Here is a 68867-nt window from a genome sequence, read left to right as displayed (position 1 = left end):
CAGGTGGCCAAAATATTGGAGTTTCAGCTTCAACATTAGTCCTTCCAATGAACATCCAGGACTGATCTCCTTTAGGATGGACTGGTTGGATCTCCTTGCAGTCCAAGGCACTCTCAAGAATCTTCTCCAACACCACAGTTCAAAAGCATCAATTCTTTGGCACTCAGCCTTCTTTATGGTCCAACTCTCACATCCACACGTGACCACTGGAAAAACCATAGCCTCAACCAGATGGACCTTTGTTGGCAAAGTGTCTCTGCTTTTGAATATGCTGTCTAGTTTGGTCATAATTTTCTTCCAAGGAGTAAGCGTCTTTTAATTTCATGGCTGCAGTCACCATCTGCAGTGATTTTGCTGCCCCCCAAAATAAAGTCTGCCACTGTTTCCACTGTTTCCCCATCTATTTCCCATGAAGTGATGGGACCAGATGCCATGATCTCAGTTTTCTGAATGTTGAGCTTTAAGCCAAGTTTTTCACTCTCGTCTTTCAGTTTCATCAAGAGGCTCTTTAGTTCTTCTTCGCTTTCTGCCATAGGTTTTTGTCATCTGCATATCTGAGGTTATTGATATTTCTCTCAGCAATCTTCATTCCAGCTTGTGCTTCCTTCAGCCCAGCGTTTCTCATGATGTACTCTGCATAGAAGTTAAATAAGCAGGGTGACAATATACAGCCTTGATGTACTCCTTTTCCTATTTGGAACCAGTCTGTTGTTCCATGTCCAGTTCTAACTGTTGCTTCCTGATCTGCATACAGATTTCTCAAGAGGCAGGTCAGGTGGTCTGGTATTCCCATCTCTTTCAGAATTTTCGACAGTTTATTGTGATCCACACAGTCAAAGGCTTTGGCATGGTCAATAAAGCAGAAATATATGTTTTTCTGGAACTCTCTTGCTTTTTCAATGATCCAGTGGATGTTGGCAATTTGATCTCTGGTTCCTCTGCTTTTTCTAAATCCACCTTGTCCATCTGAAAGTTCACGGTTCACATTTTGTTGAAGCCTGGCTTGGACGATTTTGAGCATTACTTTACTAACGTGTGAGACGAGTGCAATTGTGTGGTAGTTTGAGCATTCTTTGGCATTGCATTTTTGGGGGATTGGAATGAACACTGACCTTTTCCAGTCCTGTGGCCACTGCCGCGGTTTCCAAGTTTGCTGGCATATTGAGTGCAGCACTTTCACAGCATCATCTTTCAGGATTTGAAGTAGCTCAACTGGAATTCCATCACCTCCACTAGCTTTGTTCATAGTGATGCTTCCTAAGGACCGCTTGGCTTCGCATTCCAAGATATCTGGCTCTAGGTGAGTGATCACACCATCATGGTTATCTGGGTCTTTAAGATCTTTTTTGTACAGTTCTTCTGTGTATTTTTGCCACTGCTTCTTAATATCTTCTGCTTCATTAGGTCCATACCATTACTGTCCGTTATTGTGCCCATCTTGGCATGAAATGTCCCCTTGGTATCTCTAATTTTATTGAAGAGATCTCTAGTCTTTCCCATTCTATGTTTTCTTCTATTTCTTTGCACTGATTGCTGAGGATGGCTTTCTTATCTGTACTTTGGAACTATTCTTTGGAACTCTGCATTCAGATGAGTTTATCTTTCCTTTTGTCCTTTGCTTTTCGCTTCTCTTCTTTTCACAGCTATTTGTAAGGCCTCCTCTGACAGTCATTTTGCTTTTTTGCATTTCTTTGCATTTCTTTTTCTTTAATGGTTATACAAGTCTTAAAGCTGTTCCTGCATTTTCATAGGTCAGTCTTGTTAAGCGGTGCTTTCCTAGGGCTTTGTCTGTCTCATCTAGGGTCTCAGACTCACTGGCATGTTGTGTGGATCTCCTCTTTATCTTTCTAGTGTCTCTGGCATCTGTCATAATGCCTCCCTCAATTCCCGACGTTTGTTGCTTCATTTTGTCTCGATTAGATTTGCCAGGGCAGTGCTGATCATACTGAGTTTATTAAAGAATGTATATTTAATCAACATTTTTAATCTTCATTATTTCATTTAATTTACTTGGGGGAAGGTTCTAATTACTATTATTTTTCAAAATTCTTGTGATGGATGTGTAACTCACCGATTTTCAACCTTTTCCTATGCTTTTTTAAAAATCGTATTTATTTTGGCTGTTGGGGTCCTTGTTGCTGCCTGGGCTTCCTCTGTTGCAGTGAGTGGGGGCTGCTCTGTGGTTGTGCCAGGGGTTCTCCCTGTGGGGAGGGAGCACGGGCTTGTTTCGGAGCACGGGCTCTAGGGTGCACGGGCTTCCAGAGTTGGGGCTCCAGGCTATAGAGCGCAGGCTCAGTGGCTGTGGTGCCCGGGCCTAGCTTCCCGGACCAGGGAGCAAGCCTGTGTCTCCTGCACTGGCAGGCGGATTCTTTCCCACTGTGCCACCAGGAAGTCGGCTTTTTTCTCTTCTATAATTTATTTAAAGCTATAAGTTTTTTCTAAACACAGTTTTAGCAAGACAAGGTTTAACCTGTTTTAACTGAGGTCATTACCTATAACATCATGTGAGTTTCGGGCATGCAGCATGGTTATTTTATATTTTAATGTTGCAAAATGATCACCACAGTAAGTTTATCACCTCACACAGTTAGCGCTCTTGGGGAGGACTTTTAAGATCTGACGACATGGCCTTCCCTGACGTGCAGCCTCCTTGACCGCTGAGCGGGCCGTGTCTGTTTCTTGGGGAGGACTTTTAAGATCTGACGACACGGCCTTCCCTGACGTGCAGCCTCCTTGACCGCTGAGCGGGCCGTGTCTGTTTCTTGGGGAGGACTTTTAAGATCTGACGACACGGCCTTCCCTGACGTGCAGCCTCCTTGACCGCTGAGCGGGCCGCGTGTGTGTTTCCGTTGGTGCTGCTGCGGAAAGCAGCCTTCCCCCTGTTGTGACCACCTGCTGCAGGGCCCGGCCCAGGGACATCTGTGCTCCCAGGCTGGGGGCTCGTGAGGGTCCTGACTGTGCCGTTGCCAGACAGAGATGGCGTTCTCACCGGGTGGCCAGGCGGATCTTCCTGCTGGTTCACGGGACAGGCCCGGGTGCTGGGGGCCTCCAGCCTGCCTTCCCGCAAGCCCTCCCCACGCTGGGCGCCTGCTGCCCTGACTGAGGGTTGAATGACTGGGACCTGCTGTGCCTCCTTTCAGGCTGTCCATGAGTGGCTCCTGCCGAGGACAGCAGAGGCCTGGCACTCAGGGTTGGGTTCCGCTGCTTCCCTGCTGGCCAGTGGCCAGTGGCCCGGGGCCTCTCACTGGCTGGAACCGGGACCCTTCAAGAGTCAGCCTGCCACCCGTGGGTGGGGCATCTTCCCACTCCACCCTCCCATCCCCCCATCCCACCCTGCAGTGCTCTGGATTCTCTGCAGGCTTTCTGCTTCTTTGCCTAAGCCTAACCCCTTTGTATTAATAACAGGAAGGGGGTCCCTTCATCCCACAGGCTCCACGGGCAGGTCCAGCTGAGACTTTCTTCACCTGTAGACTAACACTGATCCATCATAAGCAAATGTTGATCATTAAAAACAAAATTACTCAGTTAAACCCAGTTTAAACAAGACGTTGCCAAGACACGGAGCTTGTTGGCTACTTTCCCCACGCGAGACGCAGAACTGACTTTGTGCCATGAGTCCCCGTGAGCAAGATGCTGGAATTCCACCGTCTTTCCTGGATGGATGCTGATGTCTCACGTTTCTTGAAAAATAGCAGAGGCTCCATTTCATTCACTTCAATGTGGTACATTTCCCCCCCAAAAAAAAAAATAGTTGAGATTCAGATACATAGTTATGTTTTTCCTCTTTTGTCTATTTCTTCACATACTGAACCCAATGGCCCTCAGGCAGGGTGGGAAGCAGGGCACAGGAATCGCCTGGGGTCTGTCTCCCCTTCGCTCCAAACTCCACCCAAGTTCCTGCCCTTCGGGGCTGCACTGTCTGCTCTCAGCTTCCCCTCCCCAGGGTCTCCGCAGGGCGCGGCTGTGGAGGCTCCCACGCAGCCGGGGACCTGGGCCGGGCTTCCGGGCCATCTCGGGGTCCCCGCCACTGGTCAGTGCTTCCCGCCATCCGGCTCATGGACTGGCTTTTCCCTTTTTCCTGGGGGTTCAGTTCCATCATTTTCACTCAAACCCTGATCGGGTCCTCCCAAGGTGGGGCTCGCTAGGCCTGCTGGCCGGGACCCTCCTCTTGTGATGCGTCTCTGGTGGGGGGCCGCCCCCCGCCCCCGGAACCTGAGGCCCGACACTTTCTGTGCAGGATGTTTTCTTGCAGCTCGTGGAGAGAATTCCACATGTTAGTGAACATTCCAGAAGGTGCACCTTTCAGGCATTTGTACTCACTGCCTCAGTTTCTGGAGCCTTTGTAGGAAACGAGAGGATTGCTTCTTGCCTGTCGGCTTCATCCCAGGAGTTCCGTCCGAGGCCTTGAAGAAGTCCTCACTTGGAAATCCCCACCCATCCATCGATGCCACTTCCCTGGTCCAGGAAGCTCCCTGTGGCACCCTCCTGCGAACGTGGCCCCCAGGCCCCTCTCCTGCCCCCCGGGTTCCCAGCCCATGCGGAGATCACTGGGGTCCCAGAGCCCCCCACCTGCTCTGGAGCTCTGAGGACATGGACCAAGCAGGAAAGAGCCGTGGACCGTGGGCCGCAGACAGTGAGCCGAGCCTGCCGTGGGCTTGCCATGTGAAGACAGAGGGTCTCTGGTGGATCGACCACCCCGGCCCCGCAGGTGGGGCCACGCAAGCGTGCTGTCTGAGCTGACGCCCCGGGGCCTCCGGGAGAGTGGGTGGCAGATGCTGTGTGATGCAGGAAGTCGCTTGACTTCTCTGAGCCTGCTCCCTGGGCTTGATGCAGGCATTTGACAGGTGACGCGTGAAGGGCTCCTGGCCCATGTGTTGGGTTTGGCAGAGCAGGGTGGACAGGCGGGGCGTGGAGTCTGTGGATGGAGACGGGGTGGGCCCTGGAGGAGGTGGGAAGCGGTCCCGTGTGAACCCTGGGGGCGCACTTCCTCCAGTGGGTCCTGGGTGGAGGCAGGGGAGGACGAAGGGAGGAAAGGAAGTCCCTGACCCGTCCTGAGGGCGGGGTGGGAGGGCCATTGTCCTCTGTGAACCCCATGTCTCCTGCACGCGCAGGGGTTGCTGGGGCCCCGAGCTGAGGGGCTGGAAGGGGCTGCACGCCCGCGTGGACCCCTTCCTCCCCCAAGGCGCCCCCCTGCCCTTTGTAAACTGTGGAGTGCAGTGCACACTTCTGGCCCCTCGCCCAGCCATGGGCTGCCTCTGCTCTGCAGGTTGATTCTGGCGTGTCCGTCCATACTCTATCCGCTGAGCCTGGCTTGGGTCATCTCTCTGTCAGTTCTGGGTGGTTCTGTCTCTGTCGGGTCCGGGTGGTTCTGTCTCTGTCGGCTCCGGCCACTCTCTGGGGAGGCCCTGGTGGATGACGGCGTGGACTGTCCTCTGAGCTGCGTGTCAGCAAGGCTTCCCCGACACCCACAATGGGGGCCCCGGGGCCCACCACCAACACCGATTCTGGCTCCCTTTAAGATTTTGGTGCTAGTCATCATGAATTTTTCCATCTTTTTTCTTTTTGAAACATTGTATCACAATCTTACTCGTCTTGATTACTGAGTTTGGGCGCCTCTGAAATCTTGCACTGAGCATCTGCTCACCCAGGCCCCCAGGAGCTGGCTGCTCTGGCCTGTGCTCCTCACTGGCCCCACCCTCTCGGCCCCCCATCTTGCCCCCGGGGCTCTGGGCTCCTGGCCCCACTGGCCCCTCAAGCCCTGTGCCCTCTGCTTGGTCCCCAGGCCTCCCCACCCCCTGCTGACGTTCCCGCGTGCTCCCCGGAGGAGGTCTCGGCATCTGACCAGCCATGCGGGTCCTCCTGCCTTTGCAGGCCCCCAGTGCTCGTCCAGGATCCAGCGGTGACCGTGTAGACAGGCCACACGGAGCCCACTGCTCCGCAGCCGAGTCCCAGCCACACCGGGCCTCCTGCGGGTGTGAGCAGGGCCTCCACGCCCGTGTGTACGGACCTTGGCCCGGGCTGTCTGGTGTAGCAGCTGTGGGTGCAGCTGCCTCTCAGCAACATGGCCGCCCATGTGTGGCCTTTCTGCACCCCCGGCCTCCCCGTGCCCCCGGGCTGTGCCGTCCTCCCCGCGCTGGCGTGAGCATCCATGTCCTCTCACCAACTCCTATCCCAGCTTCTGGGGCCACAGACCTGGCCTCTGGCAAGCGCCCTTCCCCAGCCTGCAGACCCCAGATCACTCTCAGCAAGTGGATCCGACAGGCCACTTTACATCCCCAGGCACCTGATGATTGCTCGCGGGGAAAGCTGCTGCTGAAGCCTCAGCCCAGAGAAGAACCAGGTGTGCAAGCTGGGTGCGGCCAGCAGGCCGGGGGCTGAAGCCTCGGCCCAGAGAAAAACCAGGCGTGCAGGCTGGGTGCGGCCAGCAGGCTGGGGGGTGAAGCCTCAGCCCAGAGAAGAACCGGGTGTGCAGGCTGGGTGCGGCCAGCAGGCCGGGGGCTGAAGCCTCGGTCCAGAGAAGAACCAGGCGTGCAGGCTGGGTGCGGCCAGCAGGCCGGGGGCTGAAGCCTCGGTCCAGAGAAGAACCAGGCGTGCAGGCTGGGTGCGGCCAGCAGGCCGGGGGCTGAAGCCTCGGTCCAGAGAAGAACCAGGCGTGCAGGCTGGGTGCGGCCAGCAGGCCGGGGGCTGAAGCCTCAGCCCAGAGAAGAACCGGGTGTGCAGGCTGGGTGTGGCCAGCAGGCCAGGGCGCACCAGCACCGCCTGGCCGGGACTCAGGTGGGTCTTGGCCGGTTGGCCCACGTCCGGCTGCTGGAGTCCCTGAGCCCCGAGGCCCGCCAGTGTCCCCTCCCCGCCCGGAACCCCGAAGGTCTGGGGCCAGTGGCGGGGCTGCAGGGCTCCGGGTTCTCTCCAGGTGCTGTTGCTCCCTTCCCGCAGCTGGCTGTGCCCTGCCCAGAGCCCCGGGTCCTGGGGGCGCCTGGCCTGGCAGAGGACAGGCCTCCCGAAGCTGCGGTCCCTGCCGCTGCCCCCGCTGCCCCACTGGAGCCTGGTGCGATGGCCCAGCCTGACGGCTGCCGTTGCAGACTCGACCCCGGCCCCATGACCCGACCCCCGAGGCCACTCCTGGGCTCCCCTGCCACCCAACAGCTGGCACTCTGTCCTCTGAGCTGACTCTGTCCCAGGCTGGGGGTCCTGGGGCCCGAGACCCCCCTTGACAGTCTGTCTCATAGAGCCTGGCAGCCCATATCCCAGCCCCGCCCCTCCTGCGGGCCTGGCTGTGCCGACGCCAGCAGACCCCTAGGGGCTCCCCGGCCTGGAACGTTCAGAGGTGGCTCAGGGGCTTCTGGAGAAGTCGGAGGGTCAGCAGGGATCTCTTACTGAGCGCCAGCACTCCCTGCAGATGGCAGGGCTGGCCATGCCTGAGGGTGAATGCTTCCCAGGCCCCCGGCAGCTGGCTCCCCAACAGCGGACACCTGGGACGGACCTTCACGCTGGGGATGGACCTTGATGGGGCTGGACTGCGACGCTGGGGAGAGGGCGGCTGAGGCACCCTGAGGCCCCAGCCGGCTGACGCTGTCAGAGCTGCCCTGAGGGGCAGTTAGACAGCGGCCAGGCCAGGGCAAGGGTGCTGCACACGCCCTCGGTGACAGGCATGTACTTGCACACACACTCCCACGTACACACGTGTACTCTTCTGCACTCATATGTACAACACAGATACCCCCCATGTATACAGTCACACGATTCACACACATGCACACGCATGCACTCACAAGCGCACACACATCACTCACGCATCTGCACACGTTCACTATTGTGCTCTCACACATACACTACACACTCAGACATGCACACACCCACCCAACTCTCAACAGCACATTCAGAAGCATGTGTTCTCACAATGTACACACACGTGACAGACTTACATGTGACATGCACAGACTCACATGTGTGCACACACCAGTTCGAATAGACAATGCACAGATGCACTCGGCACACGGCCACACACGTGCATGCTCTCGCACGCGTGCAGGAGGCACACTGGCTCCACCCCTGCCTGTATGCCCTCACACAGCACTAAGTGGCAACCCAGCGTTAGCCCTCATCAGCAGTCTGCAGCTTTGACCTCCGACCTCTCATCCTCTGGGGGGATCGTCCATGTGGGGTGCCCCCGGATGTGGTCATGTCATGGATTTTTATTCCTGGAGAACATCACTGTGGACTGTGTCACCACACTGCCCAGTGGGCTCAGGAGGCTGGCGCAGCCCCGGGACCCACGAGGTTCATCGGCTCCCATCCAGTCTCTTTGGTCTCAGGGATGAGCCGCTCTCAGCTCTGCCAGGGGCGGCGGGGCAGGAGGGCGGGGGACGCCTTCTGGAGAGGCTGGGGGCAGCCTCATGGCTCCCTGGCCTGCCCTGAGCTGGGCACCGAGGGGCCTGCCCCTCAAGGGACAGAGAGGCTCGCAGATCTCTGAACCAGCCTCACAAAGCGCCGAGGGCGGCACAGAGCTTCGTCCACAGCTCTGCGTCCACAGTGAGTGCTCAGCGCTGCCCCGGGGCGCTGGTCATGGGGGCGCGGGCAGGCAGCAGGCTGGGGGGTGGAGACGAGAGCCACCCCGCGGCGGTCACTGGTAGCTTGTCTGGTTGTCTTGTGAGGATGCAGTACTGGACACCAGGGTCCATTACAAGGTCACTGTTAGGCTTACAAGAGCCCCGGGAATCGAGGATCCTGTGCTGAGATACTGGGCAACGTGCCTGGGACCCTGGGCACGCCCGCCCCCCCACCCCGGCAGGTGTGGGGAAAGATCTGGAAAGATCTGGCCCTCCTGGAGCCCCCCGCCCCCATGCAGAAGCTGACAAGGCCTGGTGATGAGGCTGCGCAGGGCAAGGAAAGTCTGGCGCTCGCGGGGCTGGGAAACACGCGTGTGCGTGGCTGTGCAGGAAGGTGTGCACGTGGGTGGTGTGTGTGATGTGTGCTGCGTGCAGTGCCTGTGACACGCACACCGCGTGTGTGCCCACGGTGTACCGTGCACGCGTGTGCACTTTGTGGCAGTGTACACGTGTGGCACCTGCACCAACACACGTGTGGGTGTGGGTGTGGGTGCACACGTGCACAGACCCGGGGGAGGGAGTCCAGGCTGCACAGGCGCACACCCTCTCCCCTCCGGCTGCCTGGGCTTCTGCCCCTGCAGGGACCCAGAGCCCCTCCTGTGGGACACGCAGCTGCCATCACAGACGGACTTCGGTCATTGACGCGTGTCCTGAGTCGGGGCTTTGCGCCCACATATTCATGGAAATGCTAGACCCTCTCTCTTTGTGGCAGGGACTTTATTGTTCCCAAACGCCATGGTGGGCAGGCCCCGGTCCCAACGGCGCCCGGCCTCAGAAGCCGAGTGGATATTAGAGGATGTGTGGCGGGAGTTTCCAGGGCACTGACCCCTCAGAGACCCTGCCGGCCCTGGGGGAGGCTGAGGGTCCCCGGAATGAGGCAGCTGCCTGGGGGCTTGTGATGCTCTCCGGCCTAGGGTGAACAGAGAGCCGGCCTGAGCCGAGGAGTGGGCTGAGTCCTCTGATGCTCCAGACCAACAGGCAGGCTGCCCGCCTCTAAGAACAAACCTTAACAGAACGCCCACGTTGGACACTGGGAGACGGTGGTGGTGCCTCCTGCCGCGGCCAGGGCCATCGAGGCAGCAGGGATCAGACGGGTGCACGCGGGCACGCAGGGCGGGTCCTCCACCTGGCTGCCGGGGACGGGGCGCTGTGGGTTTGAAGCAGATGACTGTGGGCAGGTCTTGCTCCTGAGCGTGGGCTCCGTGGAGGCAGCTGTGTCCCAGAGCACCTTCCCCCTCACGTCCTCCCTGGGCAGGGGTGAGTGGGGGTCTGCTGAGGCTGGGTTGAGAGACGACCCCCACCCATCCAGGGGCAGAGGGCTCTGCTTTGGGGTAGTCCCGGCCGCTACACCGTTGTCTCGTTCCTCCAGGGCCCCGTGCGGATGTTGCCTGTGCTGTCTGAGCCGAAGTGGGCGGCATCCCGCACATCGCCCTTGAGCAGCCCGTTCTGGCCAGGGCCACCAAAGGGCAGCGACTGTGTCCGGCGGAGCATCTCCAGGCGCGCCGGGCCGCGGGCCGCCTCCCTGCCAGGCCGTGGCGGACAGCTGTAGAGCACGGGGCTGGGGGCGCTGCCCTCGGGCTGGCTGACCAGGGGGAAGGGGTCGCCCTGGGCACAGCAGGCCAGCGCGTGAGGGCCCACGGGGCCCTCAAGCGAGCTGGGTGGGCTTTCCGAGCGCGAGCTGTGCGGGCTGCCGTCCAGGCTGGACGGGATGTGGTAGGCGTACTCCTGCTCAGCCGCGGCTGCCCGGTGCCGGCTGAAGTAGTGCGGCTTAGTTCTGCCCTGGACGCACGTGTGCAGGTGCGTGTCGTGCTCGAAGGCGTCCCCCTCGTGCACGTGGGCCGCATCCTCCATGAGCTGCTCGCAGTGCATCTGGGCACAGCAGGGCGTGGCTGGCGACAGGCAGCTGACATGGCCTTGGGTGGCCTGCAAGTTGGTCATCTTGCAGTGGCTGGCGGATGGGTGGCCGAAGCCCAACGCCTTACTGGGACATGGCGAGTCCTGCAGGCAGGCCACCTGGCCCAGCGCGTCCCCGTTGGCGTCGAGGGCAGGGCGGGTGCTGAGCTTCGCAGGGTGGGGGTCCCGGCGGGTGGGGCAGCAAGACCACCAGCAGTGCCACACGTCGTCGCGCTTGGCACAGTGGTGGATGAGCACGAAGAGCCCCAGGGTCACGCAGAAGGCGCCGTACAGGCAGCTGAAGACCATGTCCAGGACGTGGCCCTGGGACACGGCCAGCGCCCCGAAGGTCCACGTGGCCACGAACAGGAAGAGCGTGAAGGCGGCGGCCCGCAGCTGGGCCTTGAACGAGTGCTCGTTCTGCAGCAGCGAGGCGGCCAGGCCGTCGGGGGCGGGCGGTGTGCCCCCCGGGGCCCCAGGGCCGCCCTCGGGGCCCGCCAGCCGCTGCTGCTCCTCCGTCCGCTCCCTGAGCTCATACCTGCGCTCCGGGTGGCGCCGGAGCTGGACATAGGTGCCAAGGAAGTACACGCAGGTGACCAGGGCAATGAAGGCCACCGGCCCATAGAAGGCACCCAGGCTGGGCTCCCAGGCCATCCAGCAGCTGCGGGGGAGAGGGGGGTCAGCAAGGGGTCGCTCCGGGCAGCCTGCTGGGTCGAGTAGGGCTCACTGCCTCCCTGTGGTCACGTGATAAGGAGACACCTGACCCGAGACAGCATGGCTGGGCTGGGGCGGGGAGGGGTGCAGGCAGGACAGAGCGGGGCCCCAGGGAGGGCCCAGGAGGCGCTGGGCCCGGAGAGCAGGACCTGGGGCTTTGCCCCCCAGGGCGGCTGTGGGAGGAGCACGGGGTCGGGGGTAGGGGGGGCGTGCTGGCCCCCAGGAGGCTCTGCTGAGAAGGGCGGAGGGACCGCTGGGGCAGCCCAGGGGACCAGCCCCACAGCCTTCGACCCACAGAGGTCACCGCAGGGTGGAGCTGACAGGCGGCCCCACAGTGCAGGGCCATCAAGGTGAAGGGCCCCACCCTGCCCGCCGGCCAGAGGGGCCTCAGGCGGGCCGGGCGCTGGGGGGGCCGGGAGTGAGGGAGGGGGCAGATAGCCGGCGCGGAGGACGCCTCTGTCGGCCCTCTGGGCCCCCGCACGAGGCTGGGGCTGCTCAGCCGTCCTGGGCCATCCTTCGCGCCCCACCAGGCCCTCCCTGTGCGGCCAAACCAGTCCGTACGTAGCGCGGGCGGGGGTGTGGGGGCGCCCGAGCAGGGGGGAAGCGGCTCTGGGCCCCTGGGAAGCGCGGGGGATTGGGGGTGCCCGGTACTCACTACGCCGCATCCTCGGCCTCCATCCCGTAGTTCCTGATGTTCGTGGCGGCCGTGACACCGCAGATGACCAGAGGGGCCCCGCCGGCGACGAGGTAGAACCTGCGGAGGAAGAGGCGCTCACTGCACCCCAGGGCAGCCCCGCAGCCCCGCTCCCTGTGCCGCCCGCGGGCAAGGCAGGGGGAGGCCCTGCTGTCCGCTGCCCATGCGGCGGCAGCAGCCCGACCTGACTGAAGAGGGCTGCTGGTGTCCGGCTGGACCTAGCCTCCCCCGCGCCCCAGCCCCTACATCCCCACCCCACGTTCCCCATGTCCCCTCCCCTACGCCCCTCCCCCACGCCCCTCCCCCATGTCCCCACGCCCCTCCCCATGTCCCCCACTCCCCTCCCCATGTCCCCCATGTCCCCTCCCCACGCCCCTCCCCCACGTTCCCCATGCCCCCACGCTCCTCCCCCACCCCATGCCCCTCCCCCATGTCCCCCACGCCCCTCCCCATGTCCCCCATGTCCCCTCCCCACGCCCCTCCCTCATGTCCCTCCCCCACTCCATGCCCCTCTCCCATGTCCCCCATGTCCCCTCTCCGTGCCCCCGCTGCTCCCACACGCCCCGTCCACGTGTCCTCCCCTCGCCTCTCTGCCTGCACAGAGATGACCCTGGCCGGGCCCAGCGCGCGTGTCTGGGGGCGGCGGGCGGGCGGCGCCCTGGTTCGGCAAGAAGAACAGAAGGACTGAAGGCCCCGGGCGGGGGCGGGCCGCGGTGGGCGGGGCGGGGCCGCGGTGGGCCGGGCGGGGCCGCGGTGGGCGGGGCGGGGCCCGCTGTGGACGGGGCGGGGCCGCGGTGGGCGGGGCGGGGCCCGCTGTGGACGGGGCGGGGCCGCGGTGGGCCGCGCGGGGCCGCGCACCCCCGGGAGACGGCCTGCCGCTGCGGTGGGTGCCTGCTCAGCCGCCCCGCCTCGGGCGCAGGTGTTGCTGGGCGGCGCTGGACGCTCTCAGCAGGTGCCCGCCGAGTCGCCCTCCGCCGGGGCCCAGGCCACACCTGTTGGCGATGTCAGTGACCGACCGGTGCGTGCGCCGGCCGGACGCCTCGGGAGGAAGCGCTCGGAGCTGCAGTTCCTTGAGCCTGGCAGCCGAGTTTTCCACGGCCTGGGGCAGGTTCTGGCATGTGACCCTCCTGGAGGGGCAGGGACTCATCCGGGTGGGGTCGGCTCGACCCCCGGACGGAGCTGACTCTCCCGTCTGCGGGCCTTGGCCAACAGCTCCACCCAAGGGTGCTGCCCCACGTGGGATCCTGGGGGCGTGAGCGTGGGGGCCTGGCCACGAGCACGTGACTGTCACACACGCGGAGGGGGAAGCCTTGGGGGAGCCTCGGGGCCAGCGCGGGACGATCCCCACAAGAGGATGTCATTCTCAGGATGCCGCAAGCAGCCACATCACTTCGATGGCGCCAGGCCCCCAGTGACAGGAACGATTCCGGGTCCACGGGGGAGAGCCGGGAGACCTACATGTGATTACCCCGGTGACGGCCGGGGCCTCTGCGCCCCCAAAAGTCTACTCCAGAAGGAAGGGCAAAGGAAAACACGTCCCAGACAAAGATGAAGCCCGGAAGGGTCCTTGTCAGCAGACCTACGCTTCAGGAAATGCCAGATGAAAGCCATCAGGCTGAAGACGTGCTGCACAAATAGAAACTCGGAGGAATGAAGTCCATAAGAAGCACTGAAGATTTGGGTAAAGAGAAAACATTCTGTTTCCTCTTAGTTTCTTTAAAATATATATTACTGATTAAAGAAAGAATTTAACACTGCCGTGTGGAGTTTGCAGGGCTTCCCTGATGGCTCAGATGGTAAAGCGTCTGCCTTCAGTGCTGGAGACCAAGGTTCAATCCCTGGGTGGGGAAGATCCCTTGGAGGAGGAAATGGCAACCCAAGTATTCTTGCCTGGAAAATCCCATGGACAGAGGAGCCTGGCAGGCTACAGTCCATGAGATGGCAAAGAGCTGGACACGACTGAGCGACTTCACTTTCACTTGTGGGGTTTATAATATATATGGGGCAACATTGACGTCTGTAGTGGAAAGGGGGGGCACAAGGTCGCCAAGTTTCTAATTCTAATGGTTTTTACATGGAATAGTGTGACTTTCAAACTAAAGAGATGTGAAAAGGTTGTGGATTTTAATCCCTAAAGCAGCCATGAAAAGTAATAAACAAAAAACTAATAGATAAATTAAAATGACGTATTAAAATAACTCGAAAGAAGAAAATAAAAAAGGAAAGAAGGAATATAAGAAAAAAAGGAGAAAAAAGTAAAAACAGAAAACAGAGAAATGGAGACAAAACAAAAATGCCACTAAGTTTTAATGGATTAAGCATTTCAGTTCAAAGGCAGAGATCATCAGAATACATCAATAACAGCAAAAAAGCAAGACCCTGTTTTATGCTGTCTACAGTAGGAGAAAACATTTTAAATAAAAATATATAGAATGGTTGAAAATTAATGGATGGATAAAGCTATCCACACGAACTGAGTCTAAGAGGCCAAAGTGGCTGCATTAATACAGGACAAAATAAACTTTAAGAAAAGAGAGAAAGAAGGGCATTTCGTAATGACATCCATGTTAGTTCGTAGGAAGACATTTAAACTGTAAATGTCGGGGGGCCAGAGGGAAGATTCAAAATACGTGAAGCAAAAATGGACAGAAATAATTAAAGGGAGAAATAATTCCAAAATCACAGCTGGTGTTTTGAACTCCCCTCTCTTAGCAACTGATGGGACAAGCAGGCAAAAAGTTAATAGAAGATCTGAACAATAACATTAGTCATGTTTCCCTAATGTTCTTTCTAGAAAATCACACCCAATAATTGCACAGCACGGATTCTTTTCAAGTGCACACGATCTATTAATCATCACAGATGATACAATGCTTCATAAAACAAGTGCTGATAAGTTTAAAAGCATTTAAATCATACAGAGTATATTTTCTGAGATCAAAATGAGACTAAATTAGAAGTTAATAGCAATAAGATAACTAGGAAAACCACACATATCTGAAAAATGAAATGATATACTGCTAAATAATTCACGGATGAAAGAGGAAATTACAAGGAAATCTGGAAAATATTTTAACCAAAGTGAGAAAGAAAATTCAGTATAATATTTCTGGGATGCAGCTAAAGCTGGGCTTAGAGGGACACTCGTAGCTGTGAATACTTCCATGAGAAAAAAAGAAAGGTTTAAAGTTCAATGATCAAAGATTCCACCTCAACAGGGCAGAAAAATAAAACAGCAAAGTGAACTCAGAGTAACCAGGAGGAAGGAGATGACAAAAACAGGAACAGAAATAAATGAAAAAAGAAAATGAAAAAAAAGTCCAACAAGAACCTACTGCATAGCACAGGAAGCTGCTCAATGTGGTGTGGCAGCCTGGGTGGGAGAGGAGTCTGGGGGAGAATGGATATGTGCGTGTGCAGCCAGTGTCAAAAATCAAGGTCAGCTGGACGTGGTCAGGCAGGAGATGGCACGAGTGAATATCGACCTTTTGGGAATCAGTGAGCTAAAATGGATGAGAACGGGTGAATTTAATTCAGATCACCACCCTCGGGGGACTTCCCAGGTGGCACAAGGGTTAAAGAACCTGCCTGTCGATGCAGGAGATGCAAGAGGTGTGGGTTTGATCCCTGGGTGGGGAAGATCTTCTGGAGTAGGAAATGGCAACCCACTCTAGTATTCTTGCCTGGAGAATCTCATGGCCAGAGGAACCTAGGGTTAGTCCACAGGGTCACAAAGAGTCGGACACACTGAAGTGACTTAGCCCTCTCTGTGGGCAAGAATCCCTTAGAAGAAATGGAGTAGCTCATAGTCAACAAAAGGGTCCAAGATACAATACTTCAGTGCAATCTCAAGAACAACAGAATGGTCTCTGCTCGTTTCCAAGGCAAACCATTCAACATCACAGTGATCCCAGTCTATGCCCCAACCACTAACGCAGAAGAAGCTGAAGTTGAACGGTTCTGTGAAGACCTACAAGACCTTCTAGAGCTAACACCAAAAAAAAAACACAAGATGTCATTTTCATCATAGGAGGTTGGAATGCAAAAGTAGGAAGTAACAGGCAAGCTTGGCCTTGGAGTACAAAATGAAGCAGGGCAAAGGCTAAGAGAGTTTTGCCAAGAGAACGCACTGGTCATAGCAAACACCCTCTTCCAACAACACAAGAGAAGACTCCACACATGGACATCACCAGATGGTCAACAGCAAAATCAGACTGATTATATTCTTTGCAACTGAAGATGGAAAAGCTCTATACAGTCAGTAGAAACAAGACTGGGAGCTGACTGTGGCTGAGATCATGAATTCCTTATTGCCAAAGTCAGACTTATATTGAAGAAAGTAGGGAAAACCACTAGACCATTCAGGTATGACCTAAATCAAATCCCTTGTGATTGATTACACATGCTTATACAGTGAAGGAGGACAAATAGGTTCAAGGGATTAGATCTGGTGTAGACAAAGTGCCTGAAGAACTATGGACAGAGGTTTGTAATATTGTACAGCAGACGGTGACCAAAACCACCCCAAAGAAAAAGAAATTCAAGAAGGTAAGTGGTTGTCTGAGGAGACCTTACACATGCCTGAGAAAAGAAGAGAAGCGAAAGGCAAGGGAGAAAGGGAAAGATATATCCAACTGCACGCAGAGTTCCAGAGAATAGCAATGAGAGACAAGAAAGCCTTCTTAAGTGAACAGTACAAAGAAGTAGAGGAAAACAGTAGGATGGGAAAGACTAGAGATACCGTCAAGAAAATTAGAGATACCAAGGGAACATTTCATGCAAAGATGGGCTCAATAAAGGACAGAAATGGTGTGGACCTAACAGAAGCAGAAAATACTAAGAAGAGGTGGCCAGAATACAGCAAAGAACTGTTCAAGAAAGGTCTTAATGACCCGGATAACCGCAATGGTGTGATCACTCACCTAGAGCCAGACATCCTGGAATGTGAAGTCAAGTGGGCCTTAGGAAGCATCACTATAAACAAAGCTAGTGGAGGTGATGGAATTCCAGCTGAGCTATTTCAAATCCTAAAAGATGCTGCAGTTAAAGTGCTGCACTCAATATGCCAGCAAATTTGAAAAACTCAGCAGTGGCCACAGGACTGGAAAAGGTGTTTTCATCCCAGTCCCAAACAAAGGCAATGCCAAAAAATGTTCAAAGTGAAAGTGAAGTCGCTCAGTCGTGTCAGACTCTGCGACCCCATGGACTGTAGCCTATGAGGCTCCTCCATCCATGACATTTTGTAGGCAAGAGTACTGGAGTGAGTTGCCATTTCCTTCTCCAAAAGGACGTTTAAACTACTGTACAATTGCACTCATTCCATATGTTAGCAAGATTACGCTCAAAATCCTTCAAGCTAGGCTTCAGCAGTATATGAACTGAGAACTTTCTGATGTACAAGCTGGATTTAGAAAAGGAACCTGTATGCAGGTCAAGAAACAACAGTTAGAACTGGACAGGGAACAAAGCACTAGTTCAAAATCTGGAAAACGGTGTCAAAGCTCCACATTATCACCTGCTGATTTAACTTACAGGCAGCACATGCAATGCAAAACCCTGGGCTGGAGGAAGCACAAGCTGGAATCGGTACTGCAGGGAGAAACATCGACAGCCTGAGACACGCGGACGGCACCACTCGAATGGCAGAAAGTGAAGAGGCACTAAAGAGCCTCTTGATGAGGGTGAAAGAAGAGGGTGAACAAGTTGGCTTAAAACTCAATACAAAAAACTAAGATCATGGCATCTGGTCCCAACTGTGGTGTTGGAGAAGACTCTTGAGAATTCCTTGGACTGCAGGTAGATCAAACCAGTCAATCCTAAAAGAAATCAGTCCTGAATATTCATTGGAAGGATTGATGCTGAAGCTGAAGCTCTAATCCTTTGTCTACCTGATTCAAAGAACTGACTCATTGGAAAAGACCCTGATGCTGGGAAAGATTGAAGGCGGGAGGAGGAGAGGGCGACAGAGGATGAGATGGTTGGATGGCATCACCAACTCAATGGACACATTGCTGTTCAGTCACTCAGTCCTGTCTGACTCTTTGCAACCTCTTGGACTGCTGCATTCCAGGCTTACCTGTCCTTCACTATCTCCTGGAGTTTGCTCAGACAATGGACATGAGCTTGAGCAAACTCTGGACTTTCCTGGTGGCTCAGATGTAAAGAATCTGTCTGCAATGAGGGAGACCCAGCTTCGATCCCTGGGTCAGGAAGATCCCCTGGAGAAGGGCATGACTATCCATTCCTGTATTCTTGCCTGGAGAATCCCATGGACAGAGGAGCCTGGCGAGCTACAGGCCACGGGGTCGCAGAGTCAGACGTGACTTAGTGACTGAACAACAAGAAGCCGCCAGTGTGTCCCTGGATGGTGAGGTGGGGGAGGTCCCCAGGTTCAGGCAGGGCAAGGCGACCCTGCCTCTGGTTCCTCTGAGCATCTCCTGGATGCCGGCACTGTGACGAGGCAGCAGAGAAGCAAAGGTACCAGTGAGAATGCAGTCGATGCCCTTCCGTCTGCAGGTGCCCCGACCAGTTCCCTGAAAAACGCTGTGGAGGCTCCAAGACTTCTGCTGGGAAGGGCTGCCAGCTTATCGCACAGAGATCAGTCACCAGCTTATCACAGAGATCAGTCACCAGCTTATCGCAGAGATCAGTCACCAGCTTATCGCAGAGATCAGTCACCAGCTTATCGCAGAGATCAGTCACCAGCTTATCGCAGAGATCAGTCACCAGCTTATCGCAGAGATCAGTCACCAGCTTATCACAGAGATCAGCTACCAGCTTATCACAGAGATCAGTCACCAGCTTATCACAGAGATCAGTCACCAGCTTATCGCAGTCACGCTTCGTACACGGCACGGGGAAAGCACGGGGACACAAAAGTGCTGTTTGCAGTGACATCAGGTCAGAACCCTGGAGGCCCTTTTTTCTAAATTGAAAACTTATATGGGGGCTTCCCCAGTGGTCTAGTGGGTAAGAGTCTGCCTGTCAATGCAGGGGACACGTGTTCAGTACCTGGTCTGGACGATCCCGTGTGCTGCAGAGCAAAGAAGCCCCCACATGGCGGCTGAACATGCCCGCCTGGAGCCCACGCCCCGCAACAAGAGGTCACCACACCCGCCCGCCCGCCACAGCTAGGGGAAGGCTGTGTGCACAGTGGTGAAGACCCACTGGAGCCAAAAATACGATAAAATAAAAAATAAATAAATTTTAAAAATAACATATGGAAACATTAAGGGCCCGGGCTATCTGAAAAGCAGGCAGCATACCACGCCCCTGACTGCAGGGACGGACCCTGATGCCCAGCATCGGCCGGGAGGGAAGGCTGACAGCAGGCAGGGCTGCTCAGCTCTGCCCCATCAGGCTGGCGAGGGGTCTCCCGTGGAGACAGCAGTTGAGCACAGCCCCTCTGCTGGGAGCCTCCCTTCCTGGGGCGAGGCTGGGGCTCCTCATGAGAAGACAGGGGCAGGGGCCTGTGGAGGCAGCACTTTCGGCCTAGTGACAAGCAGTGACGGGAGATGAGCCCCCCAGCCCCGGCCTGGGCTGGGCCCCCCATCGCTGCCTGTAGCCCCTCCGGGCCTGCCCCCACCTGGACGTCCCCTGTCCCTCTCCCTGGCACGGGCCCTCCCGTTGCTCTGTTGCCTGCAGCTCCAGGTTCAGCCTCACCCCCTCCCGCTGTAGCTCGGTACCCGCCTCACCATCGCGTGGTGCCCCCCTAAACCTCTGCCTGCCTGGCACGACTGTCTGTGCGCCATCTGCAGGTGAAGGCGCCGCGGTGGGGCAGGGCCCACTCTGGCCCAAGCTCCTCCGGCCATGAGCTCCGAGGGCCTCCTCTGGGGCCCTGGGTGTGAGCACGGGCCATGAGACCAGCCTGGAGGGAAGGGAAAGGCAGCGAGGGGCCCCGAACAGGCTGGATTCGCAGGATTTGCTGCAGGCCAGCGGGGCCTGGGCGAATGGGCGGGGCTGGGCGAATGGGCGGGGCTGCGCAAAGGAGGGGCCTCTGCAGACCTGGGCGCAGCGAGCAGCCTCCAGGGCTCCAGCTCGGCACCCACAGGGGCCACGCCAGGCCAGACGGAGCTCCAGGGACAACGGCTGGGCGGCCTCAGGGCATGGGGAGACCTCTGGAGCCAGTTCTGCTCTGGGCGCACAGCAAGGGGACCCGCCTCCTGGACCCCCACCCCTCCCACGCCCCCCGCCACGTCCCCCCCCCCCCCCCGATGCCACACTGGGCCCACCACGCTGACAGGTCCAAGGAGAGATGCCCCGGGCTTCGATCAAGAGGCTCCTTCAGCACGTGGTGAGGTGGCGTGGCAAGCGGGCAAGGGGCCTCTGCTCAAGTCTGCAACCCGCAGCGGGCGCAGGACCCAGAGCCCCTCAGAGGCACCCAGCCACCCAGGGACAGCTCACCAGGAGACCCCGCTGCCGGCCTCACCTTAGGCAGGTCGGTGACCCCTCCTCTTCTTTCCCCGGCACTGCCCATGGGTCCAGATGGGTCCCCCAGGCCGCCCAGGAGTGGACCCAATCCAGCGGGGGTCCGGAGTGCTGGGTGGGCTCAGCCCTCCCTTCCCCCAAGGCGGACAGCCCCCCAGCCCCCTGGGAGAGGCTGCCGCCTGGGCCAGACTGTGCCCTCGCCCCGGAGTCCTGTAGGTGGGCTCTGGCGTCTCCGCCGCCCCGGGTCGGGCCCCTGCAGCCCGCCGCCTCCCCCTCTGCGGGGAGCCTCGCCCTCCTCCGGCCGTTGGGCTCCGTGTCCAGCACCTGCGGGACCGCGGCCGGCAGAGGGCGCTGGAGGCCCGGGGCGCTGTCTGCGCGGCGGCCGACCGGCGCCCGGGCCCGTGCGAAGCCGTCCAGAGCCCTGCCCGGCCCCGCCACCCCCGTGGACCCTCCTGCTCAGCGTCAGCTCCCACCCCCAGCGGACCCCCGCCACGGCCGCTCCAGTGAGGTCGTGACCCCAGGGCCGGGGCGGCCGCTGCAAGAAGCGGGAGCGTGGAAGCCCAGGTCAACCCTGGGGGCTCCGGAAGGGTTAGCCCGCGGGCTGGTTTCGGATTCCAGCGCCAGGACTGTGTATGATAAATTTGCCTGCTGCTAAGTTGCTCCGTCGTGTCTGACTCTTTGCGACCCCACTGACAGCAGCCCACCAGGCTCCTCTGTCCACGGGGTTCTCCAGGCAAGAATACTGCCATGCCCTCCTCCAGGGCATCTTCCTGACCAGGGGTCAAACCCGAGTCTTTTACTTCTCCTGTGTTGGTAGGGGGGGTTCTTATCCACCAGCACCCCCTGGGAAGCCCCGACGATGAATTCATGTAGTTTTAATTTGTTCCAATAGGAGCAGGAAACTAACCTGGTCCCCAAGCTCACACTACCCAGAGAGTCACGTCCCAGCAGAAAGCACAGAACTGTAAGTGAATCACAGAGCTGGACCTTCGAGGCCTGTCACCGAGAAGGGTGGTTTGTAAGGGGGTGCAGCTTTGGTGCCCAGGCTCCTGCTTCCGGCTGGGGGAGTCGGAAAGACACCAGTGACAGATGCGGGGGACGTGCCTACCTAGTCCTACAGCAGCGGAAGGACGGACGGACGGACAGACGGCCCAGAGGGGGACGGGAGGAGGCTGGGTGCTCAGCGGGGAGTGCAGATGGGACCCCAGAGCCCCCGCTCCCAGGAAAGATGAGCAAAATCTGGGGGGATGGTGGGGTCACAGACACCCCCCCGCACCAGGAGCAGCGTGACTACAGAGGCTGGCCACTCATCCGCATCACGCGGCCAGATGGTGACACAGTTTCAGACATGGGTCTGGAAAGCACGCTGGGTAGTGAAATAAACCTGGTAAAAATATAAAATGAGCGAGTCCATGTGTATACGGCTCAAAATCAGTGCAGACAAATTTGGGTGGTAAAACTATAAAAAAAGGCGATAAAAGTCATGAGTCAGGACGGGGGCGGGGCATGGCCGAGTTTCCTGCAGAGGAGGCTCCTGTTTCTTCCTTTGAAGGGCACAGGACTGTTTCATAAAGCTGCACTGATGTTTTAGGCTTTTGGGGGGTATAAATGTTCTATTTCTTAGAAAAAAAAAAAAGTTTTTTTTAAAAAAGGAAGGACCAGCCCTCCCCCCAGAGCCTGGGGTACCTCCGAGCTGGAGGGTGAAGGTTCCAGCAGCTCTGACCCCGGCTGACCCTGCTGCCTGCCCACCCACCCAGGCACTTGCCCGTCCTCTGTCCTGTCTTCAGGGCCTGGGACCTGTTTTGCACACTCCCCTGGCTGCTGACTGGAGCCCACGTGCAGTCAGAGTACACCACTCCCAGGACAGGGAGCCCTGGTCGGTGGGCGCAAGGCCCAGGTGAAGGTTGTTGTCCCTGCTGAGGCCCATGGGCCCTGTGTGGGCACGCGTGGTGCCCGCCGGGGAGTCCCTGTGGGTGTCCGGCTGGCTCCACGAGCCCCAGCCGCCCTGGAGGCCTCGCAGAGGGGCTCCAGCGACTGTTCGGCAGACAGTGACCTCAGAGTGCTGGAGTTTTCTGACTCTGACCCACGGACCCCTTCTGCTCCAGCTTCAGTGTTCAAGTGGGGTGTCTGTTTACCGACCCTGCGTCCTGAGTTTAGGGGCCCTGGGAAACATGACTTGGAAATCCCAGCAACCGCCCCCGGTGCCTGTCTCACGTCAGCTGAGCCGGGCAGGCCCTCTTTCCAGGTCATGGGGCCCACGCTTCCCTGAGTGTCCGAGGGGCCGCAGGAGAGGACAGAGGACTGCAGAGGCCAGATTCTCCTGCCACGGCTCAGCGACCGGAAGGGACCAGCAGGGGAAGATGCCCGCAGCAAGGACGAGGGAGGAGCAGCCATGTCAGGCCGTGAGGAAGGTCCCGAGGGCCTGCTGGCTGCTCTGTCCACTGTCCAGGCCGGGCAGGCCCGCCCCCAGGATGGCCTGAGGAGCTGCCATCAGCTGACAGACACCAGCTGGTCCATGCCCTTGTGGATCCTGGGTCTCTGCGGATGAGATCCGCTGACGTGAACGGAGGAGTCACTGCTCCTGGGCCCCCCGTATCCTCGAGGAAGGGGGGGTGCACTTGGAGGAGGGGTGGGCTGGAGACCTGGAGCAGCCCAGGGCAGTCGGCAGCAGCTGGAGTCCAGATGAGGATGAGCGCGTGGGCGCAGGCCTTCAGCCCAGAGTCTGTCGGAGGGGCATCCCCCCTCCAGGTCCAGTTAGCGCTCCTGGTGTTGGTCAGGACTTTGAAACCCGAGAGATCAAGTCAGTGATTTCAGCGCGGGTGAAAGAGCCACCCATGTACATCGCCCGAGGGTGCGGCTTTGAGAGCCACCGACGTTGCCTCTGAGATGCAGATCCTCACGTCCAGCTCGCATTGACCGGCAGTGGGCAGAGGAGGGTGAAACCCTCAGGAACTTGACGCCTGGAGAAGAGCTGGTGGACGAAGGCCTGGGGCCGTGTGGGGCGTGGAGGACGCCTGCCCGAGCCCCGACCACACCGTGAAGGTGCTCCAGGACAGGCTCCTGTTCAGAACGTGGTGCTGACTTAGTCGCTCAGTTGTGTCCGACTGACTCTTGGGAGCGCAGTCCGCCAGGCTCCTCTGTCCGTGGGACTTCCCAGGCAAGAACACCGGAGTGTGAACACTGCAGTGTGAACACCGGAGTGTGAACACCGGAGTGGTCTCCTATGGAGACCAGGAGGCACGGAAACCCAGCAGCCCGGCGTGTCCTGATTCTTGGGGGTAGGTCCCAGCACGCAAGGCTGTCCGCTCGCGTTTAGCTAACAAGAGCCCCTGTGTTCCTGGGCCAGGCCTGTGAGCCGGGCCGGGGTCCGAGGTGCGGCCTCACAGGGTCCTGCTCGGCTCTGAGCCTAGAGTCCTCTGCTCCCAAGGCCGCACATGGGGCCGTGTGGCTCCACCTGGCCCAGCGCTGGGTCGAGCATGTCCCAAGCTCCCAGCCAGCTTCAGCCTCTGCCCTGAGAAGGGGTCCCGGGCAGAGGGAGCCCTGGGGACCCCTCCCTCCCCTGGGCAGGGCCATCCAGAGCCTGGGCCGACTGCCTGCGGACCATGGACGAACCAGGCTGTGGGCACCACCAAGTGGGCTTTTCAGACCTTGAGACAGGAAACTACTTGGGGGCGCTGTATCGGGAGGCAGGGCAGGCTGCAGAGTCAGGACGTGGCTGCACACAGCTGAATCAGTCCAGAACGCCAGCGGCCCCAGCCAGAAGCTGTTTGATGCTGAGGTTTCGGTGGAGGCCTTGGGCCCGGGATCCCCTGCTGAACGCTCCCCCCGCCGAGATGGCGGTCTCGGGAGGCGGTCTTGGTTGTAGGGTGGAGCCCTCCGGAAGCGCTTTTCCGGAGACTGCGGAGAGCCTCCTCGCCCTGGCGCTGTGTGAGAACACAGCCGGAGATGGGCCTCGAGGCCCAGGAGGCCGGTCCCGCCTCGTCTGCAGCTGGTTCCCGCTGCTCGGCTGCTCTCAGATCTAGTTCCCAAAGGTCCCTGTGCGATGCCCTCGAGCGCGCCCCTGCCCCGCCAGGCCCCCCACGTGCGACCCGCATGGCCCCCTTGTGAGTGCGCCTGCATTTCCTCCCGGGCTGTGCCGACCACTCACCCGGCGGCATCCGCACTCCTGGGACCCCCTCCCCTCCTTGTGAGCCTGCACAGACTGTCCCAGACTCAGCCTGAGGGTCTCCTCCCCCTGCGGCCTCCGGAGGTCCTCCTGCAGAGCCAGCCACCACCTCCGCGCTGAGCACTGGGATGGGGGCGGGACCCGGGGGTCCCGTGATGATGGCTGAGCCTCGGGTCCACAGCCATCATCTCTGTGCTGAGCACTGGGGTGGGGGGGCCCCGGGGGGCCTGTGACAACAGCTGAGCCTCGGGTCCACAGCCACACAGCCACCGCCTCTATGCTGAGCAGTGGGACGGTGGGGTGGCCTGGGGGTCCCGTGATGACGGCTCAGCTCGGGTCCACAGCCACACAACCACCGCCTCTGTGCTGAGTCCTGGGATGGGGGCCCCGGGGGGCCCGAGATGACGGCTCAGCCTCTGGGCCTCACGTCAGAACACAGAGTCAGCCTGCTTTCCGCCAACAGCAGCTCAGATCAGCGTGGACGTTGTGCACTCCAGGCCCAATTAAACAGTATTTACTGACTTGCCGTCACCTCTCGATCGTGGTTTCCACGTTAATGAGAAGGAGCTGTGAGCCCAGGTCTGAGGACACGGGCAGGGCAGCCCCCCAGGTCCCGCGGGAGGACGCGGCGAAGCCTCCCTTGGATGAGCTGCGGAGGCTGCTGACAATGTCCCCTGGGTGGGAGAGCAGGGAGCCCCTCCTGCAGGAGCAGAGGGAAGGCCCGACCCCCAAGGCTGAGGGGCGGCACCTCTTCATCACAGGTAGTGATGCCCCAAAAGAAAGCCCTGGGCTGGGACTGACGGGCCAGGAGCCCAACTCAGACTCAGTTCATAGCCGTCTGGGACCCACGAAGGCCTCGACTCTGCCTGGTGACCCCTGGGAGGCCTGGGGCCCGAATTGAGATGCTTCCTGGAGGCCCCCTGAGGCCATGCCCACCCACCCTGCTGCCCTGTCCCCCACAGAGAAAGCAGATGCTGACTCGGTCCTGCGCCCACAGCAGAGCCTGTGGGGCCGCCTGCCCCGGCCCGGACCCTTGCTGAGCCCCGGCCTTGCCCTCGGAGCTTTCTAAACATGGGAGGGATGAAGTGGCTCATTCCCACCCCTGGGATCAGGGTCTCACCCTCAGCCACGCGGCCCTCCACTCAGGCGGAGCTTCCCCGTCTCTCCGGTTCTCAGCACGGCTCTAGAGCAGACATACCCTCCCTCCACCGCCTCCTGCCGAAAGCCTGATGATCTGGGGGAAACAGCACGATCATAAATGATAGTGGGTGGAAGAAAAGGCCTCGCGATGAATGAAGCAAGCCCTCAGCACACAGACCTCTGGGTCAGCAACAGCAGCGCCCGGGGGAAAGTCACGCCATGGGCTCTACAGTCAGAACAGACAGGTCTCAAATTGGGAATCTGACTTGATTCTGTAAAGAACCGGGGGAAAAAAGAGCGGACTGAATTCAGATCAGCAGAAGGAAGGGACTAATAGAGACTACGGCAGAGATAAATGCAACAAGGCGATCATTAGTTAGTTGCTGACGATGCAGTGGGACAGCCCTGAAATCTCTTTGTGCCCCAGTGTCCTTTTTTTGTAAAACAGAAAGTCATCTTCCCTCTGAAGTGTGTGAAAGCACTTTGTAAACTATGAGATCTTATTAAACTTACTTTATGTCAGACATACTTTCTGTTCTAAACAAACTGCCAAATAACTGTAAAGCCCACACCAGCCCCTGGGCAGAGAGCCTGTCAGAGTATGTGCTCAATAAAGTCCCTGATTTCAAAGAAGAAAAAAAACAGAGAAAGTCAATGAAATCAAAGTTAGTCCTTTAAAAAGCTTAACACAATTGGCCAACTGTTGGCCAGACTAAGAGAAAAAGAGAAGGGCTAATGCAGTCCTGCAAGTCCTCGCCAGGGCATTGGGGCAAGAAGAGAAAGAAGAACATCCAGACTGAACGCGAAGCAGTAAAACTCCCAACGTGGAGAGGAAACCGTGCGTGTGACCCCAAAGGGCCCGCTGAGAGTCCCTGGGGCTAGCAAGCAACGTGAGCCGCCTCGCAGGACACACGCCAGCAAACAAGGTCAGCTGTGTTTCTGTACACAAGGGGGTTTCCCTGGGGGCTCAGATGGTAAAACAATCTGTCTGCAGTGCAGGAGACCCAGGTTCAATCCCTGGTCAGGAAGATCCCCTGGAGGAGGGCATGGCAACCCACTCCAGTGTTCTTGCCTGGAGAATCCCATGGACAGAGGAGCCTGGTGGATTGCAGTCCATGGGGTCGCAGAGAGTTGGACACGACTGAGCGACCAGTGCACTTACATAAGCAATGAACAGCCTGAATACAAGATTAAAGAAACAATCCCGTTTACAGCAGCATAAAAATACTAAGGAAATAATTTAACCACGAAGCACAAGATGTGTGCACTGAAAACTGTAAACTCTCCCAGGAGGAATGAAAGGCCGTCGTGAGCGCAGCGACACCCTGTGTTCATGGACTGAAGACCGTCAGTAACGTTAAAATCCGCTGGGTCACAGAAAAAGCTAAAGAATTCCAGAAAAAATCCACTTCTGCTTTATTGACTATGCCAAAGCCTTTGACTGTGTAGATCACAACAAACTGTGGAAAATTCTTCCAGAGATGGGAATACCAGAACACCTGACCTGCCTCCCGAGAAATCTGTATGCAGGTCAAGAAGCAACAGTTAGAACTGGACATGGAACAACAGACTGGTTCCAAATAGGGAAAGGACTATCTCAAAACTGCATATTGTCACCTGCTTATTTAACTTATATGCAGAGTTCATCATGCGAAATGTTGGGTTGGATGAAGCACAATCTGGAATTAAGATTGCTGGAAGAAATATCAATAACCTCAGATACGCAGATGATACCACCTTAAGGGCAGAAAGTGAAGAAGAACTAAAGAGCCTGTTGATGAAAGTGAAAGAGGAGAGTGAAAAAATCTGACTTAAAGCTCAACATTCAGAAAACTAAGATCATGGCATCTGGTCCCATCACTTCATGGCAAATAGATGGGGAAACAATGGAAACAGTGACAGACTTTATTTTGGGGGGCTCCAAAATCACTGCAGATGGTGATTGCAGCCATGAAATTCAAAGATGCTTGCTCCTTGGAAGAAAATCTATGACAAACCTACACAGCACATTCAAAAGCAGAAACAGTACTTTGCCAACAAAGGTCCATCTAGTCAAGGCTATGGTTTTTCCAGTAGTCATCTATGGATGTGAGAGTTAGACTATAAAGAAAGCTGAGTGCCAAAGAATTGATGCTTTTGAACTGTGGTGTTGAAGAAGACTCTTGAGAGTCCCTTGGACTGCGAGGAGATCCAACCAGTCCATCCTAAAGAAAATCAGTTCTGAATATTCATTGGAAGGATTGATGCTGAAGCTGAAGCTCTAATCCTTTGTCTACCTGATGCGAAGAACTGACTCATTGGAAAAGACCCTGATGCTGGGAAAGATTGAAGGCGGGAGGGGAAGGGGATGACAGAGGATGAGATGGTTGGATGGCATCAGTGACTCGATGGCCATGAATTTGAGTAAACTCTGGGAGCTGGTGATGGACAGGGAGGCCTGGCGTGCTGCAGTCCGTGGGGTCACAAAGAGTTGGACACAACTGAGCAACTAAACTGAACTGAATAATGTTAAAATGCTAACGCTTCTTAACGTGCTCTCCAGATTCAGTGCAATCTCTACCCAAAGTCCAATGGCCGTTCATGCAAAAATAGAGAAAACTATTTTAATGTTAGTGTGAACCAGTGAAGTTGCTCAGTCGTGTCTGACTCTTTGCAATCCCATGGACTGTAGCCCCCCAGGCTCCTCTGTCCACGGAATTTTCCAGGCCAGAATACTGAAGTGGGTAGCCATTTCCTTCTCCAGGGGATCTTCCTAACCTAGGAATCGAACCCAGGTCTCCCGCACTGCAGGCAGATGCTTTACCGTCTGAGCCACCAGGGAAGCATAATGTTAGTGTGGGATTTCACAAATGTTTTTAGTTCTCATCAGAAAGCCGCAGAACTGAGTTGGGAGGACTCGGGGCTCTGCCCAGCCATGGGGCCTTCCCTGAGGCCCAGCAGGATGTGGCGTGCTCTGTCCGCAAGGGGCCTCGCAGCACACTCCTCCCGGGAGGTCCCAGGAGCTAAATCCTTGCTGCAATTGGTGAAGCACAGGTGACTTTCTCGTCCTGGGGGCTCAGGATGCAGTGAAGCGATGCGCCCGGCGGCCCGGCGAGAAAGCCCCCTGACAAGGATGCTTCTGGGTGGAGGAGAAGAGGGTGGAGGCTCCAGGGCAGAGTTCAAGCCCCAGCGGCCCTGGAGGGAACGTCTCTAGCCCCTGACAGTTCCTCCTGGTCCCTGAGGTCCCCGTCATCAGCCTCTGTTCTCTGGAGAAGGTCCAGGCCTCTCACACCTGCTGCCAGCCCAGGCCAGGCTGGGCCAGAGAGAGCAGCTGGGCAGGGGGGCAGGCAAGTCTGAAGCAGACGCCCCCTCTCTGACAGCCACACCCGTGGGGGTGTGTGCCGGTGACCGAGGGACCCTCGGGGCCACTGCACTGGGTGGGCGGCCTTTAGCACCAGGCTTCTTGTCCCAGGGGCAGCAGACGCAGGCGGGTGGGCGGCAGTGGTCCCCAGGAGGCACTGGGGGGAGTGAGCTGTGGGTGTGACCATGCAGCTGGGCTGGGCCCCTGCCCCCAGGACACAGACCCACAGGGCCAGCCTGGTTACAGGCATTCAGAAGCCACCGCGTAAAACCACAGCTTGCTCCACCACCAGGCAGCCACCAGGCAGCTCTGCAATCAGTTTCAGCTCCGGAAACGGAAACACATTTTGAGAGTGATTTTTAAACCCGGGGGCCTCCCTGGCAGGAGATAAGATGAAGAAATCTCGCCTCCCTGGCCCAAGCTGCAGCAGAAGCCACCAGCCCTGGCTGCCACGTGGCAACGTGTCTGCTCCACGTGAAAACCAGACAGTGTCGGGAACGGGGGTGGGGCTGGGCCACGATACTCACTTAAACAACAGCGTTTTTATCTGCCTCACTGGACGCCTGTGGGGCGGGCGCTCATGAGGATAGGCCAGTGGCCCCTCAGGTGCGGAGCCCACTCCGGGTGGGGGGGCCTAAGCACCCCCCGCCCCTGCCCCGTCCAGGCCACGACCCCAGGAGCCGCTGCCCCTTACGGGACCACTTGGGTGCGGCTGTGCCCGGGATCCCAGGCCAGGGCCCCAGACACCCAGCACCATCCCGCTCAGGAGCTCAGCCAGCCTCTGGTGGCTGAGCACCTCACAGCGGTCAGCAGGGCTTCCAAGGCTCTCTGAGCTCAGGCAATGGCCTGGAGACGGGCCACTGATGGCGCTGGGCAGCGGGCACCCAGGCTCCGGCCACACAGGCTGATCTGGGCCTGGCTCGTGCTAACAGCCGATTTGGATTCAGTCTTGGTTTGGGAAATTGGAGGGCATAGGACAGCAAAACAGGGATTGCTGTGGACAGCTGCCTAGGGACGGGCGGGCCCGTCCTTGCCTTAAAGAGCCGAGACCATGCCATGGCATCTCCTGAGGGGCACTCCTGCTGCAGCCCAGACGGATGCTTCCAGGGCATCCCAGCCGCATTCTGGGGTCCCCTGGGGCATCCCAGGCAGCATGCTGGAAGGATGTCTGGGGGTCCCACTGGACCCAGGCCTGGTCCTACCACGTCCACCCCGAACCCTCGCAGTCTGAGGAGGAAACGGGAACGACCAGCTGGAGAAGGAGCCCCATTCAAATCCACTTCCAGGCTGCACGGTCACCTTGAGGTCAGGTTCCCTCTCTACTCACCGAGACCCGTAAATAAACCAAAGCCGAGACCAGGACCCTGGCCCAGCACAGAGCCGTGTCCACGCCTGCCCACCCACGGCGGGCACCGGGGGCCTCCGCGCACTGACTCAGTGGCACCAGAGGGCACAAACCCCACACCTGGGCATTGACCCTGTCCCAGCCCCACCCCACCCCGGCCCCCCAGCCCTGGCCACCTGGGCCTTCGATCACCCCTGGGCCCAGGCTTCCCCATGGCCAGCTTGCCGAGAACCCCCAGGAAGCCCAGGGCTGGGGGTCAGATGCGCTGGGTACCTGAGCAGGGGCTGCTTGGGGTACGGTGGCTGGCCTGCCCCTGGGCACAGAGGGGCCTTCTTGGTCACCTGCTTGTAGATGTTCCTGGCGGTCACCCCGATCCACAGCAGAGTGGAGAGTGTGGAGTAGTGCAGCACGATGCCCACCTGGGGGAGGAGCCAGTGAGAGCCTGCCCGCCCGCCAGCGCCCCCGCCCTGAGTCTGAGCCCCGACCGACCTTCCCCCTCTCCCCCAGCGCTCCTTCCCCGAGTCTGAGCCCCTCCCGTCTCCCCTGCCAGAACCCCTGCCCCGTGTCTGAGCCCCTCCTCGGCCCCCAGCGCCCCTCCACGTCTCCCCAGCGCCCCTTCCCCGTCCCCCCAGAACCCCTGTCCCGAGTCTGAGCCCCTCCTCGGCCCCCAGCGCCCCTCCACGTCTCCCCAGCGCCCCTCCCCATCCCCCCAGAGCCCCTTCCCCGAGTCTGAGCCCCGCACCTCGTCCTGCTACCCCCTCCCACATCCTCAGGAAACAGCTCAACAGCGACAGGAAGTGGGCCTGGCAGGGGCCCTGGGGTCCTGGGGCAGACACCACCCTTCACAGGGACTCAGAGCTCAGGGAAGATGCGTGGGTGGCCGGGACCCTGAGCCAGCTCGGCCTCCTGCAGGGAGCTGTGGGCACGCCCCCTCCTCCTGGCCCCGCCCCCCCTCCGGACCCCCGCCCCCCTCCCTCTTAGCCGGGAGACTCCGTTTGCTAGGGGGCCATGTGGTCAGCTTGGCTCAGCTCCCGCGGAGCCTGCCAGAAGGGAGGGGCGGAGGCGCGGGGGTCTCCAGGATGCTGTGCCTCCGGGATCAGAAGCTGAAGTTCACTCCTTGCCTGTCCGAGTCTCTCGTTACTATGGAAACAGCCCCGACGCCCGTGGCGGCTCCGCTTTAGCTAATTGGGCGTTCATTCCACACCCCATCATCGCCATCCAATTCTGTAGAATGAGGCTACCTTTGAAGTAATGACCTGACGTTTTGCGATGACAGGTAAAATATGGCTGTGATTGTAAGGACGCCAGTGTTTAAGGAGTACCGAGATTCCCTAAACAAAGGTAACATCGCACCATTGTAAGGGTTTATCACATGCAGAGTTCAGCTTCAACTTGTGAGAAAGCCCCGTAAGGACGGGTGGGACTGTTGTGAGAACGCTGGGCTGTGTTTCAGTCGCTGCCCGCGCGGAGGGGAGCGTCCAGGCCTTCTCTCTGCCCGGTCTGGGCCTCGTGCCTGGGAGCCTGGAGCCTGTGACCCCCTCGGCCTGGCCGAGAGAAGGGGTGGACCGCAGACGCGTCCTCCGGGTGGGGCCTGGGCCGGCCCTGGCCCCGCCCCCGCCCGTCTTCCCCGAGCGCCGGGACCGTGCCAGCCTGTGGGTGATGGGAAGCAGGACCTCCCCGACGCCAGCCTCAGGTGGACACGTGCAGAGGTCGCTGCAGGGCCGTCACGCTTCCGTGACGTGCCAGGCTTCCGCGGGGCGTGGAGCCGCTGGTGTGCGTGGTATCGCAGCCTCCGCGCAGCGCGCCCGGCTCTGGTACCATAACGACCACCTCTCCTCTCCAGCCGCCAGCTCTGGACCCGAGCACCCATCACGGCCCTAGGGCGTGTTTCCCTGCGACGCCCGCAGGTGTGGGGGCGCTGCTGGCTGTGGGCACCGCTGTTAAGCCCAGGTGGTGGGGTGCAGGGGTTGGGCACAGTGGGCCAGTCTGGCTGCCGGCCAGGGCAAAACCGCACTGGAGCTGACGAATCGTCCCCTGTGACAGGGGCGGCGGGGCGCCCGGAGTCTGCAGCCGGCAGGACGGCCAGCTGTGCGGGTTCAGTCTGAGCGGGTCCAGAGGCGGGAGGTGCCCGCCCAGGACACTCAGGGCTCTCCCTGAGCAGACCAGACGTCTGTCCGTCCGGTGCAGGCTCTCGGGGATGGACAGGGCAGACGCTGGGAGGACAATCTGCTCTCCTTGGGCCGCCGCTTGAACATTCGTATCTCGCAGAAGCACCCTCACAGACGCCCTAGAAGGATGTATGACCGAATGTCTGGGCACCAGGGCCGGTCAGCTTGACACTGGACAGTGAGCTTCACACCTTCCAACCGACCTGGCTCTGAGCTGTGCCCTGGGGTCCCTCTCCTCCGGCGAGTGTGAGGTCCACGGTCACGGCCTCCTGGCCCCGCACCTGCTCTCTCTCCTGACTGTTCCTCCCGGTGAGCCTGGCCTGTGTGCCACGGGCCCTCTGCTGGAATCTTGTCCTCTCTGCCTCACACCTGGGCCAATGCTTGTCTTCAAGTGAGCGAGTGAAGCCGCAGCTCCTTCTGGAAGTGTGGACTCAGAGCTGAGGGGAAGTTGTCACCACGAGGTGACCAGCAGGACTTCTGAGGCCCTCCAGGCTTGTCTGCCCCCGCCCATGACACACTCAGGGGTCCAGCCTGCTGGCCTGGCCTGGCCTTGGCTGCCACAGGGATGCCTGGCCCCTGAGCCTCTGTCTGGGCAGGAGGCTTGGGGACAGTTCCCGAGTTGGGGGCTCCTGGCCGGGCTCCCGGGGCTGTAGGGGTCGTGATGACCGGAGGTGCTGAGGGGCGGTGGCCTCAGGTCCCAGGGCTCCCCAGCCAGGGTCCCCACACACGGGCAGCAGTGCAAGTGTGGACATAAAGGTAACAGTCCATTTTACTGCTTCCAGACGGCTCTGCGTCTCAGCAGGTGTTCAGAGGCGGATGGCAAATTGGATTTCCCGGGGCTCCCCCGGGGGTGTTTCTGCGCTATTGAGAGACCTCCAGGAGCGTGTCTGCCCCGCGTGTGGTGCAGGGATGTGCTGGTGACTTTTCTGCCAGAGTCGGCCTCCCGGTGGGACGGTTGGCATCCATACAGGTTTGTGGAAAGCTGACTTCTCTTCTGTGCTCAGGAGCCTGGGGGCACTGGAAACCGAGCCCTTAACATCCTGCCGCACAGGCCTGGCACCTTGTTTGCAGGGGGAGCGTGTGGGGGCAGGAGCTCACAGCCAGTTCCCCCGAGGCACCCCTGCCCAGTGGGAGCAGACTCTTGCCCTCTGACGCCCAGGAGTTGCCAGCAGCTGCCATTGGTGCAGAAGGACAGGTCAGTTCTTGTGGACAGAAGAGCTGAGGTCAGCGGGCACACATGGGAGCCAGGGAATTGGGCTGAAGCAGCCCCCATGGCTGTCAACACACGTTTGTTGAATTCACACAACGAGGGCCACAAGGGGAGCCTGTGAGGTGGTGGGTGCTGGCCAGGACACTTTCTCCATGTGGTCCCGGCAGATGGACACCCACCAAATGAGTCCTTGGTGAGATGCCTGTGGTCCACGGGGAAGCCCCCACCTGGCCCCTTATGAGTGCTGGAGGTGTCTGCCCGCCAGGAGGGGACTGTTCCCCCCGCGGGTACTGTCCACCTAGAGGGTCTGCCAGCCAGGAGGGGACTGTCCCCCTGGAGGTGTCTGCCCACTGGGAGGGGCTGTCCACCTAGAGGGGACTGTCCACTTGGAGGTGAATGTCCACCTAGAGGGGACTGTGCCCTGGAGGTGTCTGCCCGCCAGGAGGGGACTGTGCCCTGGAGGTGTCTGCCCGCCAGGAGGGGACTGTGCCCTGGAGGTGTCTGCCCGCCAGGAGGGGCTGCCCCGAGGGGACTGCGCGGAGGTGTCTGCCCGCCAGGAGGGGACTGTGCCCTGGAGGTGTCTGCCCGCCAGGAGGGGACTGTGCCCTGGAGGTGTCTGCCCGCCAGGAGGGGACTGTGCCCTGGAGGTGTCTGCCCGCCAGGAGGGGACTGTCCGCCAGGCTGAGCCGGGGCCACATGTAGATGGGCTGCTGAGAGGCTGGGGGGAGAGAGCAGAGGGCCCTCAATGTCCAGCTGCATGGACCCTGGGCCTTTGTCCTTGACTCGTGGCTGACGGAGGGGCCTCTCTGGCTCTGTCAGGACCAGGGGGTACTTCATACGCCCCCCTTTCTTTTTTGGCTTTGCTGCGAGGTTTGTGGGATCATTTCCCAACCAGGGATCAAATGCACAACCTCTGCAGTGGAAGCTTTGGAGTCTCACCCACTGGATCACCAAGGAAACCCCTTTCCCCTCCTTCTAAGAAAGGCCAGGCAGGGCTGGGGGTGGGAAGAAGACCCCCCAAGACTTCTTCTCCCAAAGGCCCCTGCTCACCCAAGAGGGCCAGACCTTCCAGTCCGTGTGAGAGCACTGGGTGCCACGTGGGGCGGGCACCCCCAACCCCTGGTGACCCAACGGTGAGGGCACTGTCTCCCTGGTGAGGCCGGGACTCTTACCTGGGCCGAGGGAGCAGGCCCAGCTCCTGAGCTCCTGCCCACCCATTTGCAGGAGAGGCAGGTCGAGTCCCTGCTTCTGTGATCAGCCAGTTTGTTGGAAATTGTCTCGTTAACATGTCACCAGGGGCTTGGAGAAAACTGGTCCAGTTGGAAAATAAACTAAATAACGTGATCAGGCGCTGAGCAGATCGGTCAGACTCACACAGGGGAGAAACTGTGATACAGATGTACTGGGTGCTAAAGAGTCCCTGTCACGAGAAAGCCCTGCACAAATGCTCGTGTGTTATTTCACACTCGGGACGATCATCACAAATATCCCCCTTGGCCGGAGAGTCGATAAACACTTCAGACCTGGCAGCAAATGAAGACAGCACTCACCGCCTGGCACAGGGTCGGGAACCTGGTGCGGTTGATGCCGCCCGCGAAGGCAGAGAAGGTCAGGGCCGCGTGGAGACAGAAGTTCAGGAGGGTGTGCCGGCCCGGGCGGCTGATCCGGATGGCGCTGTGGGGCGAGACCAAGGTTAGCAGCCGTCTCCCTGGCCGGGGCGCGAGGCAGGGTGTGGGGTGTGGGGCGGCCTCAGCCACACAGGCCGTGCTCCGTCCTGCCGGGACTGGGCTAGAGGCCTCGGGTGGACGGGGACAGGCTGGGAACAGCACACCAGGGAGACCAGGCTGGGGGTGGATGGACGGACTTGCCGTCCACTCTAGCTTGTGGCCTCGGGTGCTTGGTGTAAAGTCACCCTGGGATGCTGGGCCTGGACGTCTCCGGTTGTCAGACAAACGAGAACCTACAGGCCCTGGGACCTCACGACTTGTCCAAGGTCACGGGGGAAGGTCGGGGGGGAAGCCGGTCTGGCTTCCTCATTCCCCAGGCGGGGCTCTTCGCATCTGATCGAGTCTGTACCTTGGGAGAAGGCTGTGGCTGACTGAGGACCCCACAGCCGTGCCTGCCGCAGAGGACGCTGCTTGGGGTGGAGTTCACGCCCAGGGCCAGCCCGGCAGTGCTCACACCAGGCTTCTCAGTCTGTGCCTGCAGCTGGGACTGCGACCACAGCTTCTCTGCGGCCTCAGTCACACTCAGGCCTCTACCTGTGGCCCTGGCCCGCTATGTGCCCAAGCTGCTCCCCTGACCACAGTTATGACCATGGTCTAGGCTCTGCCCATGGTCTGGACCCTGATGGTGGCCAGGACCCCTCCTCGCTTTTCCCGGGTCATCTTTGAGGGACGTAGAGAACCCACTGGACTCCCCTGTGGCCGGCCGGCCCAGGGCAGGGCTGCTCTGAGGGTTGTGCGGCTACTCTGACCTCTTTGGGGCGTGGGCTGTCGGGGCCCTTGGAGGAAGAGCGCGTGTTACCGACGGGATGAGAACTTGAGGGCCTGGGATGTCTGTCCCCGAGCACTCAGCCACCCGCGGCCGCCAGGGCCACCCGGGCCTGTGAGGCACCTGCCAGGGACTCCTTTCTACACGAGCACGGGGAGGGGGCTCACCTCTGGTGGACGATGTAGGTGGCGGCGGAGGCCAGCAGACACAGCAGCATGACGGCCGTGCAGGCGTACACCACGGGGTGCAGGAGCTCCCCTGGGGACGGGGGCAGGGAGAGGACAGTCCTCAGATCCTGGAAAGGACACGGAGCGCACCACATGACCAGCGTGGCCGGGCTCTCCCAGGACCAGCGTCCGCCCCGCAAGCTCCAGGAGGCCATTCCTGCACCAGGAGACTTGCTGGGAAAGCCTGGGGCAGGGGCAGGGCCCCCAACCCAGGGAGCGCTCAGGGCAGAGGTGCCCAGCACTCGGCCCAGCCGCGGGTGTCCCTGTGGGCTCTGATGGCCGCCTCCCCAGGGGCAGCGCCCTGCTGGGCTGGGGGTCGGCCTGCCAGCCTCCCTCCATCCCGGGGGCGTGGGTCACCCGGAGCCCACTGCCATCAGAGGTGCCTGTGTGACGGCACTGCCCCGGGAGGCTCCTGTCCGGTTGCCCCCAGGTCCCTCTGTGGGCCGCACACCCAGTGATGCGCTGCCGGGAAAGGTCTCCCAGGAGAGTCTGCCCAGTCTCGGTGGTCCTGCCGGGTGTGAAGCCGCCCCAGACCCCTGCGGCATCCTGCCTCCACTGCGCGTCACACGAGAGCCCTGCTGCAGGCGGCGTCCCCACAGTCCAGGGGCTCTGGGCTTCAGGGGCCTGGCTCAGGTCAGACACGGTCCCGGGGCAGCCCTGACCCGAAGGGGCCAGAGCCTTTGTGAGAAGGAGGACAGCAGGATAGGCTGCAGCAGCATGTGGGGGGCGTCTACATGGCAGGGAGCGGCCCCAGGACACCAGCCTCCTGGGCTGTGGTTTGAGCCTCCTGCTCTTGGGGCTTTGCCATAGCCGCCCGGGGATAGCCTCTGCCTGTGGAGCGGGCGCTCTGGTGCCCACTACCCAGGTCAAGGGCGGGATCTGTGCTCCATGCTCTGAACCCGCTGCTCTGCTGGCGCAGCCCCAGGGGATGCGCTGGGCTCTGGAGGGCACGCTGGGGGCCAGGCTGGGCCTGTGGAGTGCGGCCCAGTGGCCCCGTGAGACCGCCTGAGTTGCCCTGGCTGTGCCTGCAGGGCTGGTGCTCAGGGTTGGGCTCCGCCCTGCTCCCCAGACCACAGAGAGTCCATGCTGAGGCGCCTGCCCCCGGCCGAGCAGCAGTGGAGGCAGCTGATGGCGCCTCTAGGCTGCAGTGGTGGGGACGGAGGGGCACCCCGAGAAGGCCTGGGCCTGTCCACAGCGGGAGACAGGAAACTGCTGTCCTCGGGCTCAGGCTGCTTGTCTCCTGATGGACGTTTCTCAGCCCAGAGGACACGAGGCCTGGCCGGCCAAGGGCGGGCTCATAGACGCCACTCCAGGCCCAGCCTGGCCCCTGCTCCCTGACTTTGCTCTGATGCAGACTTGGGTGAGAAGGTGTCTGTCGCCGTGGCAACAGTGGATGGAATTCGGTCCCCTGGGAACAGGCGCTGCGTGACCTGGACACCAAGGGGACCTCCGCGTCTGGCTGCCCAGGGGCCCAGTGGACGAGTGAGGCAGGAACAGTGCCCGCCCCAGAGTGAGGGGCGGCCAAGGAAGTGAGGCAGGAACAGTGCCCGCCCAGAGTGAGGGGCGGCCAAGGAAGTGAGGCAGGAACAGTGCCCGCCCCAGAGTGAGGGGCGGCCAAGGAAGCACCATGCTGCTTGCAGACGCCAGGCTGGACGCGCGCTGGCCACCAGCCCCAGTCCCGAAGGCCCCTGTCGGACGTGCATGGTCTCAGCAGGATGTGGGCCGGGCTCGGGGGAGAGTCAGGCAGGGGACATGGGCCTCAGGATGACGGGGGAGCTGGCTGTGTGTTCCGGGGACCCCACTCCAGCACCAGGAAGGTGGTGCCCCGAGGGACTGTGGTTAGACCCTGGCAGGATTCGTGTCGCACCCCGAGGAGCCGCTTCTGCAGGATGGAGGCCGTTGGGCCTGTCCTGCGCCTAGAGGTCTGTACCCTGGCGACGGGGCCCCCCGACAAGGGCAGGACGGGCTCCCGGTGGAGAGCGGATGTCTCACGAGGGGGCGGCGGGGCAGATGGCAGCGCTGGGGTCTCACTTTCAGGGTGTTGGGCTCCCACAGCCCACCCCCGGGGCCCCGTGCATCCCGAACTCTGAGTGTCTCCGCCGGGCGAGGGCGGGAAGGGGCCTGGTGCCCAGAGTCCTGCGGCGTCTCTGCGCCTGCCAGGCTCCACGGGCACTGGCCTCCTGCCAGACACAGCTCACCGCGAACGTCGAGAAGAGACAGGTCTTCTTGGTCGAGTCCTGATACCAAAGGGCCTTTTCTTCCCGGAGTCCTCGGCTGTGATGGTCTGGACTCAGGTCTGACGGGGCTCTGGGGGCATCCCGGGCCTGTGCATGAGGTTCCTCTCACGGGAGACGACAGTTTGCCCCTCCGGTGACGTCCTCACGGGCTGAGGCCGCCTGACTCACCACGGAGGCACGCTGGGGCCTCTGTTTCTGGTTTCACATCCGCACGTGAGAGTCGCCGCAGGTCCGGCCTGGCCCGTTCTCCCAGAGACCCAGTCGGGACCCACACCCTCACGTCTTGCCCGGAGCTGAAGGGCCCAGGTGGGGCCAGCCTCCCCGGGGGGCTCACAAGTCCATTCCCCACCTTCTCCGGGCACCGTCACTACCCCTCAAGACTGAGGTCAGACCTCCAACTCTTGTCTGGGGAGGCAGGGACGCGGGGCCGGGGGCGGTTGAGCAGAGCAAGCGCGTGCTTCCAGGAGCAGCGTCCGCGGGGCGGCCTGATGACTGCGTCTGTGGAACGCTGGCCTAGTTGGGCTGTGATGGGGGATCCTGTGCAGGGCCTGGACATGTGGTGGAGAGCTCCCCTCCAGCGCGCGCAAGCTGCCAGGTTCTGTCCACACGGGGAGACCCCTTTCTGCTGCGCGTAGGAAGAGCCGGGAGTGCGTCTCCTGCAGCAGGAACCCAGCTGGGAGCGTCGGTTCTGGACACAAAGGTGTTTCCTGGGCACGACGCCCACGCGGCCTTGGAGCGCGTGGGGTCACCCACCTTCGCACCCCCTCCTTTCCATCTGTGGGCCCAGTTTTGAGGCTTCGTGTGGTGGTGTGGGGTCTTTGACCGCCAGCAGCGGCACCCACACTATATGCTTCGGGAGAGACAGGGATTGGATTCCATTCAGCCTCCTGTTTCCGTTTCCTTCTCCAAATCAGACTTGTCAACAGCGCTTTCTACATTTTTAGAGGTGACATTTAAAATTCAAACTAGGTAATGCAAATGGCGACGCATCTTATATTTCAAAGTTCACACGTGTGCAAGTGCCTCGCGGAAGAATCCACTCTGCAAGCATTCCACCAGCAAAACCCGTACGACAGTCCAGTATCTGGTCAGATGGTACCCGATGGGTAAGGCCCGTGGAGGCTGTGGGGCCAGCCGTGTGCTGGGACCAGTGACCGCAGATGGAGTGTGGGCCTCTGGGCCGAGGGGCATCCAGAGAACCCAGGGAGGAAGGGAGGTGAAGCAACCCTGGCCTTCTCGCGGACGAGGCAGCCCACCAACTGCTGAGAGCCGCGGGCCTACCCCAGCTCCAGGGCCAGGGCTAATGATCCCGCTCACGTCTTCACCCACAGGACGGCCAGTCGAGACCACAGTGGTATGTGTAGAGGCCACGGTGGGGTGTATAAAGGTCACAGCAGAGTGTGTAGAGGCCACGGCGGGGTGTGTAGAGGCCACGGCGGGGTGTGTCGAGGCCATGGTGGGGTGTGTACAGGCCTCGGTGGGGTGTGTAGAGGCCATGGCGGGGTGTGTAGAGGCCATGGGGGTGTGTAGAGGCCACGGCGGGGTATGTACAGGCCTTGGTGGGGTGTGTTGAGGCCACAGTGGGGTGTGTACAGGCCTCGGCAGGGTGTGTAGAGGCCACGGTGGGGTGTGTTGAGGCCACGGGGGTGTGTCGAGGCCATGGTGGGGTGTGTACAGGCCTCGGTGGGGTGTGTAGAGGCCTTGGTGGGGTGTGTCGAGGCCACGGCAGGGTGTGTAGAAGCCTCAGTGGGGTGTGTAGAGGCCACGGCAGGTGTGTGTTGAGGTCACGGGGATGTGTCGAGGCCACGGCGGGGTGTGTTGAGGCCACGGTGGGGTGTGTACAGGCCACGGCGGGGTGTGTTGAGGCCACGGCGGGGTGTGTACAGGCCTTGGCGGCTGTATCGAGGCCACGCGGGGTGTGTCTTGTCCTGAGCACCTGGTCTCCGCTGCCCCGTGGCACCCGCAGGCTCTGAGCAGTGATCCCGGGGCAGCTGTGCCTGCAGTCTGGCTTGCATTTCCCTTTCATTTATGTCTTATTGTTATTTTCTTGGATGTGTCCTCTCTGTTACGTTCTGCGATCACACACATCAGGATGTGGAGAAAGACAAAAACACAGGAGGAAGCCGTCAGGTCAGGCGTCGCCTGTCTGATTACATGAGGCAAAGTGGCCTCTCCAGGCTGTGGGTCGGATTGTCTCTGGGCGTCCATCCTGTGCGCTCAGACGTCCAGGCTGGGCCCGTGGGCAGCTGGAGGCAGACAGGACAGGCCCTTCTGCCCGGGGTCGTCCCGACCCAGACACTCCCGTGGGCCCTGGGGCCCCTCGTCTGCCGACCTGTCCCTCCTCCCCGAGGAGTCCGGGAGGGCAGGCGCATAAGGGCAGGAGTCTGCCCGTTCGGGGCACATGCCATCCTGATGGGGGGATGCTGAGGGGTGTGCGGCGTCAGCTTTTGAGGGTATGCGGGTTAGGTGCACGACGAGGAACTCTGAAGAAAATACACTGAGAACTACCACGGGGTTCCTTCTGGACCAAGGGTCACGTGCGTGAAACGGTCCCCACCAAGAGGAAGCAGCGGGGGGACACGCTCTGAGAGACGCAGGCAGGTGCCTAGGCTGTCGCAAGGTGAAATACTGGCCCGAAGGCGACGTGGCAGGTGGGAGGGACCCGCTGGCACTCCGGGGAGCTGCAGGCGTGGTGGGCGGGTCAGCTGAGCCAGGGCCCGAACCCCTCAGGTCTGGCCGGGTCCCCCCGGCCCGGGTGGAGCCCCTGGATGCCCTGCGGGCCCCCTACCTCCCGTTGCCCCTCGGCTCCGGCTTCTTGGCCCCTGCCCTGCTGGTCTTTCTGGGGTTTTACTTCCATCCTTCTCAGGGGAATGTGGGTGCTCCTGTGTGGACCGGGGCCCCCACGCAGGGTCTGGCCTTGGGGGGCCTCTCACCCTGTCCCGGCCCCGCGGGACCCAGCAAAGGTCAACCCTGCTCAGAGCTAGCGGGGCTCCACTGGGCTTTCCTTGGGCCAGGCCAGGCCAGGTGCCACCGCTGAGCAGGTCCCCAAGGTGCTCAGGCCCCAGGGTCAGTGAGCTCACCCTCCGGGCCACGCTCGAGGCCACAGGGCTGTGGGAAGCACACGTTCTAGTCCTGCCGTCTAGCCAGTCCCTGGCGACAGGTGTGGCCGGCGAGCCACGCCTGCGGGACTGCCGGATGCGGCACGTAGGAAGGACAGAGCACCCGGCCAGGACAGCTTTCACTCCCCTTCCAGACCTGTCACTGTGTTCCCTGGGAGACCTCGTTCTCTGTGGTTTCGGTGAGAATCGTGGGGCTGCTCGAAGGGGAGTGTGGACAGGGCCATCGCAGCAGCAGCGGTGCAGTTGGACACTGTGAGCCTCGGGATGAGGGTCAGGGCCCTGAGGGTGGTCGATGGGGCCCGGCTTGGCCCGAGGAGGCCGGGCTGTTGGGTGCAGACCCCTGCCCCCAGGGTGTCAGCCCCGAGGGTGCACAGGAAGCTTGCTCAGAGGCGTCACCGGCTCCAGCAGGCCTGCCCGAAGATGCTCAGGGCTCAGCAATGTTCAGACGTGGCCATGGCCTCACTCAGGGCCCGGAGTCGGGGCAGCCGACTGTCGGGGCCGGGGCCGAGCAGGTGGATGGAGGGGGCAGCCTGGACACGGGGCCAGAGCCACCGGCCAGTCGGCTTTCCTCCTCACTGCCCCCAGGGCCCTCGAGCAGCTGCCCCACGGGCTCCCAGACACGTGCGGGAACCTGCTCGCGCCAGACCCGCAGGCATGGGCTTGGGTGCGGCAGCTCCTTTCAGAAACGCTCCCAAGTGTGAATGTGACTTCTTAGGACTGGAACCAGTGAGCCACTAGGTCCAAGCTCTCTGGACAAAGGTGCCTCAGCTCTTTCCTCCTGTCGTAGACGCCCACGTGGCGTGGGTGGGAGCTGGGGGCAGGATGTGGATGGACTTGCGGCGAGGAAGGCGCTTGACAGGTCAGAGAGGGTCAGAGACGGAGGTGAAGACAGGCCTGACGCTGGGGCACCTAGACCAGCAGCTGTAGGGCCCACCCCCAGGCAGCTCAGTCCAGCCTTTGTCTGCCGACAAGGGGACCCAGATTGCGAATAAGGATCTGAACTCGAGGAGGCGGAGCTACAAACACGGCCAGACTGAGGCCCTGGCTGTGTTGGGGTGCACCCATGGGGCAACAGGTGCCTGGTTCAGAGCTGGGGCCCCAGCTGGGGGCCCCAGGGCGCACACCGCCGGACGCTGGAGAGGCAGGTGCAGCCTGCTCCCTGCCTCTGAGCCCTCGAGATGATGCTGACCTTCAGCAAAAGGCATCGCTCTTTGGACATTTCAGATCCAACGGGAAGGGAACCAACAAGAAGCTTGGACAGCCCCTGTTTGTGGAGGCTCAGGCCTGCATCTTCAGACTTGGGGTCCGAGCTCTGGCCGTGGGGGTGCCATCCTCAGCCATCGGCATTCTCTGCACGTGCCGGCAGCTGCCCGTCACAAGCGAGTACAGTGTATCCTTTACTGGAATTCAAACCGGCTGCGACCGCAGGGAAGGGCCCCGGGCCTGCAGGCCGAGCCCCCGCACGTCGGCCGCACCCCCGCAAGCCGGGCGCGCCCCCTGTGCTGGAGAGGGGCCTCCATGCCCGCTGCGTGTGCCGCTGAAGCCCACTCACGTCCCCTGCCTTGCGTTCGCCAACTTTCCGATGGGAAGGGCTGCAGTGGGAGGGAGGGCCGTGCGCAGGGCCTGGGGCCAGGAGAGGGCAGTACCCCAGCGCCCCCCGGGGGCCCCCAAGTCTGGGGTCAGAGAGGTTTGCACAGGTGGAGGGCGAGGCCGGGGCAGGCCGCCGCCTCCCCTGACTCAGTGATTCAACATTGCAGCACGCCGCTAATTAGTATGATTTCCGCGAGCCGCCGCTGAAGAGCCGCCGCGGAGCAGCAGCCCGCGGCCCCCCCCCCAACCCCCCCCACACGGCCCCGCCCCCCGGGCGCCTAGCTGCAGGACCCGCAGGCGCCCCCCACCCAGCGGAGCACACAGCGGCTCGCGTGCCTGCGTGTGGTGGCAGGGTGGGGGGGGGTCCCCTGAGCCCCGCCGCCGTGTACTCACCATGGGCACAGCGAAGTTACTGAAGTGTGAGCAGGGGTGGAACGGCCCGGCCGCCTATGTCGCTCCCTGCTCCTCGCCAGCCTCCATGGCCGTCCGGAAGGTCAAGCTACCCCGAAGGGGCCGCGGGGTCGAGCCCTGGGCGACCGCGGCGATGGGGTGGGTGCAGGGGGGAGAGGCCGCCCCCATCTGTGAAGGCAGGGAAGGCCAGGTGGTGGGGGTCCTCCCCGCATCTCGCACCCCCTCTCCCCGCCCCCCCCCTCCCCGCCGCGCCAGCACCCCCTCCCGCGCAGCAGCAGCAGCGCCCCCCACAGTCTGCCCTGCTCTGGGCTTCTCTCGCCCCAGCCAGCCTGTTGGAGTGTCCGGCTCCAGGCGTCTGGGTTCGGCAGAGGCTCCGGGACGACCCGGGGCCTCAGGGGCCTTGGAGGGATGGTGCCCTGGGGAGCGCTTCCTTCTCCATATTTAAAAATCGGCCTCCGCTTGCCATCCAGCGCAGGACTCTCAGCCCAGTCTCAGGCTGCAGGAGTCACGTACAGCGTCTGTCAGCTCAGCCAAGAATCCCCCACGAGCAGCCAGACCCGGGCGGGTGAAGCTTCTGCCTGGATGTGGCCAGACCTTACCGACCAGCCTCTCCCCACACAGCCCGGTTTCCCCGGTGGATGGGTTCCGTCAGCGGAACCCAAAGTTGTTCAGAATCTGCATTTGCAAGAGCAGGCACAGCCGGCCCCTGGCCGGCGCTGATGCCCCGGGGGGCGGCCTGGGGAGTGGACGCTGCTGCCGGAGGGCTCCGACCTGCCCGCCGCCCCCCCACCCCCAAGCTGTGTCCTGCTGCCTCCTTGAGGGGGGGCGCACCTGCGTGCAGACCCTGGAAAAACGCAGCCCAACTTCTCACCTATTTTGGCGAAACGAGCTGGAGTGGCCGCTGTCCTGTGCTTCCCGCTGGCGGAGAGGTGGGGCGCGTTCCCGGGTCTGGGGACCCGTTGTCCATCCCAGGGGCAGCGCGCCGGCTAGAGAGTAGAGTTATCAACAGATTGCAAGACCGCAGCCCGGCCAGCCCGGCCTGCCGGGGGTGAGCCGGAGCCAGGAGCGCACGCTAGCTGCCGTTCTCAGCGGGCGGCTTCCCGAACTCCGCGCGAGGATCGCCGGCGGCCGCTTTGCCTGCCCCCGCGGGCGGGCGACGGCCGGGGACAGGCCGGTCGGAGGCTGAGCCGTAACCATGGGGACGGGGGAGGCGCTGACGCGCACGCGGCGGCTCCCTGCGGCAGCGGCGATGGTTCTTCCCAGCCAGCCCGCCGGCCCAGACTCCGCAGAGCCGATTTAAAGAGACAACCGGTGGTTTCGCCTTCGCTCCCAACAGAAGCGGACAGCTCCCATCAAAACACCCCCTGGGGGAGGCGGGGAGCGGGGTGGGAGCTCTGTGTTATTCTGGCAGGAAGCCCCTGTCCCTTTAGGGCTCTGGGAACACAAATAGGAACAAGGAAATTAATTTCGGAGGAGTTTTCACAGTTCTTGTCTTAAAATATTCTCAAATCCAAAGATGGCCACAGTGAGGTCAGCCTACAGTGCATCCCAGCGTGAGTCAGCAGGTGGTCCTGCCCTGTCGACGGGCCTCAGCTGTGCAGAAAGAGCCCCCGACCCCATCCCCAGACCCCTGCCCAGTCCAGGGTCCCGGACCCTGCCCGGAGCTAGAGCTGGTGACAGGGCTCCCAGAAGAAAGCTGAGCAGGTGGGGCAAGGATCACAGGGGTCCTGCCTGCAGGGCGTGGGGGTGCCGCTGGCCAGAGGGTCTCGGAATGGGGTACTCCTACCCTCCTGTCCTTGGTCCCACCAACACCCCCAATGCTTCTGCCCCCAGGGTGCCCACTGTTCCCGTTGCCCCTCTGTAACGGGTCCTGAGCTTCAGCCAAGGGACAGAGACGCCCGAGGGGTGAGGGGTCATCCAGCTGTCCAGTGAGTGCTGTCAGTGCTGACTGGAGACCCTCCTGCCCACCCCTGGCCCACCTAGTGTCCTGGGGCGGCTCCCTCAGGCACTGGAGGGCACAGCAGAGGTCCCCAGGCCAGGCTGATGGTCCTGGACAAGGGGGATGGGAGGTGGTGGGAAGACAATCCTGGACTGGGGGGATGTTCTGCTCAGACTCCACAGGGCTGAGGTGGACCCCATGGGGCGTGTGTCCACCTGCCGCTCTGTCCACAGACTGTGCCAGGAAGGGGCTGGTGGACACAGGTCAGCTCACTACCACCCCTGGGCCCCCAGCCCAGAGATGACAGAAAGATCACGGGGCCAGGAGTCCAGGAGGCCACCAGGGCACCAGGAGGAGGCCCCGGGGCTGACCCTCTGTCCCTGGGCCCTGGCCACAGCGTGGAGACCCACCCCGGCCTTGGAGCAGGGGGAGCGTAAGCAGAGGTCACTTCTCGGCAATGCTGGAGGGACACAGAGGGTGGGGGCCGGCCTGGAGGAGCCCCTCCAAGCCCAGGCCTCAGCCCTGCCCCAGGGCCCATGGGCTTCAAGGCAAAGGCTGGTTGAGCCCAGACTCCCCAGGGGTGCAGGTGGGTGCACGAGTGCTCTGGGGGCTCTTTGGGCAGACGGGCCTGGCTGGCTGCTAACATCCTGACCCTGCGCTTGCGGCTGGACACAGTGCAGCCGGCTCTGAACCCCAGCGTCGTCCTGGGTGAGGGCCAGAGGCTCCTCCGGATGAAGCCACCCTGAGAGCCGCGTCTGAGGGCTTCGGGCTTAGTGAGGGTCGGGGAGCTGGGCCCCTCCACTGCTGCCCCACCATCCCTCCTCGGGCTTGGGCTACCAGTGCCCTGGCCCCCAAGCTGCCCACAGAAGGTCGTGAGGCCCCAACCCCCACACCCAGCAGCCGGGTTCCCTGCTGGCCCAGGTCAGAGCGGAGAGCCAGCGCTGTGTCCGCAGCAGCCATAGGAGCCTCAGGCCCTCTCCCTGACACGGTGGCCTCTGCTCAGCAGACCCTGAGGATGGGTCATGAGCACGAGCTTTGTGACGGGGCCTCCGGCCGTGGGGCTGGGCCACCTCGGGCCCCTCCGTGCCCTGAGCGTCTCTGCCGTCCGTGAGCGGAGCCGATGCTTCCTGGGGTTTGCAGCTGCCGTGAGCCAGGCTTGGCGGACTCTTGGGCCCTTCCAGTTTCTAAAGCACCAAGACTGTCTTCTGAGCAGACGAGCACCTGCTCAGGCCTCCCTCAGGCACTGAGAGCTCACTCCTGAAACCTGCGTGGCTTCTTCGCAGGAAAGCAAGAGTCTCCTGCGGAGTGGGCTCTGGGCCGCCTCACAGCACTGCGTCTTTGCCTCCCTTCGCGAAGGCGCGTGTCTGGCATGTTCTGTGAGCTCAGGACTCCCCAGCAGGAAGATCTTCCAATTGCCAACAGGGACCCCCTTCCAGCAGCCCCTCAGCCCTTTATCCGGCCCCCCAGAGAGAAAGTCACTTCCGATGAAGGGGTGACCACAGCTGTCCGTGGGGGGCTGGGATGGGGTGGAGGCAGGCAGGGAGGGGAACCGGGGTGGAGGGCAGGCGGGTGGGAGGGCTGGGGCCCTGGCCCCCACGGCCAGAGGACATCAGGAGCCTACTTGCGTGAAGCCAGGAGGCAGCCTGCTGCTGCTGCTGCTGCTCCAGACAGCCGCAGGGTGGACGTGGTCACAGGTCAGCGGGGGCAAGGGTCAGCTTGAGACGGCGCCCCACCCCACCTCCCTGGGCCTGAGTTGGGCCTAGGGCCGCGGAGCCTCAGGCTGGACCTGCCTCCGGGGTGAGCGCTGCAGGGAGCCTCAGGCTGCCAGCTTCCTGGATGCGGCGTGGGGGCCATGTGTGGGACGGGGGTGGCGTTGGTGGCGTTTCCGGGCTGGCCCCCAAGGCTGGACGCACGGCCGACTGTGTGCTGAAATCCACTGAGCCGGGTGAAAACCGCGCTCCAGTTGCCGTGGCAACCAGCAATCTCCCCCAACAGCGTCAGTTTGAATTTGTGCAGAACATTTCTAACAGAGATTTACGTCAACAAACGCACTCGGCCCTGAGGTCAAGCTGAGTCTGAGAATAAAAGCAAACGCACCGTGTTCCTGTGGCTGCCCTTCCTCTCCCGAAGGCTCTCAGAGCCCCCGGAGAGCAGGCCACGCCCGGGGCAACCTCCTGCTGGCCGCCAGTGACCCCTGGGCAGTCTTGGGGGTTTCACGCTGAGAGCCTTGTGGGGTCCGTGTCCACGCATGCACACCCCTACAGGGCTTCAGCGTGTCCAGAGGTACAGGGCCCCCTACGGGGCTTCAGCGCGTCCAGGGGTACAGGGTACCCATGGCCCACCTGAGCCGGTACACCTTGGGCCCCACAGGCCGCGGTCAGCCTAGATGTGGGGCTGCTGCCAGGCACGCAGAGTCCGGGACGCTGCCCGCCTCTCTGAGCACCCCATGCTGGCAGTGGGTCCAGTCCTCCCCGTCCCCAGAGCTCTCAGCCCCCCTCACCCACTGCATCCTTCAGGCCCATCAGAAGGGTCCCTGATAAGACACTTGAAGGAAGAGGAAAGGTGAGTGGCGGGTACTCTGAGCAGACAGCGCTTCAGTGTCACAAATGCAGCCTGTTTCTCTGTTTTCTTTTCTGGCAATCCCTAACTCACCCCATTTTTCATTTCCTTCCGCCTCTCAAATCACATCTGCTTTCCTCCGTCACAGCTTCAGACCCTCCTGGAGCCCAGACCCTGCCTCCTTTAGGAGTGAGTCCTGGAGCCACCATAGGGTGCGGGGTTGGGGGTGAACTCAGTCCCCGCCGTGCTGGGGGCTCCCAAGGCGCCGTTTGCCTGGAGGATGTTCTTGGAGGAAAAACAGAGGCCACTGGGGACCAGGGAGCAGCTAGAGCTTGAGGATCCCCTGCTGGTTCTGCCGCACGAGGGTTGGGGGGTGGTCCAGGCTGGTGTCGGGGAGGCAGCGGGCAGGGAGGGCTTGCCCTTAGCTTCACAGTGAGGCTGGATGAGCTGCGACTGCGCTGGGGCTACTGGGTCAGCCTCCCCATCTCAGTCTGCCTCTCCTGATCCCCACTTCCTCCTGAGGCCACAGCCCCCTCGTCCAGGACATGGCCTTCTTCCCGAGGTCTTGGGTTAGCCCGTCAACGGGACAGCCGTGGTGACCAGACTCTCAGCAACACGTGAGGGGTGTGGGAGCACTCCTTGAGCACAGCCACGTGGGAAGGCCCCTCTGGAGGGTCCACGCCCTGCAGTGCACCCCAGAGGCAGCGGGGACCCGCAGCTCCACCCCAGCCTGTTTGAGCTTCCCTTGCAAACTGTGCAAACAGATTTACTAGAGACAGTCTGGAGGCAAGAACACACCTGCCCTCTGCCCTCCAGACGCAATCCAGGACCCACGACCCTGAGCTGTAAACCAGCCTGCGTCCACCATCACCTCGGGAGCCCAGGCTAGACACCCACACGAGCAGGCTGGACACACACGACGGCCCCGGAGACACCTGGTCCCTCCACACGGGGTTGGGGTCCGACAGACCCGGGGGCGCCCCCGCAGCACCTGGTGGGGAGCAGACATCAGCACATGTTCGGGCAAGGCGGCATCCTGACCCCCCTTCCGTGGAGGCCGGCAGGGCTGACCACGGGCGGGGCAGCCAAGGGTCTGCCGGGGGCAGGCGTGAAGAGCAGGGCAGAGGCCGCGCTCTCAGGAGGAAGCTGGGTCCAGGCTCCTCTGCTCACCCCTCCTCCGGAGGGCCGCAGGGCTGCCCACGCCGATCTCAGACCCGGGGTCAGGACAGATGCAGGAGCTGCCGGTGGTCGGACAGCTTCATGCTTGAGGCCTCGTCCGGTTTCCAGACCTCGGTCACCAATCACACTTACTGTTTCACGGGAACCTTCGGCCTCCTGCTGGGGCCAGTGTCTGGGGCGCCTGGGGGTCTCTGCAGGGCTGAGGTTGCCTGTGGGGTCCCTGCAGGGTGGGAGGGTCTCAGGGAAACCCCTTCCAGGAGGTCCTGTCCCTGCTGTCCCCCTGCGGCCTCTGATCCTGGGGCTGTGGACTGGTACGGGGGTGTGACAGGGTGGCAGGCGAGCCGTCCTGGGTGCCGGCCTGGCTCGGCCCACCGCCCTCACCCGCCCCGGGGATGTGCCTTCCTCCCTGCTGGAGCCCCGTCCCCTCTGACCCTCCCATAGCGTGCACCCAGCTCCAACCAGCCTCCCTGGCCTCCACTCTCCTCCCCGGGTGCCCGCTGCCTTCTGTCCAGTCCCTGCTCCTGCCACTGGGGCCAAAGCAGTTTTATCAAATTAGATGTGGTCAAACGTGACAATTTTGCTAAAATAATGATTTGTTTGAGAGTTAATCTTCCCCAGGCTCCGGTTTTCTGCTTTGGCGCCTTGCAGGACAGACTCCAGTGGCTTGTGTCTTGAAACATCTCTCCTCCTTTCAAAATATCCCTAAAAAAAACTCTTTACATTTTGATATCTAGTCACTTCCAGCCAGTTAATCTTGCTTTGAGCTGCTGGAATAGCAGAGGTCTGGAACAATCTGAGAGTCTGATGGGCTGGGTTGGAGTAACCGACACCTGCCGGCTGGTGGCTGGTCGGCAGGCCTTGGAGGGGAGTCCTGCAGATGTGTGCGAAGCTGGTGTTCACAGACGTGTGAGCGGGCAAGTGTGATGCCACGAGTGTGCACCTGTGCCTGTGCGCTGGTGCCATCTGGGGGCCCCGGGGGTGGTGGTGGTGCCCGCAGCTTGGCAGGATGCTGACCATTGGTCAGCTTGCTCTTCTGCATCCCTCTTTCAGATATTGTTTTCTTGACTATGGGTGGCTTTTTTTTTTTTTTTTTGGTAAAGAAAAACCCCAATAAAATCAGTTTAAACACTAAAAACTATGAAGTATTACCAGTAGTGACTTTGAAGTCTTTTGATTAACTCCTTAGCTGTCATCGTTTGGCTTGCGCCACGGTTTGCCTACGTTACAAAGCAGGCCGAGCAAAATAACTAAAATCAGGTACAAGTGAAAAAAAACCAAGAAATGAGGAAAAAGCAAGCATTGTGACAAAGAGAAACAAAAGTATAAAATCCTTGAATTTTGAAAAAGGATCACAGTTTGTGAATATAAGAAAACGTTTTCAAATTTCCCCTTTACCCAAGCTGGGATCTTGTGGAAATAGTGGGCAGATGTCCTGGGGTGCGCACCTGTTGGGGGACAGGGACGCTGTGACTATGAGGCCCGCGGGGGCGGGTTTGCGGTGAGGGAGGCACCCAGGCCCGGGTCACATGACAGCCCCCCATCAGATCGGGGCGCCCTGGGCCCCACCACGCCTGCAGGACAGCAGTCAGTCCACCAGGTGCCGACCTCATCAGCTCCGGTCCTTTTCTCCAAAGTTTATGAAAGATCCTCATTATTTCCAAACAGCGCTCGTAGACCTAACCTTGAGCAGGAAGGCCACCTGCACCACGAGCTCTCTGCAGGAGCAGCAGGGGCTGGGCGGGGCGAGAGGAGGGCTTGCGGGCGGTGGGCAGAGGGCCGGCGGAGCCCAGCCGGGAGAGTCCGCCAGGCCGGCCCGCCCTGTCCTGCTGGCCCAGCCTGCCACCTGGAGGCTGGTCCAGGGGCCAGGGGAGCAGACCCTCCCAGCTCCCGCCCAGCCCCCCAGAGGCCTCCGGGCAGCTCGGGCTTGGGTCACAGCACCCCTTCTCCCCTCTCCAGAGCTTGCGCTTCCTCTGGGGACTGAGGTCCCACTGGCTGCAGGGTCCTCCCACCAGGGCTCACAAGCCCTCCTCACCTCCTCTGCCCGTGCCCTGGGGCTTCCCTGTGGCTCCTGACAGCTGTCTAAAGCTGCCCGGCGCCCTGTGCACCCGAGGGCTCACACCTCCTCCCCTAGCCCAGCCTTCCTGGAGCTGCCTGGAGACCACACTTGTGGGCAGAGGCTCCTGGCCCCGGGGGCAGCCCCATGGGCCTTGCTGGCGACCACGTGGGCTGCCATCAGGTCCTCTCTGCTCACCTCCTTCCAGGCGGGCAGAAGTTGTCCCTGTGGTGGTCTCCAGCCTGAACACTGGCTTCATCCCTGTTCCGCGCACGAGCGGGGAGGAGAGGGTCCTGGTGGGAAGAAGGGGCGTGTGGTCCTCCCTTGGGACAGCCCCTGGCGCCCCCTTCCTGCAGCCTCAGCTGGGCACCCCAGCTCCTGGGGCTTGTGGGGGCAGCTGCGGAGACCAACTAGGGGGCTGGCCTGGGGTCAGGGGTGGGCGGCAGCGATAGAACCAGAACCCAGGAGGGAGGGTCAGGGCCAGGGTCCCAGCAATCGGAGCGGCGTCTCCCTGGGCCTAAGCGAGCCTGCCCAGTGCCTCTAATTAGAGACACAGGGACAGAGACCTGCTGCTCAGGGACAGACCTGGGCCGAGCTGGACTTGGCCCACACTGACACTGAGCCCAGACTTGGCCTATGTCTGCTCATCACCCCACAGGCCACCAGAGACACAATGGGGGGACAGCGTGCGAGACCCCGTTTCCACAGGGAGCCCCTTGGCTGTGCGTCTCAGTCCGAGTCCCTCCTAAACCACTGACAAGATTCCGGGTGAAGCACATCCTCCGAATGCAGCCCGGACAGGGCCGGATCCGCGCTTGCACACCCTCCTGGGAACGTCCGCGTCCCTTCTCCTCCCTGGAGGAGTCGGCGGCTCCGGTGCTGCAGGGAGCTCGCCGGGGGCCCGTGTGGCAGGGAGGAAGCCAGCCCTGCCTCGTGTCGAGACTGCTTCTGTGACTTGCTTCTCGTTGCTTTTGTTGTAATCGTACAGAAAGGTTTGCCCTGGAGAATCCTGCCCCGCTGCCTGACCGCTAAACCACAGGCCTTCGTTCAGAACCCTGTCGGCCTGTGGATGGCAGGAAGGAAGAAATGAACACGTGCCCGGCCTGAGGCTTGCCTTTCTAGATGTTTACAAGGTTAACGGCCTCTTTACTTTGCCTCCTCACCTCCACTCATCTGCGATCTGTAAAACGACCTGGCCCCCAGACGGTGCTGGCCTGCCATCTTCTCAGTCTGCCGGCTCCCCAGTAAGTCTCTTCCTCACCTCAACACCTCGTCTCTCAGGTTCTTTGGCCTTTCGTGCGGCGAGCAGAGCGAGCTTGGACTCGGTGACACCTGCCCCCGAGGGCCCGGGACCAGGGGTCTGGTGTGTGCAGAGCCAGGAGGACAAGCCGGCCCAGGCCAGTCCCCAGGGCGCCCTGCGGGCTGTGTCTCGGGACAGACCCTGCGGAGCGGAGGTCCGGGCCGGGGGGAGGGGCTTGCTCGGGGGTCACCTGGGGGCCCCTGTCCTCAGCCCCGCCTGTTCCTGTGGGCAGGTCCCGGGACAGCACTGCGCCCCCACCCCACTGCGAGGCCCCTGTGCTGCTGGCGGGGCACCTGAGGAGCGTGGGCTCGGGGTGCTGGGGGTGGCCCCTGGCCACCTCCCACCTCGGAGAGCAGGCCCCTGGCTGCGGGCAAGGCCTCGGGAGCAGAGGCCCTGTAGGGCCACAGGGGTGGCCCTGCGACAATGCAGGCCCGGGCCCTCGGCCCTGCGGTCCACCTGCCCCCGCTGAGCTTCAGCACACACCCTGGAGGCCCGCGGCCTCCCGAGGGACGGCTCTGGACGGGCCCCAGGGGCCTACCCACAGGTCAACCCCGTTCTCACGGAGCTCAGACAGAGCCGTAGACACAGGTCACTGGAGGCGTCTGCCCTGGGGGGCCTCAGTGTGACTGGTGGCCGCCTGGCGGCCTGGGCCTCAGCAGGCAGGCTGGGTGCTGGTCCCTCCAGAGCGTCTGGGGAGCTGCGGCCGGTGAGCTCAGACGGCACCCAGGCCCCGGTCTCCCCATCCCGGGGCTGCCCTCCAGCGGGATCTTGGGGGCATCTGCCAGGTAGTGCCTGCCTTGTGGCCTTTGCCCGCTCTGTGCCCCAGAGGAGGCGGGCAGTGCCCCCGCCGTGTGGATGGGCCCGCCTGCTGACCGCTGCCCGGATACCATGACTCTGTCGCCCCCCTTGCTCCCCTGGTGGCCCCCAGGCCTCAGGGCCTGACATCCCCTGATAGCCGAGGGCTACATCTCCCCCTGGGCCCCCTCAGGGTGGGGAGGCAGGCGGGGGTACAGGTTGGGGACACCCACAGCCTCTCCCAGGTCAGGGGAGGCCGGGAGGCCCCCGCAGAGGGGCTGAGAGCTTCAGCAGGCTGAGTGGGGCTCCTGCTCGGGTCACAGGTCAGGACAGGACATGTCAGTCATGACTGGAGAATTCCAGGGGACAAACATGTGATTGTGAAATCGGGTCCATAAGGGGGGCTCCCGCCCTGCCTTCCTGTGAGTGTGCCCTGGGGAGGCCACGGAGACAGCGGCGTGAGGACGCCCTCAGGGAGCGTCCAGGCGAAAGGAGGACAGGGACTGATGTGTCCTGCAACCCTGGGACCCGGGTGATGTAGGCGCGACCTGCACAGAGAGGGCAGCCACACACTTTCCGGCCACACCCGCCGCGGGACCCGGCCGCCTGGGGTCGGGAGTGTCACCTGCAGACACACGAGCGCGCCGGGCTCCACCGCAAGGCCAGACGCAGAAACAAAGGAGCTCGTCTCTCCACAAAGTGAGCCAAGAGAGAGATGTAGACGGTCACAGCTCGGGGACCTCAGACCCCATCTGAAGAGAAACTAAAAACTGCGCAACGGTCTGGACGACGGGAACACGGCGTCTGATTATACCCCGGGCTTTCTGTTTCACAGGGGCTGGTGGAGGCCTTCCTGGCCGCCCGTGCCTGGTGGGGTCAGAGCTGCAGTGACCCCCCCTGTCGTCTTGGGGGCTGAGTGGCTGCCCTTCACCCTGGCCCACACAGTGGGGTGTGCGCATGTGTTTACAAAGAGCCGCCGTCTGTCTGGACCCCAGCTCTGTGAGCGGGGCCCCTGTGAGACCAGGCATTGACCTCCACATCTCCTTGAATCCGTGGGGTCCTCTGCCACCTGCTGGAATGGCTCAGCAGCCGGGCGAAGCCTCTAGTGCCGTCTGTCCCACAGTCTGTAGCGGGACCAGCCTCTGGCCACTGACCTCTGCTCAGCAGCCGCAGCTCTGGCCCCAGACACGCCCCTGCGTCCCCATGGCCTCGAGTCGGCCCCAGGCCTGACTTAGTGATTGATGTGCCTGCGTGCGGGGTGTGGGGGCAGGGATGCAGCGAGCTGGATCCAAGACAGAAGTAAAAATAACACTGTTCCCAGAATCAGTCTCCACAAGTGAGTCTGCAACCCGGGTTATCTGTTGCCGAGGAGATTCAGGGAAACAAAGATGCCTGTGTCTGAACAGCTGCGTTTCCGCGTGCAGGGCTACACGCTGCTGCACAGCGACAGCCGTGTCCCGGCCGCGTGTGCTCGGGGTGGGCGCCAAGCTGGCGGTGCCCGAGACTGCGCTGGGAGAAGCACGCTAGATGGAGGACGTGAAACCGGAGTGAAGGTGAAAAGCTTGACACACCATGCTTTTAAATGAGGTCTTTGTGGTTCTTAATTCTCAGTGAGGTATGAAAAATGTGCATCAGTTCGACGCTTTGCATAGACGCCCGGGCAGCCCCTTGCGGACAGCAGCGGGGAGCCCTGGCACCCTGAGCTTCTGCCCTGAGGAGGCTCCCTCCATGTCCTGGGTCCCAGCCTGCGGTCGGTGGCCTGTGATCGCCATCATCCCTGGGGCCGGGGCCCAGCTTGCCCCGCACAGTACAGGGAGACAGGGACGCAGAGGTCAGCGACCACACTGTCCCTGGAGGGGCAGTGAGTGGCCCTGGGGGCCTCCCAGGAGCAAACCCTGGGCTGGGTGGTTGAAGGGAGCTGTGGGGAGGGCCCACGAGGCCCAAGTCTGCACTGACCCCCTCCCGTCCCATCAGCTGCTGCCCATGTCCACGTGCGGTTAGACCTCTGAAGGCCTGGTGCTCAGGACCCTGCACTTGGCCTCCCAGAAACGTTTGCTCTGGGGGAGCTGAGGTCGCTGCCCGGGGCTGGGAGGGTCTCAGGCCGCTTGGTCTGCATGTCTGTTCCCACGCTCCCACCGTCCAGGAAACCACCGAGCCATGGGTCCTCAGAGTCATGAACTCCTGTGTGACCTCTCTGCTTGGTGGTGACAGATGCCACCATAAGTGGTTTCCATGGTGATGTGTTCATCCCGGCAGGGGGCCTCTCTTTTTGAAAGGGCCAGTTCCCCCTGGAGACTGGGGAGGGGATGGTCTCCTCTTGGATCTGCAGAGCTGATGCAGGACGCTTTTCTCCTAAGCTGCTCCGAGGGCCGCGCTGTCCTCCTGCTGGGCCTGGAAGCCCACTCAGAGCCTGCAACAGGTCCCGCTGAGGATGTAGAACCCTGCCTCTGGGGAAAAGACAGAGTGGAGAAGACTGCTGTCTGAGGCGGGACAGGGTTAAGCCTGGGCACAGGGCTGCCCGTTCTGATGGGGAGGAGCAAGCCGGGAGGGTTTCTAGGAAAGGGCAACCAGCAGCCTTGTAACTGAGCCTGAAAGGTGATGGGGAGCTCACTGCATGGGAGACTGTGGGGCCAGGGCACGGAGCAGGCAGGGCTGGGGTCTCTGCAAACGAGCCTGGCCCGCTGGGGCTGTGAGCATGTCATGGCAGAGGGCAGGCCGGCTCCCCAGACGCCTAGGAGGCCAGCGGGAAGGAAATCTCCTAGGGGCAAACGAAGCTGCCTGACACCCCAGGTGCAGGAGCTGCCATCAGAGCTGGTCGACCGCAGAGAGCCCGAGGCCGGGACTGGCGTGAGGGGGACGCTGCCGGCTGGCCAGCAGCCCTGCCTGGAGCCCTGTGGGGGTCGTGGGCCTGGAGGGGGCCCTGAGGCTCTGACAGCCCTGGCCCCCACCCAGAAATAAGCCCAGCCCAGGCCTCCTTCCCTCCGCACCTCTGCACTCCTTCCCGGGCTGCACCCCCTAACCCCCAATGCACCCCAATGCCCCAACCCCCCTCAACTCCCCTTAAGCCCCCTCAATCCCCCCAATCCCCCAACACCCCTCAACCCCCCTCAAGCCCCCCTTGACTCCCCAACCCCCTCTCAATCCCACTCAATCTCTACCCTCAACCCCATTCAACCCCCTTCAACCCCCACCCTTAACGTCGCCTCAAATCCCCCTCAACTTCCCCAACTCCACCGCTCCCACAGCCCAGGCCTGCGCCCCCGATGCTGGGTGACCCCAGCCCAAAGGTGCCCCAACTGGCAGCAAGAGCCCCAAGAGGGGGGTCCTCCACTGTGGCCAGGACCGGTGCTCGCACGGCCGGGCGGCCTGTCTGCACAGGGTCTCCGGGCGCACGGCCAGCCACCCACAGAGCTGGGAGCCTCCTGGCGGCCTTCACGGAAGGCGCTCCAGCAGGCCCTGGGGGCAGGCTGCCTCCCTCCCGCTCCTGGGTCCCCCGGACGAGGCCCCGGGCCTGGATGGTCCCCGGGGTGGGGGGTGGGCAGGGCCACAGAGGGCCTGGACACTCGAGACCACAGCCGTGGCTGCTGGGCCTGGACCCACCGGGCAGGCTTCCCCGCGTTGCTTCGGGGAGGTTTCATCAGCCCTTGGAAAATGCAATTACAATCATCAGGTCCATTTCTCAGCTGTGGGAAAACCTCAGCCCCGTTTCCAGCCCTCTCACGCTCAGCATACGACTGCTGACGGTGCTTGTGGTCGGCGGGGGACACCTCAGAGTCCGCCCTCACACCCCCAGCACGGCTGACTGGCGACCTGTCCGCCCTGCTCCCTGGCCACAAGGGCAGCCGTGGGGCCCGGAGCAGTCCCGGGCCTGCTGGAGGTCACCTTCTCCGCTCCAGGCGGCGACCCTGCCTGGCTCTGGGGCTGAAGGACAGTTTGAACCTCCCGAGACCCCGGGGCTTCGGGTCGCATCACTCAGACGTAGACGGACGAGTTTATTGGTTCCTGTCAGAAGCAGACAAGAAGCACCCTGGGGTTCCGCAGTAATTAAAAACCGGTGGTGCTGCTGCTGGTGTGATGGAGAGGAGACATCTCTTCTATCTCCCGACGGGCCCCAGGCCTGTTTTCAGAAAAGAGACTGGAAGGTTGCCGTTGGCACAACAATTAGAAGAATAGAGCGCCCAGAGCTTGGGGCGTCTGGGAGCCCAGGGGACAGGCTGGCCAGGGGTGAGTGCCGCACTGCACGTCGGGAGGACGGCTCCTCTGAGCATCTGACCCTGCAGGGCTGCGTGTCAGGGGTGACCTGGGGCCAGGAGGTCACCTCGTGGGGGGCCCAGGTGGTCCCAGACCCCACGCAGGGTCCGAGGCTGCCTGCGTTTCCCCAAGGAGCACACCATGACCTCCAACCTCTGTGGTCAGCTCTCCTCACGTCCTGATCTGGAGCTCGTAGGGGCCGAGTGTGCAAAGTGGATCTGAAGGCCGTGGGGTGCCCCTGTGGGGTCCTCGAGCTCTGGAGCTGGACACGAGTGGATGGCCAGCTCTCCGGTGACCCTGAGAAAGGCCACACTTATCCCCTCTGGGTCTCGCAGGGGGCAGCTACCCCTGAGCAGTGAGAGGGGCTGGACACCGGGCCCACAGCCACGTCCCTGGTCAGAGGCACAGGCTGGAGCTGAGCCCAGCCTAAGTCCGAGGACCTCCTGGCTGTTTCCCAGCTGACCCTCACTAAGAGCCCCAGCCCCTCATGGGGTGGGGAGTGATGCTCTGGAAGGCCTGGCGGTCAGGCGGGCCCCTCCTAATGTGGGTGCCTGTTGGAACGGGGTGGTGTGCACGGGGCTCAGGGTAGGGGGTGATGGCGTGCCCACGGTGCCCTTCTCGTGGCCTTTTGGGCCCGCAGGCTCCTGAGCCCTTCAGAGGAACTGCTGCCCGGGACCCCCTGACCCACACGGTGCCTGCTCTCGAGGCTCAATGTCCGTCAGGACAGGGGGGTGGGCTCGGGGCTGCCGCAGCCCTGCTCCACACCACCCTCCTGCCCCAGGCATCGTTGCTGCGCCAGCAGGGACAGGCCAGGGACACGGAGGGGGCCCGTCCACCGAGTCTGGAGGACCCTCCATCCTAGGAGGCGGGGGCTTGGCCACCCCACGGCAGGGGGCTGGCAGGGTGGGCAGGGGAGGAGGGTCTGGGGGGGGACGAGGGGAGACGGTGGTGGTGGGCCCGCGTGACTGTGAGGGCGGACGCAGGGGCTGGACTCTCGCCCAGAGTCAGGGGTCCAGCCTGCCAGCACCAGCTCTCTGGAGCCGCCTCCAACCAGAGCGCCAAGTGCTGGGCGCACCTGCTCCCCGAGGAGCTCAAGGCACGCGGTCCGCAGGGCAAGGCCGTGACCAGCTGAGCTCTGCCCCGCCCGCCGTGGTCACTGCAGGCCCGGCCTGGAGGGCAGAGACCAGCGGTGGGAGGGCCGGGGGTGGGAGGGCTGATGCGCATCCCGGGGGGTGAGGGCTGGGGCGTGAGGGGACTAGGTGGGCAGGAGGCCCCCTGAGGGTGCCCGCGCCCCTGCGTCCCCCCACCGGCCGGCACCCGCTGCTGTGCTGTGATGGCCGTGCGCCCCGTCCCACCGCGAGGGCCGTCCCCTGCGTCCGCGGGACCGGCTCTCGCACTGCCTGCCACCAGCCCCGGCGCCGGAGCCCACCCTTTACCTGTGGGCCCGTCTGCATCTGCGTACAGACCGTTTTTAGAACCAGCATGAAACCTGTAATTTCTCCATATAAAGCCTAAGTGGTCTTCACGTGGTGGCTGAGGAACTCCCGAACGCGCGTGGTTCTGTAAAGTTAATTTGTATATTTGGACACTTGGCGTTGCTCGAGAAGGGCTTCCCGATGTCACGCTGTCTGCTGCGCGCCGGGCCCAGGCCGCCCTCTCCCAGCGGCTTCCACGGAGGACGTGCGGCCCGGCGTCTGTGTTCCCGAGTCTGCGAGGCAGACGCTGCCCGCAACCCGCAGCCCCTCAGGAAACTGCTTCTCCGGAGTCAGATTCGGCGCCTGGCTGAGAGGAGGGTGTAAGCGATATGTTCATGTCCTGTAATTTATCATTGCTCAGGAGCTACTCTTTTTCTGTTGGGGATTGAAACATGATTTCCCTTCATTATATCTCACCCAACATTTGAATTTTTAAAGGACAGTTTCCCTGCGAAGCGGATCGATAAAGGCCCTCCTGTGTGTTGCCAGTGCCCACAAAGCTGTAATAAGTCCCAGGAGGTGGCTGGCTCACGCGGAGATGCTGGTCTCTGGAGAAGGCCCCTCTGCTGGAAAGTGAAGCCTCCTGGGCTCCTGGCCGGGCCGCGGGGTCCTTGTTCGTCCTCTCTTGTCCAGCCCCGGCTTGCACCCCACCCCGCGCATCCACCTCCTTGTCGGTGTGTCCACGTGCTCCTCACCCGCCCGCCCGCCCACACGTGCTGCAGCGTCCCAGGGCCGCCGAGCTGCAGGGCTTGGCTGTGGGCCTGGTTCCTGGTTCCTGACGCCCTGGGCGCCGAGAGGCCCTGGGGCCTGAGGCCAGGTGCCTCCCTCTCTGTCCTGGGGTCTGGCCTCCCACAGGGCCTGAGGCGGGGATGCCAGCTCTGGGAGCCGCTCTGGAGCATCGTCGGGGCCCTCTTGACCTGGTTACCTTGCTTACTCTGCGGGCCACGTGACCAGCTGCTTAGCAGCAGGTTAAAGCAAACCAGTGTAAATGAAACAGGTCTGAAGACGTGTGAACTGGTGGAGTGGACTTCAAAGGAGAGCCGCTCCTCCTTCGGCGTGAGATCGGCTGCTCACCGCAGTCTGCTCCCATTCCAGCCTCAGCCTGCGCGCAGAGCCGGCCCCTCTCGGGGCAGGGAAAGCAGGGCCTGTTGGGCTGAGTCAGCACAACCACCCCCTCCCTGCGCTGAGACAGGCCTCGCAAGGGTCACAGGTGTGCAGGAGGGGAGCGGAGGTCACAGCTGTGTGTGTGAGGAGCACAGAGGTCACAGGTGTGTATGTGAGGGCCACGGAGGTCACAACTGTGTGTGTGAAGGCCACGGAGGTCACAAGTGTGTGTGTGAGGGGTATGGAGGTCACAGGTGTGTGTGTGTGAGGGCCACGGAGGTCACAGGTGTGTGTGTGAGGGGCACAGAGGTCACAGGTGTGTGTGTGAGGGGCACAGAGGTCACAGGTGTGTGTGTGAAGAGCACAGAGGTCACAGGTGTGTATGTGAGGGCCACGGAGATCACAGCTGTGTGTGTGAGGGCCACGGAGGTCACAGCTGTGTGTGTGAAGGCCGTGGAGGTCACAAGTGTGTGTGTGAGGGATATGGAGGTCACAGGTGTGCGTGTGAGGGCCATGGAGGTCACAGCTGTGCGTGTGATGGCCACGGAGGTCACAGCTGTGCGTGTGAGGGCCACGGAGGTCACAGCTGTGTGTGTGAGGGGCACAGAGGTCACAGGTGTGTGTGTGGGGGGCACAGAGGTCACAGGTGTGTGTGTGGGGGGCACAGAGGTCACAGGTGTGTGTGTAAGGGGCACAGAGGTCACAGGTATGTGTGTGGGAGGCACAGAGGTCACAGGTGTGTGTGTGAGGGGCTTGGAGGTCACAGGTGTGTGTGTGAGGGGCTTGGAGGTCACAGGTGTGTGTGTGAGGGGCTTGGAGGTCATAGGTGTGTGTGTGAGGGGCTTGGAGGTCACAGGTGTGTGTGTGAGGGGCTTGGAGGTCACAGGTGTGTGTGTGAGGGGCTTGGAGGTCACAGGTGTGTGTGTGAGGGGTGCAGAGATCACAGGGGCGTCCCCAGTGGCTGTGCCTATGTTTCTCCTTGTCTGTGACTGAGCAGGTAACATGGTCCCAGCCAGGCTCTGCACACCTGCCCGACCTCCTGTGAGGATCACACCTGTCCTGACCACCCACTGTGAGAATCACACCTGTCCTGACCTCCCTGTGACCACACCTGTCCTGACTTCCCCCGTGAGGACGTGAACTTGGGACCTTGAGGAGAGACCCAGATGCCTTCCATCTGGAGTGAAAGCCCCCTCTCCCCCTGCCCGCGCTGGTGGGACGGTGGGGCCACATCATGCCGACCCCCACTCCACGAGAAGGGGGCCGCCTGCCGTCCTGTCCCAAGACCCCCGCTGTCAGCGGCCTGTCCTTGTGGTGGCTCCTTGTCAACCCGGGGGTCCGCTCGGGTCCTCACTCCTGCTCCCGCCCACACCCGCACCGCACCTGTGCCCCGAATGGAAGCTCTGCTCCCTCAGCTCAGCGGGCCTGGGTCTGCACGCCCACCCCTGCAAGCAGCTCCATGTGGGGCCGCGGACCCTCAGCGCCACCAGCAGCCCCGGTTGGAGGCGCCAGGTGGCCAAGTGGGCGGAGGCCTGCCCCTTGCAAGACTGCAGTCTGAGGGGCACCCGCCCCATTCCGGGTCTCCCAGGCCCCAGCGACAGGCACCAGGAGGGAAGGCATTTCAGACAAGGCTTTGGCCAAGGTCAACGCATTTATTAGATCCTCTCTAAATCAGCTGTCGGCCAGAGGCTCTGGGAGGATGCCTGGGACTCGGATGGGACTGGCATGTCTGCATTGCCTGCTCCTCCCCCGCCCCCAGGGCCTCTGCTCCATCGCAGACTAGCCTGGAGGGGAGCGGGGGGCGCATGCGACCCCTGTGTGGACAGCATGTCCCCTGACCTTGGCCCCCGGGCCTGTGTCCTCAACCACTGCCCACCCCCAGCTCCTAGACAGGTCTCCAGGTCTGCAGGGCCATCTGATGGCCTGGGCTCGGCGTGAGCGGCCTCTACTCTCGGACTCAGAGGAGGCTGGGCAGGGACACAGCTCGCTGGTCAGCCCGCGGGTGTGTGCCCGAGCCCGAGGCCAAGGCCGAGCCTGCCCTGCTCCTGATTTCTCCCGAGGCTCCTCACCCCCACAGGACTCGGTGTTTGACCCCAGCCTGAGGCCCTGCAGGTCGGGAAGGCCTGAAAAGCAGTCCCCCTCACCCCCGGGCAGGGTAGCCCTCCCACACCTTGGGCGGCCAGGTCACCACACCCACTGACCCTGCGGTGAGCAGACACCTGTCTGCGCAGAGGTGCCAGCACTGGTTGGCCCGATGCTCCCGGTGCCCAGTACTCAGGCGCACCTTGGCCTACTGGCAGGCCCAGGCACGGCCATGGCCACGGGCACACCACCACTTCTCAGCCGTTACAGGCACCCACGCGGCCACCACCCCGGCCTCATCTGCAGCCCGCCCCTGCCCTGTCCTGCCCACACCTCTGCGGCGGGAGCGCTGACCTTGGTGGCACTGCCTGGCTCCCTCCTGCCCCCTGCTGGTGGGCACGGGCGCTCTGGCCGCAGGTCCTGGGGCGCGGGAGGGCGGGGAGACGGTGCGTGTGGACAGACAGGACTGCTGGTGCCATCACGGGCTGGCCGGGTGGCCTGCAGAGTGAGGCCCGGTCACAGGGCACAGGCCCCATCATCCAGATCCAGGAAGGGGGGACCCTGATCCCTCCTCCCCCACCTTGAGCCCCCCAGAAACCCAACACATCTGAGACCATCATCCAGAGAGCCTGGCTAGCCACTGCAGGCCGCAGGCCCTCCATCGTCTGAAGGACCGTCCAGCCCGTTCATCTCGGAAGCAGGAAGCCCGGCTCCTCCTGGATGTGGAGCCTGGGCCTGTCTGAGGGCTGCTCTGAAGGAACCCCATGGCCTCTGACAGCAGGAGCTCGTGGAAGCCACGGCCCCAGGTGGGAGTCGAGGCCTAGTCTGCAGTGAGTCCAGGTGCAGGGGCTGCAGCCCCCGAGCCGCCCTCCGTCCGTGAGCCTAAGGCCGCCGGTGCCTGGCCCCAGGCCCACTCCCAGGGCCCACAGTGGGCAGGGGCAGGGGTGCCCAGCTCAGCCGGGAGCCTCAACCCAACGTCTGCAGGACTGGCCGCCTGCCCCGTCCGCGCCCCACCTGCGCCTGAACCGCACGTCCGTCGTGGACCCTCGCGGCGCGCTGCTCTGGGGGCGGGGGCGGCCGTTTGTCGCAGGATCATCAGGCAGAGTCGGGGGCCTTGCTCCGCTTCAGCCACGAGTCCAGCATCCTGCAGCCCGGGCAGGGCAGGCCGGGGTGCTCCTCAGCTCCCTTCGGAGACCAGGGTGCCCACAGTGCCTCCCAAGGAACAGGGAAGGACTCTGCTATCATTCCGTGCACTCAGGGACACTGGCAACAACTCTGCTACCATTCCGTGTGCTCAGGGACACTGGCAGTGTCTTACGAGGAAAGTAACTTGGCTCCCCTCCCCAAGTCTGCACCTGAATGGAGATACACCTCCTCTTGCCCCCAGGGCTGCAGTCAGCACTCAGGCAGAGCCGAATGGGCCAGGCCAGAGTCTCCACGCTCACCCACCTCCCGGAGGAGACACATCTGCATCTGGCCCTGCCTCTGTGCCCACCAGGGTCGTGTGAAGACAGAACGCACCGTGTGACCTGCAGTGACACAGGAGGAACTCCTCGTGAAAGGGGCTGGCACGGGTGCTTCAGGGTGGGGCCTGACCACTCTCCACCTCAGCCACGGAGCCGCGGAGCCCAGGCCAGGGCGCCCAGGGACCCAGGGACCCAGGGACCCACGGAGACGCAGAGCCCAGGGCAGGGCGCTCAGGAAACCAGGGACCTACGGAGCTGTGGAGCCCAGGCCGGGGCACCCAGGGACCCAGGGACCCAGGGACCCACAGAGCCGCGGAGCCCAGGCTGGGGTGCCCAGGGACCCAGGGACCCACCGAGCCGCGGGGCCCAGGCCAGGGCGCCCAGGGACCCAGGGACCCATGGAGCCATGGAGCCACAGAGCCAAGGCCAGGGTACCCAGGGACCCAGGGACCCACAGAGCCGTGGGGTCCAGGCCAGGGCGCCCAGGAACCCAGGGACCCACGGAGCTGCAGAGCCCAGGCCAGGGCTCCCAGGGACCCAGGGACCCACGGAGCTGTGGCGCCCAGGCTGGGGCGCCCAGGGACTTAGGGACCCAAGGAGCCGCGGGGTCCAGGCCAGGGCGCCCAGGGACCCAGGGACCCAAGGAGCCGCGGAGCCCATGCCAGCGTGGTCCAGGGACCCACGGACACAGGACGATGTGAAGCCAACCAGGCCACCGGAGGTCACCTGGCTTCAGGACACCGGCACTGCCACACCCTCAGCAGCAGGTGCTCAGGGCTTCCAGACGGGCAGGTGGGGGGCGGCAGGTGGGGGGTGGCAGGTGGGGGGCCTGGCTCGGCACCGACCGTATGACGCTGGCTGTATGGGGCTGGGCTGGGGGTGTGGGGGTGGCAGCTCTCCCCATGGTGACCCCACAGTCTCCTGAACCCTCTCCCCGGGAGGGCCTTGCCTGTGGGCAGGGGCAGGCTTTGCACCAAGCCCTTGCTGATGACCAACTAGAAAGCACAGACGTCACTTTGCCGATAAAGGTCCGTCTAGTCAAGGCTATGGTTTTTCCAGTAGTCATGTATGGATGTGAGAGTTGGACTATAAAGAAAGCTGAGCACTGAAGAATTGATGTTTTGGAACTGGGCTGTTGGAGAAGACTCTTGAGAGTCCCTTGGACTGCAAGATCTAACCACTCCATCTTAAAGGAAATCAGTCCTGAATATTCATTGGAAGGACTGATGCTGAAGGTGAAACTCCAATACTTTGGCCACCTGGTGTGAAGAACTGACTCACTGGAAAAGACCCTGATGCTGGGAAAGATTGAAGGCAGGAGGAGAAGGGGACGACAGAGGATGAGATGGTTGGATGGCATCACCTGCTCGGTGGACATGAGTTTGAGCAAGCTCCAGGAGTTGGTGATGGACAGGGAGACCTGGCGTGCTGCGGTCCATGGGGTCGCAAAGAGTCGGACACGACTGAGCAACTGAACTGAACTTGCCCCCGCCCACAGCCCTTGTCACACTCCTTCTGCCTTTCAGCCACACATGGGGGCTGGGGGTGAGACTGGTCAGCCCCCAGCAGGGCTGTGAGTTGGGGGAGGGGTCTCCCCGGCGGCATGGTCCTCAGGGGTGAGGGGGTGGCCCTGAGCTAAGGGGGCCCAGGTGGGTCTTGTCCTGACTGGGGCTCAGCCTCCTGTGGTGCCAGCCCCTTCCTGTGAGGCCTCAGGTGACCTGGGTGACCTGGGCAGGCAGAAAGCTGTCAGCGTCCCCCACGCCCTGCACCCAATGACCAGACAGAGGCTCCCCCCCACCCCGGCCCTGAGCCTGACTTCAAGGTGTCTACAGAGGACGAAGGGTGGCCTGGACTCTTCCTGGGCTTTTCTGAGAGGAGTCACCTGGAGTTGGGGAGTTGGGGGCTGGTACCCCTGCCCTGGCCCTGAGGCGGGAGGGGGCTGAGTCCCCAAAGCTCAGCGGGTGGGCGGGACTTGACAGCTCCTCTTGCAAATAGCAAGCAGAGGGAACCACTGACCCCGGTGCTGGGGCTGCAGACACGGCCATGCTGCTGTCCAGCCTGTGAGGAGCACTGGGAGGTGACCGCTGATCTGGTGGTGTCACCCGAGGGCGTTGCAGGGCTGTGGGCGGTGGACGCCTCCGGGCCCACAGTCCGGGCCCACAGTGGTGCCGGCTCCGTGCTGTCTCTGGGGGGGCCAGGCCTTCCAGGGCTCCGGCCTCTCGTGGGGGCGGGTGTCCTCAGGAAAACTAGGGCGAGCACGCCTTCCCCAGCCGGGCTCTGTCCTTGGAGACCTGGACCAGATTTAGAAGGGATGCCTGTCACTCTCCTCCTGCATCCACAGGTCTCGGCCCGGCTGGCAGGAAGTTAGGTATCTGCTCAGGCAATCCCATTTCTCACGTGGAGTCATCTGGCCTGGCCCTGGGCAGCCTGACGAGGCTGAGCCGAGGGGTGTTCACAGGCACAGCCTCTGAACTCCTGGAGGAGCACGTGCCCCGAGGCCAGAGTCACACTGCCCGAAGGCTCAGCCTGTCCTCCCACGTGAGGGCCGCACCCTGCAAGCCCCATCTCGTCCTCCACCGGCTTCTGCCAGCGGCTCTGTGGCCGAGGACCCGGGGGAGGTGGGAATGTTGGTCTTTCTGTTGTGGCGTCCTTGGCGGGGGAGCGCCCACGGGCAGGGTTTCTGGGTGGCCTCCAAGAGGAACACCTGGAGGAAGACACCTGCAGGGTGCACCTGGAGGGCACGCCTGGAGGGCACGCCTGGAGGATGCGCCTGGAGGGCATGCCTGGGGGGCACTCCTGGAAGGAGACTTCGGAGGGTGACCTGCCACCCCCCTAGCACAGCCCCGCTCTGCCCTGAGGGCCTGGGTCACTCTCTGGAGCGACCTCCCCCCGAGAAAACCCGCCCGAGTGTCTGCCATAGGCCTCCGGCCTCCGCCGAGAGCCTGACCAGGTTCCACTTTGCCTCCCTGAGCTGGCCGACCTGCCTTCTGCCGGGAGCACCAATCAGAGTCCCGAGGACACGGCTGCAATCCCATTGGTCTGGGCATCGAACGGTAACACACAGATGACATAAGGAAAATTAATTTCCAGTTTTCTTCCTTGATTTGGACTCAATTTGCTAAGGCCATTTTGATTTGAAGAGGCTCTCTTCTCATCAGAAAAGCAAAACCAAGGGGAAAAAAAGGCTAAATTTGTCTGTGTGACATGACTACATCTGTGAAGCGGGCAGTGCGCCCAGCTGGTGAAGTGGGTGGTGGGGGGCGTCCGGCACCACGCGTGTGGCCGGGCCCGGGCCCACAGTGGGGTCTCCACAGTGGGGTCTTTGCAGCCACACAGGTTTAATTAACTGCAGTTTCAGAGCAGACCCACTTCACTGCCCACCGTAGTCCTGTGGCATCTCCCTGCCTGGCAGGATGCCCCGTAGTACCGGGTAAGGGAGCATTTCCTTCTGCCGGGCCCGGGACCACCGGGCACAGAGCCGTGCTTGGGGTCAGGTGTGCCGGCCAGCAGGTCGTGTGCAGCCGGGTGTGTGCACACCCACGGGCCCAGGACTGCGTGCACGCTGGACAGCACAGGCGCCCCGGTGTGCGCACTGCGTCCACACTCCCTCCCCACTCGACACCCTCTGACTCGGTGCGCCAGGCGGCGCAAGGAGTGGGTCTGGGACCAGCCGTGGCCCCGAGACTCTGAGTCATGTGGCCCTGTCGCCTTGACACCTGCAAGGCCCCCAGTGTGGGGAAAACGTGCTGATGTTTTTTCACTCATCAGAGAAGAGCGACTCTCTTCTGCTCGGGAATGGTGACCTCAACTCTGGGCCCCAAAAGGGGTGATGTTCCCTGGGGACCTGCTGTGGGAGCCACTGGGTGTGGTGGCGACGCCTCCTCAGCAGCTCAGAGCAGGAAAGTCGGAGCGAGGGTTTCACTCCCTGAGGGACGCAGAGGGACCCCACATAGACCATCCGGGTGGGGCTCAGAAGATGGACGACCCCCGTGAACCACAGCATCAAACAGGATGGCCCCGTGTCCAGACACACTGGGTCACCTGCCAGGCTCTGGTGGACACGCAGGTGGACGACGTGTCCCCCCTCTCTCCCCCGGAAGTGTGATCATTTCATCATTTTGGATCCTCCATGAGCTTGTGGGGGGTCTGGGGGAAGACACCCTGACCACCAGGGAGCAGAGACCCATCAGACCTGTGCCCTGTATGGCAGTGGGCTGGGGTCACGGCTGGGGCCCTGATCTGGTCACCGTGGAGACCAAGGGCTGAGCTCGTGGGAGGCTTGCGGGGGACACCTCTGAGCTCACCTGGCTCCCATCTGGTCAAGGTGACCCTGCCCAGGTCACAGCCCTGTGCTGAGGGACGAGTCTGCACAGTCACTGAGGCTGCGGGCTGGCCGAGTGGGGGCCGTCATGCAGCGGTAGATGGAGGTGCAACAACGTGGGGAGGGGATGGTTCTGCTGCCTGAGACCCAGGAAGCGGGGGGTAGGGGAGGGGAGGGGGAGGGGGTAGAGGAGGGGGAGAGAAGAGTGGGGGCAGAGTGAGGGAGAGGAGAATGGGGGAGGGAAGTCTGGGGGAAGGGAGAGTCGGGGAAGGGGGAGTGGGGGAGGGAGAGTGGGGGAGGGGAGCCTGGGGAAGGATCCTTGGGGGAGGGGCCCCCGGGACAGGCCTCCTGGGGTGCTCTACCATCTCCCGGAACCCTCTGTCTCAGGGGCTCCCTGGGTGGCTCTGTAGCCCCCCTGCAGACCCTCTGCTCTCCACACATACCCCAGCCCTGCCCGCCCCTTAGCCAGGGGCTTCATCGTCTCTCTCCCCTCCAACCAGAGACCTTGAGGGCAGGCCCGGGCCTTGCCTGCACCCAGCAGATCCTCAGCGAATCTTTGTGAGG

At 61.9% G+C, this 68867-nt stretch overlaps 1 protein-coding gene across 2 annotated transcripts; it reads right to left on the bottom strand.

Moving 5' to 3' along the window:
- Positions 1 to 9304: 9304 nt before the first annotated feature.
- ADGRA1 (adhesion G protein-coupled receptor A1) lies at positions 9305 to 47240 on the bottom strand. 2 transcript variants are annotated; one of them, XM_061403918.1, is made up of 7 exons: positions 44651 to 47240; positions 43762 to 43947; positions 36363 to 36490; positions 35253 to 35376; positions 30598 to 30743; positions 11869 to 11967; positions 9305 to 11160 (listed from the first exon to the last, which is right to left on the bottom strand). In XM_061403918.1, the coding sequence occupies exons 2-7, from the start codon at positions 43762 to 43764 to the stop codon at positions 9951 to 9953; spliced, it is 1710 nt and encodes a 569-aa protein (XP_061259902.1). In that variant the 5' UTR covers positions 43765 to 43947; positions 44651 to 47240; the 3' UTR covers positions 9305 to 9950. The 2 variants fall into 2 exon arrangements, with proteins under 2 accessions (XP_061259902.1, XP_061259903.1); XM_061403919.1 differs by having other exon boundaries at positions 36363 to 36453.
- Between the last annotated feature and the right edge of the window lie 21627 nt (positions 47241 to 68867).

The sequence above is a fragment of the Bos javanicus genome, chromosome 26 (genome assembly GCF_032452875.1).
Source record: "Bos javanicus breed banteng chromosome 26, ARS-OSU_banteng_1.0, whole genome shotgun sequence".
Taxonomy (NCBI): domain Eukaryota; kingdom Metazoa; phylum Chordata; class Mammalia; order Artiodactyla; family Bovidae; genus Bos; species Bos javanicus.
This window is presented reverse-complemented; position numbering and strand designations above follow the sequence as displayed.

Excerpts from the sequence above, each read along its gene's own strand:
- ADGRA1 (XM_061403918.1), bottom strand. Across the intron at positions 11,968-30,597 it reads CCCAAGCAGCCCCTGCTCAG|GTTCTACCTCGTCGCCGGCG; the intron begins GTACCCAGCGCA and ends CTTCCTCCGCAG. Across the intron at positions 11,161-11,868 it reads GAGGCCGAGGATGCGGCGTA|CTGCTGGATGGCCTGGGAGC; the intron begins GTGAGTACCGGG and ends TCTCCCCCGCAG.